This window comes from Oxyura jamaicensis, chromosome 14, assembly GCF_011077185.1.
Source record: "Oxyura jamaicensis isolate SHBP4307 breed ruddy duck chromosome 14, BPBGC_Ojam_1.0, whole genome shotgun sequence".
NCBI classification, from domain to species: domain Eukaryota; kingdom Metazoa; phylum Chordata; class Aves; order Anseriformes; family Anatidae; genus Oxyura; species Oxyura jamaicensis.
This window is the reverse complement of record NC_048906.1, coordinates 8,869,902-8,932,553: the sequence shown is the minus strand read 5'-3', so window position 1 is coordinate 8,932,553 and position 62,652 is coordinate 8,869,902. Positions and strand designations below refer to the sequence as shown.

The 62,652-nt window shown below is 44.3% G+C and overlaps 1 long non-coding RNA gene across 1 annotated transcript; it reads right to left on the bottom strand.

The window, feature by feature from the left end:
* Window positions 1-2,000: 2,000 nt before the first annotated feature.
* On the bottom strand, window positions 2,001-27,446 carry LOC118174117. Its single transcript, XR_004754549.1, has 3 exons — window positions 27,379-27,446; window positions 2,301-2,420; window positions 2,001-2,236 (listed from the first exon to the last, which is right to left on the bottom strand). It is a non-coding gene; the product is annotated as an uncharacterized LOC118174117 (long non-coding RNA).
* Window positions 27,447-62,652: the final 35,206 nt, after the last annotated feature.

Here is a 62,652-nt window from a genome sequence, read left to right as displayed (position 1 = left end):
AGCTTTTTACAATGAGCCAACCACAATGAAAAGCCACTTCTGAAACTGTTCATCCTGTTTACTGCTCCTTTTTACCACCGAAGGCTTCCCTCAGGCTACCTGTGCCTGCCTCAGTTTGAACACGACTCTTTTTGCACCTTTCTTGCAGGGAGGTTGCCCACACTTGATCAAATTCTTGGTTCAACTCTCTTCTTGGGGTCTTCTGCCTATTCTTTAAGACTATCTGTCGCAGACTCTGAAGACCGAAGTACTTCTGGATTCCAATTTGCACTTTCATGCACCAAAATACTCTTTAAAAGCTCATTCTAAATAAGTCCATCTCAAGAAGAGCCCTTCTGCTTATTTGTACTGGAATAGTAGCAGTAAGACATTAATATTTATTTGTCAAACTTTGCCATGAGAAATAACAAGCCCAGACTAAATCTTGGCAACAGGACAAGCAGTAATGGACGTGAATTATAACACAGGAAATTCTATTAGATATTAGGGAAAATATTTTCACCCTGAAGGTATTCAGCTATTAGAACAGGAACCCAGAGAGGGTGTGGGATCGCCACCCTTGGACATATCCCAAACTGGACTGGAAAAGCACCCTTCTGTGACTGGACCTCCTTTGTGTTCTGGATTGGGCTGGAGACCTCTAGATATCCTTTTACACATGAATTACTCTAACACTGTATGTCAGGGAATTTTACAGACGTTGCAATGTCACAAGAATGACAGACGGGTCTTACTGCGTCAAATTACCTTCTGACTCCTGCAGGCCTCCTGCACAAACGCTGTATCGGAGACTACAGCCCTGAGACCCCGTCTCAAGGGAAACCTCCTTTCACAGTGCCACAGACTGCAACTCCCAACATAAACTGTGTTGTCTGACATGGTCAGGGCAGGCATCGTGCCTCCGGGTACACAGGCAGAGCTGGGCAAGATCCCAGCACAGAGAAATCACCATTGGCAGCTGACCCACAGCTCTCCGCTGAGCATGTCCTCCCAGCCCTGGGGACTGTGGCCCGCCTCTGTGCGTGAAGCACATAATGTTATTTGTGCAAATATTTATTTGTGTATTCATTATTCTTTGCAGCAGTTCTACTTTTGCTACTTCTCTATGAATAATGCATTTAATGGGGGGAAAATGCAGGAAGTAGCATTTTACCTGTGGGTTGTGCCCTTGGCCAAGTGCTAGGAGAGGCAGGTGGTGATTAATAGCTCTGCAACTCCTGCTCACATGTCTCACTGAGATACCTGGGGAATAACCCGGGTAAAATTATGAAATGAAGGTGCACTGAAGAAATGCATTATTGAAACCAGTGTCCACGCTCAAAAATAAATCAGAGTTACTTGGCAGCCCAAGTTAGAGTTCCTTGGCAGGTGATTCTCTAGGTTGATTCTGGGCTTAGCACCTGCATGGGATTTCACTTGGAAGGGGAATATCGGGTTGGATGAAGACAATAGCAGAATCTTTTTCAGGCACAACCGCTAACGCAGCTGCATCACATTTTATCCTGCCAGTTGAACTGGTTTCAAAATTCGCACTCATAGTAAATATTTTCCTAATTCTTTGCTGAAATTGTGATGATCCTGATCTCCCACAGAGCTGTCCAATTAATAAATAAATAAAAAGACTGAGGTGAATAAATGGGACAGAAGTATTAGTTTTTGCCCCAAAATTAAGATGTCCCAAACTGTTTCTGGTCACTTTGATCCATCTTTAACTTAAAGTTTAGCCAGTGACTTTTTGAATGAAAGAGAAATGCGTAAGCTGCAGCTAACAAGATCTGGTATTAAAATTAGTTTTAGGAATTGAAGAGGATAGCATAGCATGGAAAAAACACGTGAGATGATAAAACTAAACCTAAAAGAAACCTGGTAACTGGCAAATATTTAGAAAAAGAAAGAATCTGTGGCAATAAGGCGTAAGAGGAACATGTAAAGCAAAGATGAAAAAGTAAAGAAAGAGCTATATAATATTTACATATAAAGACAATTTCGTTCAGAAAGCAACTTTTAATCCTAAAATCTAAGAGGAATTTATTACTGGTTGTATTCAGTGATGAACCTGTCCATCAAAAATACAGAAATAATGCAGTAGAAGTCATGTCCTGGAGAAAAATTCAGGCACAGGAGCTGGACTGGAAGAAACTCTGATGGATGCAACCTCTTTTTGTGATAAAATAAATGTGTGAGAGGAAGCTGATTTTGTTAGTGTATTGATTGCAGATCAGATCAACCAAAAGGGCTTTTACAGAAGCAGATACACATCCAGTGCCAACAGCAAAAAAACTCAAAGCACCATATCTCACCTCTAAAAGCAGGTCTTGGGATCAGGGACAATTCCTGTCCTTTCCTTGTGGCACGTTAATGTTCCTAGATTGGGTGTCATATAGAAAGATGTGTTGAAGTTCAGCTGCAAATTATTAAGGCTGAAGAGAAACCCTTGGGCAGACAGCATACAATTAGCAGAACAAAGGAACTCATCATCTTCAAATTAGGCTCATGGAGCAGCGTGGTGGGTGAACACCTATGTTTGCAAACCCACGCTGATTCCAAGTCAACTATCGCAAAAATCAGGTGCAGAAACCCATGAAGTAAACAACATTAAGGCTCTATAAAGGCTGAGACAACTCAATAGCCCAAGGTTTTCATAGTGTGCCCTCCAATCTCATCCCAAACCAGAAGAGACAGATGAGGCCAGTGCCTGCAACACTGATTTAGCTAATAACCCAGAGGTTATTATTAAACTTGGAAGTTATTTATGCTTTGTTTTAGTGCCTGCTTTGATTTTTTCCTTGAGCCAAATGCTAAAATTTCCAGTTGCTGCGGGAGGGAATAGTTTAAGACCTCATTTGCAAACTCTGTTTTGTTTTTTCTCCTCATCTCGGAGATGTATACAATACTTGAGCTGCATCTGACAAGAACTCTAACACAAAGCTTTATTGTAAATCCTATTGGTTTAGTGTAATTAAGTCAATTAATTTGATAATTAATAAAAAAGAAAATGACAAGAAAAAAGGAGTTGCACAAAAGACCATCTAAATGAAGCTTGAAGAGGAATGGACTATGTTTTCACTTCAGGAAATTTGCATAAAAAGGCTACGTAAGCAGTAACAGAAAAATAACAGATGTCTACAGGAAAAAAAAAATGAAGAAAACAGAGATCAGAATAAACACAGTTCCACTCAACCAATTAGAAACATTTGTTTGGTCCAACAAAGAAGCTTTTACAAGTCTTTGAAATTTCTGTTTTAGTCACTGTCCTAACATAGTTGCTGAAAATTGCCCAGATTTTTAAGGATTTGTCCTAATCACATAAAATTGTACCATCATTTTCTTTGGCTGTTACTGTGCTCAATAGCAAATCTAGCCAACAAGAGACATGTAAGTCTTAATCATGCTTCAATAAGAAAGACCTACAATTCACTTCTCAGTGAGACATAACAAGTCAGATAGAAGGTGACTGGCTTGTTCGCGTTGTTTGGGGAAATTCAAGCACTATAGATTTGCTACAAGCTCTACATACATTTTTGCGAAAAATAATTCTGTTATTGTATTTGATGTCTTTACATTTTCCCCTTCTTTTATCATTGTATTAAGGTTTGGATATTTGAGAAACAAATGGGGGAAGAGGCAAGTATCTGCCCTCTAGGCACACTGCTGTCTGTTGGCATTCTGGAGGACTGTGGTCAAATCCTCTGGGCTACATCGGGCCCCCTCCCTCCACTGAGGGCAGCAGCTCTAAGAGTAATGGAATGAAACCTTCCTGAACAAATCTTGCTCTCAGATTAATGATGGTTTGCTCACAGCTATCTGTAGGCCACACAGGCAGGAACTGACCCTTTTGAGCTGGAAGTCTCAGGAGCAAGCAGGACTTCCAGGATCACAGGCTACAGCTGCCATTATGCTCATGTAGATACTGCACAGCCTGACGCAGGGATCAAAACGTTCCAGGTTAGCCATACCTTGGCACCAACGGTCCATGGAACAGATGAATTCAGTAAAGCCCACCTTAGGACGTAGAAGTGAAAAGTAGTTTGCATAAAGTCTGGTCCTTTCCTGATCACCATTCAGTACATCCTCCTCACCAAGAACCACCTACTGAATGCTGCACACACATGGACTGAAGCCCAGAAATGAATCCAAAACAACAATGGCAGGAGTGAAAAAAAACCTTCCCATCCTGCTGCTGTTTCATGTAGCACATACAAAACTTAACCACCATGTTCTTCAGATGACCCTGAAAGGTCTCTGGCATATCATCACCCTGCAGTGATCATTGGTCCAATGATCACCCACGCTCCATGAGTTTTCATCTAAAAGTTTAGAGGAAAAAAAAAGTGAAGCCTATTAGCATCATCTTGTGTACTGTTACGAGTTGGTTTTGGTTTTTGTTTTTAACTTTAGTCCAGCATGAAGAAAATCAAAGGGGTATTTTAATGAACACATTTTTTCTCCCCTGTAAAAGACTTGCTCTGTGATAGTATGCAGAAAGTATTGGGTGATAGACCTGATAGGAAGGTTAACAAAGTGATAGGATGGGTATTGCTGTGCTGGCACCAGTCACGCCCTTCCATCATATCTCCGTGATCAGATGGTTCCACGTACAGTTTGGTTCCTACAGTCCATCAGTCAACAGCAGTGTTACCTTGGATGACGTGGACATCTTAATTCACTGGCAACTAGACTGATATCTTGACTTGCTCTGTGGTCTGTTTCTTTCAGCACATGACAAATAACACAATGAATGTGACTGTGTGTCCGTAAGGAGTGCCTACAGTTGTCGCTCCTCCAGACGCGCTTTGCTGCACGTTACCCTACTGGTTTTCACCAAGTACTAGGCACAGCAGCTGCATCACCTACACTACCAAAGAAGTTCATTCTTCTCTGACATGAAAAGTTTGGCACATGCAGAGCAATACAAAGGCCTAACAAGAAAAAAAAAATCCAAAATAATGACTACTTCTCCAACTGCATGAAATTGGTTAAGACAGAACATAAAAGTTAAGAGATGTTGTTACAAAAGGCCAGCATTCATTTTACATCATTTGAGTCTGCTCACTTTTGGAGAGCATTGTCTGCAGATTTATGATTCACCAGGTAGCTCTAAGGCTGTCTAGGCAGTTTGGCAACAGCCTCCGAGACTGTTATAAAAGAGAATGGAAATTGAACCTGAAGAGGATGCAGTAAAGTAATTGGATTATTAACTGCTTCCATTCTGAATGACATGCAGGTGCATCCAAAAAATGTTCTTTCCTATTACTTTTGGACACACTGTACCAGGTATTTCCAACACATTTCACAGAATGCCCTACTTAGAGGAGAGGTGCTTTATTCTCTCCATTAAGGAGAAGGTAGGAGCTATCAGCCGAATCGAGGTCCTTTTCAACCACTTGCTAAAGACTCTATGACTCAGTTAGAAGAAAGGAGAAATGACGTCTCTGACAAGTTTCAAGCTAGGTAACATGCTTTCGTCTCCCTACATTTCCTGTTTTCTTCTGTATTTTACAATGTGCTTCATTTTGGCATGTGGTCACAAGGAGACCACTACTGGATACGACCTCTATGAACCTGATGCTTTTCAAGTGGCTGCTGTAGGAAAACAGAACTGCTGAGTGCCCGACAGGGCTGCTGTGCCTGTGTGCATTTGTAGAGCTGGTTTCCAGTGCTTCGCCTTTGAATCAAGCAGACTCTACAGGTCTAAGAAAGTCAAAAACAATCAAACCCATGTCAAGGAACTCCGCTGCCTCACTTCTTACTGTCCCTTATTCTGTTTTTAAGGGATGGTAATGAATGAGGACATATAAACACAGGCAGCCTGAAGATGCCTGATTCCTACAAGAAAACCCTTTAACAGCACCCCACGTAACAATGCGGTGCTCACTTTGACAGGCAAAGCGATGTGGTGTGCTATGTGAAAGGTCACAGGAAGGCGGAAAGGAAGGAGAGAAAATAGAGGAGGCTATTTTTTTATTTTTATTTTTTTGACAAGAACTGAGTGACATAACTGCTCTCTGCAGTTGTTTGCTCTATCCTATTGCCTTTCCAGCTGACACAGTTTCATTCAGTGAGAGCAGAAGAGGAATGGGGGAGAGGGAGCTAGAAAAGAACTCTGTCCCCTTCCATGGAAATTGCAACAGTGAGGGGAGCAATTTGATTTGAAGTAGGACAACATGGCAAATTTTCCATTGTCTTCACAAGTATGCAGAGCAGCAGCACGCAAAACCATGCTCATGAAGCCCTGAGAAGGCTCATTACCAAGAGCCTGGGCAACAGAGCTAGCGCTCGCAGCGAGACAACCAAATTTCTTGCCAAACACGCGTGCTCACAGACAACTCGCTGCTTAAAAGCAACAAAGTGCTGTGAAACAGTAAGTTAGAACGATCTTATGGATGTCTTAGTAAAAAGTAAAGCTTCAGGAAAATATGGCCATGTCTTCGTGAAGAGGAGAAACGATGTATGTTGAAAGGTGAATTGAAATGCATGTGATAATAGCGTGAGACAGAGCAGCAGCACAGCAGCCGTCCTCTCCCCCCTCCTCCTAGAGAACAGGGAGGCAAGAGGGAAGAGAAGATGCACAAATGCCAAGATGTTGCAGGGAGGACATTATGTCTGGGGGGCATCCTAACAAGCAAGTGCCCAAAGCAAAATTGATAGCAATACTTTTTTTTTTTTTTTTTAATTTCTTGGAAGAAATTAATTATCGGAAAAAAATTGCATACCATGCATTTCAGACGTATCATTTTACACACAGAACAGATCATGCTTTCTTCTTATTTTTAGGGGAAATAAGCCGCAGGGAGTCTCACAGCCTCTTGGTATCATGTCAAAAGAGATGTGAACATTTCAGACAGACAGATCTTTGTGGAGCCTGTTCAGAGGGTACTGTAATGTACAGTATTTGGCAAAGAGATTTTCAAAGTGTTGCCAAGCCCCAGTCAGTTTATAGATTTAAGACCCCGGTTGTTTAAGACCCTATTTACAAAGCAATGCATCATGTCACAGCATGGCAGTGAAGTCGTAAATGGCTCCCAAATTTTGAAAAAGCTCTGTGCTGCAGTGGAATACAGATCACCGGGACACAACCATAGGTTTCAGGAGAAAATGCAGGCATCTTCCTACAAAATCTGCATGTTGTATCCTGAGCTGGCATAAATCAAGGTGACCCTTTTTCAGAAAAAGAAAACAATGCTGATTTACACATGCTGAATCATACTGAGTATCTTTTGAGTAACACTGGCCTAAAAGCCTCAGGACTGGGTCCTCAGACAGACCTAGATGTCTAATTCCTGCTGGCTGCGCAGAACTGGGTATCCAAATCCCTTCATGGATCTAAGCCTAAGTAAGATGATAACCTACAGGCATGCTTACAGTATGTGATAAACACAGTACACTTCATTCATATCCAGACTAGTTCCAGATTTGGCACCAGAAGAGAGACGACAAGTGACGCATGGGCTAATTAGCCCTGCTTAAAGAGTCGGACAGGACTAACACAGATATCCTGCTCCCAGGAGCTGAGCCACTATCCCTGCTCAGCTATGCCTTAGAGCCGTATGAGCTTGCTCAACACTGTTCCATGGATTGCTAACACCAGGCTAAGCAAGACCTTTTCATCTGTGACACATGCCCATCCATTCACTACAGTGCTGTAGAGGCTCCCAAGATGTGAGGAACTTCTCTTGCAAACCCACAGGGAGTCAGCTAGAAGAGGGGAGCAGCGTTTGGGACATCACAGCTCAGGTGCACTGCAACCACCCCACTGCTAACACAGAATCACAGAATCACAGAATTTTCTAGGTTGGAAGAGACCTCAAGATCATCAAGTCCAACCTCTGACCTAACACTAACAGTCCCCACTAAACCATATCCCTAAGCTCTACATCTAAACGTCTTTTAAAGACCTCCAGGGATGGTGATTCCACCACTTCCCTGGGCAGGCCATTCCAGTGTCTAACAACCCTTTCGGTAAAGAAGTTCTTTAACAAAGCCAATGCACGGAGCTGGCTTGTGTTCCTCTGCACCCAGTCCTCCAATCTTGCTGATCCTGGACCTGTGCAAGTGAAAAATGCCTTCACCTCTAGCCACCAACAAGCCTCAGACAACACTATTCCTTCCCACCCCCAAAAAGTCTGCACAGACTTTGCTCAGACAGGATCTGCTTGCGCCTTTCACCATTCACAGAAACAAAGGCTGCATTCAGCTGGGTTGTCCTGGCTGCTGCTCAGCGGGGTTAAACTGACCTCTCGGCCCAGCCATCTTCCTGTCCTCCACCCCTGCCCTCAGGGTCCTCTCAAAGCCATGCACGTAGCTACCACTGGGATCCGTTCTTTTCAGTTCTGCCCAAAGGACCTGTGTTTTACCAACAAAACCAACTATTAACAATGTTCCCATTTACCCATATTCCTCTGACAAAACAAAAGTTCAGCAGTTTAGTACCTCTGCAGGAAAGGAGCTGGGTGCTGGTGGACACCAAGCTCAACGTGAGCCAGCAACATACCTTTGCAGCAAAGAAGGCCAACAGCATCCTGGCAGGGCCTGGGTCATCCACAGCAGACCACTGCCAGTGGTGGAGGAGGTAATTGTTCTGTGAGATTGATCAAACACTGCAACATGTTTTCCAGAGAGATTGTGGAGTCTCCATCCTTGCAGATATTCTAACCCAAACGTGGCCCTGGGCAGCTCTCTGTAGTTGACCCTGTTTTGATCAGGGGCTTGGACTGGGCAGACCCTAGATGTGCCTTCCAACCTCAGCCTTTCAGTGATTCTGTGACTACTCCATTTAGACGCGGAAGTTATGCTTGCAGAGCTGAAGAGAGCAGCAAACCTCAGGGGAAAAGGAGAGGACAAGCTGTGGGTAGTGGTAATCTCTGAACCCAACACAGCTGTGGCCAGGTCAGCATGTCCAAAGGTAGCTCCATGCTCCAGTCTGCAGTCGAAGCCACACTCAGTACCGTGACACCAGCCAAGATAAACCTCAAAGGCATTAAAGCGATTGCTGGAAAGATAGATGGAAATACAAAATAAAGTGGGATTTAACTGCCACCTGATGGGGTAAGCAAATTGGGACATAATTGGAGGATAGAAGTCCTAATGAGTTATTCCGCTTTTAAGTTACTTGCTGTAGAGTTTCATTACATTTTTTCATACCAACTGAGCATGAAAGTTCTTCCTCTGCTGATAGAAAGAGAACAGATAAAACTCAGAACTCTACGCAGCTTGCTGCCTCGTTCCTCTGCTGCAAAACGATAATTATCTCAGGCCTACCTAACACTGTAGGACTTATCCCAGAGGGTTTTAGTACGTTCATTGTTCTATACAGCTCTGGGGTTTTTTCATCCACAGATCGCAAACTGTTTTACTGTGGGGAAGGCAAGCTGATCTCTTTAAAAGACATAAAACTCTCTTCAAGCCGTATACATTTTATGATGTATTCATCTCTCTTTGTATGTGATTGCCAGAACTGGGACAAGCGCTTGGCAAGTCATTTAAGACAGAGGGAAAATCTTTGCAAGACTTGAGGCGGGGGGAGAAAAGCCAAAAAAAAATTAAAAAGCAACACAGGAGTTGGTGCCCATGCAAAGAGTAAGGATGATGCCATTGTAGCTTTCAAGCTCTTTGCCCTGTTTGTGTTCAGGGTGGCTTCATGTGCAGTCCCAGCTGAAGCACCCCCCAATCAACAATAAAGTTGCAAGAGCCTTCAAGGGCCTTAACTGTGTCCAGGCATGCTTGGATTTCTTCTGAAAAATTTTGAAAGAATATGGCCTGAATGGGTCAACTGGTAGTAAGTGATGTTTTCCTTACAAGCCACTGGGAACTTGTACTCAGGCTTCAGACACTGCAAGCACCTCCCAGTGGGCCAAACATCCTAAGCTTATTGCCCTTGAGCACTCTGATCCTCCACATGCAAGTGGCAGGTAAGATTTCTGATTGGTGTAAAGCAGATAAACTTGATCACAATCTAAAAATACCGTCTTTCTTGCTCACCTATTTCAATAGTAGAATATCTGTACTGATCAGCTCAGTACACTGCCTCTGACAGTGATACCTTACATATTTATGGAATGAGGAGCAGAAGTAAGACAGCCATGGAGCACTCCCTCCCCTACGATCCCACCACCTCTGACAGTCCCTGATTTCAGGAGCTCTTAGGCACTGGCGGTGCATTGTACCAGCATGCACACATCAACCCTTCAGAAACTTGCCCAATTTCTCGCTAAGCCACTTATAGCTTTGAACTCCACATTTCCCATGACTGATTTCTGCATCATATGTGTAACTGGCACAAGAGATTTCCTTTTTTATTTTGTATTTGAAATATATTGCCAATTTCTATTCTGGCTTTTCATTTATTGACAATTAGAAAAAAATCATACCTAATTCACCCAGTCCACACCACTGCTGATTTTACAGAGCCCTATTTGATCTTCTCCTCAGTGATCTATTTTTCCAAGATGAAGGCTTGTAGCCTTCTCACACAGAAGCTATATAATAATATTCATGCCTGTCTCCACACTAGTCCTACTTATATCCTTTCTGAGATGAGGACTTTAATACCGTACCAAATCAGAGAGATGAGCACAGCTTTATACAGTAACATAATGTTTTGTGGATTGTTCTCACTTCCTTTCCTAATAATTCACAAGAGTCAATTTACTTTTTTGACTGCTGCTAGAATTAGCTGATGCTTTCAGAGAAATATTCACAATGACTTTCAGAGCACCTTCCTCAGTGGAAATAGCTAATCTAGACCCCATCAAGGTGTATGAATACTTAAGGTTATTTTGTCCTATGTATATTACTTTGCATTTATTAATACCAAACCTTTGGTTCTGCTCTGCCATTCAGTCACTTTTTATCATGTGTATTCTGCAGTCCATTTTAGTTTTTACCACCTTGAATATTCCATTTCAGTAAATTTTATCATCTCGCTATTAATCAATCCTCTTTTCCAGACCATTTATGAATGTGTTGAATGGCATAGGTTCTACCTAAAATCCACAGAAAGCCCATCAGTAGCATCCTTCCAGTGTAAAAATAGTCATTTTTCTCATTTGCTTGCTGTCCTTTAACCAAAGTGCTTTCCCTTATTGAGAGCTTAGCTGTTAGCATCAGACCAACAATGAACATCAGCTGGATAACACTAATATACATGATCTTCTTAGAAAATTCTCATTTCGAAGACAATTTCCTTTTGTATAAAACCTATATTAACTCTCTCATGAAATCATATTCATCCATGTGTCTTCTAATTTTATTTTTCTATAAGTAAACGAACAGAAGCTAAAGTCCCATGTAGTGTTTTTTTTCCCAGCAGTTCCCCCCAGAGCCGTGGAAGTCCTGTCTTTTAGCCTCTTGCTTAACAGACTGCACTTAATATTAACTCACCCAGGAGACTAGTAGTCAATGTGGTTATCAATTTCTAATAGGCAAACCCTCCCAGCACTACAGCCAGTATGCCTGTACCCGTGGGGGCACTCCTCCTGGTCGGAAGATCCCCTGGCTGGTGGATGATTCCTCCCTCATGACCAGTTTCTCCCCCTCCCAGAAGATGCTTTCCTACCTGAAGGTTTTCCTCCTGCCTAGCAGTCTCGCTGGACTGAAGGTTGGATGGCTCCACCATGTCCCTGCAAGCTTTGCCTACATATCTCCTGGTCTCCCTCAGTTGCACCACAGCTCACCAAGGGCCAGGAATCCCCTGCACTACCTGGATGCAGAAACCATCAGTTAATCAAATCAACGACTGTAACCAAAATACATCAGGCAAACATCAGACCTCTGACCTACACCTACTTCCCTTTTGTCTTACTTCTAGTGGGTTTGGTCTACTTGCTTCTCATCTGTTTCTTTCAGAACTTCTCTAAAAGTTTAGGTGTAAAGAACACCAGAGCTGAACTCCCCACATATCCACTCTTCTTTCACTCAATTCCAACTAAAATGCTGTTTCCATTATTAATGCCAAAAATTTGGGTGACTTTGAAGACATTATCAATGAGGCTAGATCAGTTTCTTTGCCAACCAGAGGTGATAAAAAGTCTCTTCAAATTTCCTTCACAGATTGATAGCACCTATGCCTTGCTTCAATCACGTATAGTAAAAGACCTCAATCAAATCAGTGGCAGGAGTGTGATGATATGAAGTAAAGCTACATATTTATTTAAACTTTGAATATAAAGAGTGAACAAGACAGAAAAAGGAACGACTCCTTAGTGTGACTTCAGCAGTTGAGAGACAAAGGTGTTTTTTAGGTTTGTCTCTCCTCACACTTATTTTATTACATATCACTGGGCCCTTTCTTCCCCTTTTAGATAGAAGAGCAGTATCTGTTTTTTCATGGTTGAGTTTGCTGAAGGGCAAAGAAAGGTCCTAGATTTCTGCCCTCTGTCCATCAGTATCAGGAAATCATTATTTCTATCCCATGTCCTGGACTAAACCCATATAATAGTGCCTTCATTTCAGCAAATTCAAGGTTGGCCTTAGGTTGGCCTCCCTGTGAGCTTCCTCAGGAAGAAAGGGTTGTTACTAACTAGCCATTAGGTAGACAAGAATATCAAGAAAAGGATGTTCTGGTGTCAATGAGACAAAAAGAAAAAAGATTTCTTCTGCCAATTGGCTGCTGCAACCCTGAACGGCACCGATTGTTCATGATTGACTTTTGCAATGAGCAAAGCCAGCTCTTTGGCTAACTCTTCTTTCTGTGTTCACTGATTCTTCTTCCTTCCACAGACAGAAGTCTAGAATAGTCTGGTGTATGTTGATGTGCACGAGCAGAGAACCAGGTCACGTATTTTCATCTTTGCTGGGCTGAAACTTTGAATTTAGTCTGTCAGAATTTGAGTACCTTAACTGCAATTTGCAAGAGGCGCATATGAGATCTGTATTACATTATCAGCCAACGTACTTGCACCAGATCAGCCTTCCTTGTCTTGAGTTTGTACCTTGCACAGAGGTGATAATGGCAGATTTACTTAGCTACTAATAGATACCTGCAAGCTCTTCATTATGCATCTTGCAAAGGAATTCATTAAACTGTGGTTCATGATGTGAAGAGATCCTTAAAGAGTCCCCCCCAGCCACTTCAACGTTTTGACTCTTAGAACTGCAGTAAGTGGGCCTGATGTTCAGGAGATGAAGAGGCTTAGTGCTATGAGGGAAACAGTGTTCAAGTTCAGTTTGGCAGATGTGAGATGCGTGCAGCTCCAACAAACTCGCTACAAAAAGGCAACACACCCTCTAATATAATCTAGAATTTAATTTGAGAACATTAAAAACCTACAAAGACATTTATTTCATTACAGCCTTGTCTCACCAATAGCAGTATCTAAGCTCTTTTTGAGAATAACTCATCCACCAGAGTGCATATCTTAAAGATGTAACACATCACCTCAAAGCCAAAGGGCTTCAAGCATCTTGAAAATGGAGATACGTGGAGGAAGAAATACCTGCAGCAGAAAAAAGGGCTCTTAAATGCAAAGCACGAAAGCCCTGTTGGTGTTCACGTGCACAGCCATGGTGCAGCCAGACCAAACAGGGTCAGGTAGTCCTGCAGATCAACCACTACCACGGATTTCTTAGGGTCTGCCTCTTGACGTGGCATGCTCAGCTTACCAGATGATTGAATTGCCTTCCAAGACACTGGCTACACAACGTGCCCCAGTGAAACTCTGAGTCACAGGACCAGCAATGACAGCCCCTCTTCCAGCATCACCTGGTAGCCCTCTGGACACAGGTGGTCCTGAGGGACACAAGGTATTGCTTGGCTAGGTGGCAACTGAGAGATTTCTTGACACGGTAAGGAAGCCTGAACAACAGCCTAACAGAGTCTGCGGATTTAATTAAGGCTGCTACCCCTCACTTATTAGCATTTAGCTGAAACTAGAGTTTAACTATCATTAGAATCAGCATAATTACCATGTGCCAGAGATCCATTCACCAAGCTATATATCTCCACTATTTATATTTCAAGAGTAACTTGGAAACAGTATGAATTTTCTAACACCCCTTTGAAAATTAGCCTATTAAAATGATCATACAGTGTAATGCACACTATTTACTATTTTAGGTTTATCTTGCAGCCTTATAGTTTACAGCTAGCTACTGACTGGTAACCTAATTTTGTAGATGTGTAAAACGTTGCAATAAACAGATTACTACATATTTCAAACATTAATTGCCTTCCAAGGTCTAGAAATTTCTCAGTGAGCTCACCAACAGGTTTTATTGGCAGTATAAAATTTACTGTGTTGACATACCCTTTAAAATGCCGAATACATCAGAGCTAGCAAAACACTGGGGTGAGATTACAGAGAATGAGTCAAAATTTTTATATGAATTTCTTCCCATCCCATGCCCCCCATGTCTTTTACACAGCAACCCAAATTAAGCCACAGGAGAAGTGACAACACTTGTAAAGAAAAGTAATCACTCTTTACCAGAAGCATTCGCAGGGAATTGCTAATGAAGCAACGCATTTATGCCGGAGAAGCCTAAGACACGAGAAAAAGGCCTCATTATATCAGGCGTTTGAAATATCTCACCAAGGCAAGCCAACGCAACACAAGACCTTTCAGTTTGTCAGACAAAATGAACCACTTAAAGACACTGTTGTGAAAGTCCTGATTTACATTAAATGAAATTTATTGCTATCTTATTAAGTTGACAGCTTCTGTAAAACTTACCCCTGAGAAAGGCATGCTGGCATCACACAGTTTGACCTAACTATTAATAGGAACTTCCAGTAGACAAAAGGAAAGTACATAACTCGGAAGAGAATTCATGAAGACAACAGTCAAATTAAAATCAGAGTTGAAGACTGTCTCTCATAGCCAAAAAGAACACATGAGACAGAAGCAGAAATAACTGTGGATAAACACTCGCAACCTTTTACTTTAGTAAATGCACTCCCTGAAAACCAAGGGTTTACAAGAAAGGTCAATAAACTCTAGTTTTATGTACATTTAATCTGTTTGAGTAAATTTGATTTTATCAGTTTTTATATATCTCATTCAGTGAGGGCACACTATATCTATTTTATTTGGTGGAAGAACTACCCAACTAAAATGCCCCGGCCTTATGGACTTGATTGCTTTACATCCTTTTAGACAGCTTCAGAAGCAAGTTATTTTAAGCCTTGCTGGAGCACGTCTCTGAGCCCTTCTCGAAGAGGTGACACCATGGCTCCCACAGCATCCAAAAGCAGGGCAGCAAACATGGCCTTTCCCAAGGGAAAATAAAAATGGCATAGTAATGTACCCATAGTACAAGTGTGAATAAATATTCTTTATGTGATTCTACAAACAAAATAGCAGAAGAAAAGCAATACTTCAATTTCCAAAGGAGTATTAAAAAAAAAAAAAAATCTTGATGAAAACATGCAGTTTGCTTTAAAAAGTAGCAATAAATTCAAAAGGACTCAATCATCTCGAATAGATTAAGCAGACTCCTTCCTGGGAAATGCAGCTTTTCCTCCTTTCATGCCAGAGTTGACTCAAAGGAGATTTGCGATTGCTGTGTTCTGCTAGAAATTCAGCATTAAACATGTGATCAGTGTTATCAGCATGGAGATGTCTGACTGCTAACCACAGCCCCCATACTCACCTGAAATTAGGAACAACAGTCACAGCAATCCCCACCCCAGCTGCCAGAGTAGGGTTGGTTAACACCAAGAAGCTGTTTTTCCCAGTGTGCATTTTCCATGCAAGCCCATGTTTAGGTGCACAGAGAACCCAATCCCCAGAGCCTGGAAGCATGATTTAATTACCTGCCCCCCCCCCCCCCCCCCCCCCCCCCTCCCCTGCTTGGTTGTCTTCCCTTCTCCAGCTGTTTCCCCATTTCACACCCTGGTTACCTGTTCCCTCCACCTAACATGATGCATACACAACTTTTGGGAAGTATGAAATTTTCTCACCACACCTTTGCAATCTCAAGGCACACATCAGTCCTTTTTGAAAGCAAGCACCTTCCCTCTTCCTTGGACTTGGAAATCCATCCTGCGTGGCAGCCACCTCTTCTCCAAAGCCAGGCCACTCTAATGGATGCCCATCCGTGTATAATTGTTCTCTCTGACAATCTGAAAGCTGCAGGAATTGCATCAATTTTTGTGATTTCCTTTATCTGTATGTAAACCAACACCATCTGGGAAGGTAAATAAGCCTCCCCATTTAATTAACGCTGATACAGCTACCAAACCCTCTGCATTACACATGTCATACACTGGGTCAAGCCCGATGCCACTCCTCTTGAAAAGCGGCCATGAAAACACACATCCATAGGTACCCAAATCTACCAGTCTGAATCTGGTTTCAAAAATATGTGCACGATTGACATTCAAGAGCCATAAACAAAGTTAGTGGCCATCATTCAAGCAGAAAGTTATTAACAGGTGGCACTAACAAACATAGGCTCAAAGTGGAACAGAGGTTTTTGGTGGTGTTTTTTTTTTTTTTCTTGCTAATAACGGATGTATGAGTAATTTAACTAATCGCTACAGTCGGTCTAGCAGAGCACATTTTTCTGGTACATAAACAAACAGAAACCTGGGAAGTTATAAGGACTGCGCTAGCAAATTATCTTAGAATATAAACGTCACTCATGAAAAATTCCTAAACCCTTCCATTTTCTGTTTGAACTACGGATTCATTTCAGTTGTTCTAAAGGTTTAATCTGGACCTGCATTCCAAGAACTCTAATACTGTTGAAAGAGAGGGAAGGAAAATGGCACCTACAGCAGGCTGGGCATGGCCACAGTGCCACAATACCTTCCTTCTGCAGGTGGCAGGATCAGGCCCCAGTTAATTAATTCTTGCAGATTTCTAATGAGCAGAGATGGTTTATATTCACAGACTGCATTTGCTGCTGTTTCATAATATATGCAGTAATTATGCAGCTGATGGAGCCTTATGTAGCTGCTACTTCTTTCCTATACATAAATTAACAGCAGGATTTGTGTAATGATGGGATAATGAAGGCCCAGGTCATTGGTATTCATCTGTAGAAGGCCTTGACAGGCTGGGTCAGACAGAAACGTTAGCTAGTGAACAGAGACAGAGACTGTTAAGGCATTCGTAATCTTACTCTGCTCAAGACCTACATTAACTCTCAAGGGCTGATAAAAAAAAGTTTTCTGCCCCCCCCTCCTCCCCTTTTCTAACTTCCTCAAAAGACTAAGCCTGTGCTGGATCCCCCATGCCTTAGCTTGAGGGGAAAACCACGTGTAGCAGCCCCACACTTGGGGCCGGGCATGCAAGAGCAGATGGAGAGCAGGGACAAGGCCTTCTGGAGCCCCAGCTCTCCTGCCTCCTGCAAGTCTCTCTTCTTAGGGCTCTGGTTCTCCTCCATGGCACAGGACATTTCCATAAGTGCAATCCAGGCTGTGTTTTTGCTGCTTGGGCAGCAATGTTTTCATGTTACAACTTCTTGGTGCCTTTAGTAGTTTATCTCCTGGTTTTGGCACTCAGTATCTGTGTGCTGAGAGAACACCTCATTTCCCCTCTCCGTATTGCATTCCCACTGCCTCCAAATCCTCTCCAGGTAAATGGACCGTGGCTGTCTCACTACAGAGAGGGGAGTAACAAGGGACAGAGCCCCCTGAGGAGCTAAGGAAGAGCCATGCATGGATGATAGCAGTATAAAAAAAAGATACTCTAAAACATCAGCACAGACACTGTCACTGGTTTACATGTGAGCCTGAGAGGTTTAAGTCCCTTTCATACCCTATGTTTTCGACTAAGAGCACTTAAAATAAATATTTGCTTTGACAAAGATCTTTTCCCAACATGTCTGATTTTATGAAGCACTTTGAGGTCCTGTGGGGAAGAGGGATGCTGCACCACAGGGCTTAGGAGCCGTTTGAATGCTTCTTTTCCACAGCACTGCCTGTGAGTCCAGCAGCAATACCTGAACTGACTCGTACAGCCAGTGCCTGGGGGGACTCTCCTTCAATAGTCTTAATCCCAGGATCCACTCCTCTTTGATCTTTCCCGTCCCTGAGAATTACAGTGTGCAGCAGAACCAGCTCCTCTAATGCTATTGTCTTTACCTTGCCTCTTTCATTGTTAACTGATCTGCTTTCAGTTGCTTGCACATCCCCACACGCCCTCTCTGCTTCCTGTGCGCTGCTACAGCATTTTGTTCATCACCTACAGCATCCAGCACCCACACCTCCGAGCTTCCTAACCTCTGCAGCCCGGCTTCAGCTCTTCCACTGTAAGCTTTGCTGATCAGATCCTCCAGCTTCTCTCCTCTTGTTCCCTTTCTCTCACAGCATCAAGGGAAAGCTTCTCATCCTTGGATCCTTGAGGAGCTCCCCAGCTTTCTTCACCACTTCTGCTCACTCCTACCCCTTTTGCCTTAACACCTGCTACTTAACACACCAACTCCACTGCTGCAACAACACAGACATGCTGAAGTTACCTGTGGCTTTCAATCTTTTCTCCAAATTTGCAAGAAAACTCAATACCGTATTAACAGCTGAGCTAGAATTGAATTAGTAATAGTTACAGTAAATTAGTATCAATATTCCAGGCGGCCATCATTTTTATAGTTAGTTTATAGAAGCCTCAGAATCATGATCTCAGCAAATGCATGCATACAAAACACTCATTTAGCACGAGCTGCTGACAGCATTTGAACATGACACAGTATCTCCTGGCTCTGTAGTTCCAGTGATTCAGAGGAGAGGATCTGAACTTCCTTGTCATTATTAGCTTAATGAGAATACCTTAGTGAGTTTTTCTCTCTCCAGTTTAGAGAGGTACATTTGGCAATGGCTGCATCTCTGGAAACCAACCACCTTGCTGCAATTGAAATATGGTAGAAGAGAAGCGCTCTGACGACTACACATTGCTCAACAAACTGTGTTCAGTGACACAGAGAATTACTGGGGCAAGAAATAAGGGAGCAGGGTTTGAAACAGCAGGAAAGAACATTTAAAGTGTAACATTCAGAGCTGCAAAATGCTTGCGTCCATCTGTGCACAGCGATCTATGTCTAAACTTTTCTTCTCTGCCGAAGCTGTTACACATTTAGGGGAAGTACTGAATTTTAGGGGCAGCCTCACTGAACTGACATTTCTCGTGCCTTGGTAATGGATTCAGGACAGAAATAGAGATGAGTTCCCATCCTATTCACTCTCATTATGAACCCTTCTCCCTTCTGCAATCAACATACACATATATGCTTACAAAAAAAACATACTTCTCGTTATAGCTTCCAAAACTGCTTGCTGGACTGTTAGAGATGCCAGCGTGGATTAAGTCTCTCTCTCGAGATCCTCTAATAGCTTTGGAAGCTTTAAAGACTTTGTATTTTCTATTATATTTATTATTATTTGAGCAAAGTTGTCAGAATGAGATATTTTGCTCCAGTTATAGTCTCCTTGCCCAAACAGAAAATGTCGTACCAGCCTTTAAAGCACTGTGTCACATTGATCAGTGACACGAGCTCTAAGAGGAGCAACCACCCCACAGGCTGTAGTCCTGATCCCATTGTGTGCCTGCTGCATACAGACCCCTGTACAGCCCCAGTGAGATCAGTAGGACCCCATAAAGCCATGTGGGTTTTGTCATGCAGATCAGATTAAGAGCTCAAGGCCTGGTAATATCCCCACTTAAATCACCCATAATATGCTATGCCATCTACTACGAAGAGAGCAGGAGAGATAATGGTTTATAGCCTCCACTTTACATACAAATTCAGCTGTACATCTGTCCAATAGTCTCTTAAACTATTTCCAAAGGGCTTTGGTAAAATACGTTATTCTAATTGTTAATCATCAGAACATCACAGCTGAAATGAGAAAAACACTGAGAAATACCTTAAAATACTCATTACAGCCGAAAATGTCTATTTCTGACATGCTTTTGGAGCCAGGAAATCCCTCATGCTTTCCTTTGCCAAATATCACATTCAGTGGCAGTTCCACCATCATTTGCATTGAACGCTCACCCAGCACAACACCAATAAAATGCCATCCAAAGCCCCTGCTTGCTCTCAACCTGAAAGCACACAAAGGTTTATAAGCAAGGGAAGGTCTGACCTGACCAGTGCCTTTCTCAGGAAACAGCCGACAGCAGGATTCCTGCTCATGCACTATCTCAGGGTACATTTATTGGGAAGCCAGCCTTTTGGTGCAATTGGCAATATCTGCACACTCCCTGCAAACCAAACCAGGAGCATAGAGGGGTTACAAAGTATTTAAGCTTTTAAGCCCCCAGATCTCCCTCTGAAGGTGTCCTGCTCTTCTTTTCTAATTCATTAGAGAATAAATCTGTGATAAGCAAAGTAAATTAGATTCAGTGACATTCTGCTAATTGAGTCATCTTCCCCTGCCTGGCTTGGCTGGGTTTTTAATTACCAGCTAATCTCATCAATATGGTGGATGACTGGCAGCGTGCAGATCACTGCCGTACAACCGCAACGAAATAGAAAGAGAAGTTCAGGGCTCATTGCCTGACCCGGGTCTCTTTTGTCATACACAGGAATAAATTGGGCAGATCTGCCGGTCGTGTAGTGACCTCGAAGTATGGAGAACAAGGAGGATGACGGAAAGCAAACAAACAAGCAAAGCCAGCGGAGCTGCTGGGAAGACCTGCAGCAGCTTCAGGAAGGAGGGAACAGGAGGGAAAAGGGCTCTGCTAACCCGTCCTGCATCCCAATGAAGTCCTGCTGCAGCGAGGCCTAGGGGCTGCAGACGGGATGAGTTATGCAAGAGATAGCTACAGTGGCTGTCATTTTCAAACTCAAGCCAACACAGCTGGCTAGGCAGGGCTTTCCTGCTGCCCAGTTAAACTCAGTTGCATGAAGCAAATTTCCAGCGCTGCTGAAAACATGACCTGGACATTTCTTTGCTGCAGTTTCCCAACAAGACTGACCCTTCTGTCAGATCTACACCAGTGGATCTCAGCCTGCAGGGATCCAGCCGAGATCTTAAAGCAGGATCAAGCAAGGCTTACATTTCCCTGCATCTGTTTCTCTGACATTTATTTTTAGGCATAGCTATAAGGCTTAATAGCCTAGGATAGCTTACTGCCTCCAATAAGAGATTTCAGCCAGAGATTTTTAAAGTAAAGATGTGCAACCTTTAAATCAAACACTTGATTCATGAAGCAAAGACCATAAATATTTCTTATGCTTTATAATTCTTTCAAGCCTCACACCTGTAGTGTTGACATCAGGGGAATTTTATATCAACTTCAAAGGGGGCAAGCTCAGAGTTTTTATTTTTCCAAAGTATCTTTTAAGCTTAAGCTTCCTATCTCTCTTTTATCTGGCAATAGTAGGTTTGTTAGGGTAATGGCCAAAAGCAGGCTTTTTTGAGCAGAAACTCGGTTCCATTTGTCTCTATAATGTAACTGTTAGTGGCTCAGACAGTCTCTGGAAATAGCCAAATAAACGGCTGCCCAGCATAAATATGTTCTGACTGTATAAAGTATTTATAAATCATCCATGTCATCCAGGAGCCTGCTCACTTAAAGCATGCTGTTTCAGGGAACAGCACTGACAGTAAGTGCTAAACAAGTCACAAAAAATGAACATGGGAGGGATGTAAGCACCATCGCAGTAAAGCCATTAAACATTGGAATTAATGTCTCTATTTTAAGTGTTTTAAGCATACACTTAGATCTCTTTTAAAATGCAGTCCTTAGAGAGCCTGTTTGGGCACATACATACTTCCTCTGCTCCTGTGAAAGTAATACTGCTGTGAGAAATAGAATTATTCCCTGGATTTTTACCAGAAAAGCCAGCAGAGCCAATGCAGCCCCACACGTAGCATCGAGGGAAACAGAGGCAGGGGACTGCAATAGCAAGGGTCCTGCCTGCAAACACCACACCCTCTTCCAGTTCACTCGTTTCAGAGTCCTTTGGAGGGACACCACTGTGCAAAACCAACCAATATTTAATTCCTTAAGGCCCTCACACACCTGGGGCGAGGTGCAATGATTACACCTCTGCCAGTGCTGCCTGATGGCAGCTGGGGGCTGCCCAGGGGTGCGAAGGCCAGGAAGAGGCACTGGCACAGAGGCATCTTCAGCACTGCAGGAGCAACTCGGTGTCCTACAACGAAGCTCTGCAGTGCAAAGCTTTGTGCTTGGACTGTGTCCATCAGACAGGGTCTACTCCATAACTGCCTGTTCAGCAAAACTGGTCTTTATGTTCTGCCGGCAAGCACCCACCAAAGCATTCCCAGCACCCAGCCAGCCGTTTCCTTGGCTGACTTAAAACCAACCTGAGCACCTGCATAGATGGCTCTGAATCCCTCTGCTTCTCTGTAGGGCAGAGCTTAAAAGTAACTACATACTTAAGTAACTGCATAGATTTTTCTTACACTATGTAGCCAAAGGCTGCAGACAGAGATGGATTCCCAGGGGCCAGGGAATCTCTGGCTGAATCTACTCTGCCCAAGCTGGATTGATGACTGCCATCCCTAGATAGGAAACCCAGCAGACAGCGATGTCTCCCAAGCTGACAACAATGCAGGGGGAACAGAAAATAAAATATCAATGGCTCAAGTTAATTCTACCAACCCTCCCTCCAAAACAAAACAAAAACCCCATGTGAATATTTGCTGGGCAGCCAAATCCCTGAGCTGGTGATTAAAGGCTGGTTCTCATGAAATGAGGCTATTGACTTCTGTGGAAAACGACTGCTCCAGGAAAATTCAAGATGAGACATCCCACTAGGCACTTGAACAACTCACCAGAAGAGCATTCAGCTTCTTTCTCAACCTATTTTGCTTCCTACAGAAGGAAGGAGGAAGTGCTACAGCCAGCTCCTGGCACACGTGTGCTGTTTTCTGCTGTGAAAGCAAATTGACCTCAGCTGTTTGCTGCAATAAATCTTCTCCCATTTTCCCCTTCCTTCATTCTTTTCTGTTTAAAGTTATTTTTACATTAGACTTAAATACATTATACTCATTTTTCTAGGAGCCCTGACACGTTGTTAAATGACCATGAATCTATTTTAGTTGCACCTTAATTTATTAACTCCATTGCCTGCCTCCAGTGTTGGTGCCTCTATTGTAGGATCATAGGAGGTTTGGGTTGATTATCCTCCTAACTATTTCATATGCAGAGCCATTATTTCACTCTGCTCCACGCTATTATAATAAAGCAAAGAGCTCTCATTTTTTCATTTCAGCTCACATTGGGGGACTACATACCTTATTAGTTTCTTCTAAGTTCTTATATTCCATGTGTTGTGTAGTGCAGTCAGAATACAGATGTGTTCTGCCCTTAAAAGCTGCTTTGCAGAACTTAGTGATAGAGACAACCCGAAGGGAAAACATTTCTCCTTTTTTAAAAAATAAAGGAATCAGGTGAACCAGTGAATTTTAGCTCCTCTGGCTCCTTTCCCTATCGATGCCACAATGCTGTCACCCCATGACCTTAGAGACATGTCATTTTCAACCTGCCCACTGACATGCCCCTGCTCACCACTGGGATATTGGTATCAATTTCTAGCTGCCACTTGGTCTCCAAAACACTTCTAACCCCACCGTGGGCCTCAGCATCTGTTGCTCAGCGAAGCCCGAGTGAGCAATGCAGCAGCACCACCTGCCAGCTCCCAGCCACCAGCTGTGCCTGGAACGGGATGTCCCCAGCCCATCAACCAAGACTGGTCCCATGAAGGCCCAAAGCTGGTCCCGTCCCACTCCCCAGGTGTTTTGCCCTCACTAAAAGAGCAGCCATGGTTTCTCCAAATAAAATAATCTTGCCCCTTCTCAGCAGCTCCATTTGCATGCTGATTTTTCTTTGCCTTGATCAGCCAGTTTCACTCGAGCTGCTCTTCAGTCTTGACTCCCACTGCTGTTTGCAGCCCTACCGAATTTGCTAAGTGGACTGAAGTGGCCACAAGTGTCTGATTAGGACTCAGTGGCCCCCGGGCAGCCTCATGCCACCCGGGCGTAGGTGACCTCAGCTACACCGGGATCGGAGCACAAGGCAGCACATGAACCGCAATACCCCTGGGCTGCCTGCGAACAGCAGCCCCTCCTGCGTGCCGGAGCAGCTATTGATTTTTCCTGCTGTTCTCAGGGGAACTCACATGAAGAAAATGATTTCCTTTTAAGTTCAAGCGCAGGAGTCTACCTTGCTAAAAGGCTTATCTTCACATCAAGGTTTTACCGATTTGGCTCGAGTTGCATAATTAAAGTCGTGCAACCCCCCATAGTGTGGAAAATCCAATAAAAATGCTTTATATGGAGATGGCTGCATGAATTTAAAGCACTCTCCTACCAGTATAAATACCACCCTCCATGAGAGCCACTACAAATATAGTTACTGTCCAAAAGCATACATCAAGGAATTTTACAACTCTTCCGTGATGTATGTCACTGCACAGCACTGAGCAGCGTATATACCTCAAGCCTTCCAAACACAGAGCACAGATGAATCTTTAAAATCTCAGGAGGAAAAAAAAGATCTATATTTTATATCATATATTTATATTTTATATTGAGCGTTAATTTAAGTGCCAGTTATTTCTCCTTGGATTTCTAACTCCAGTTCAAATGGGTTCCGATATATTCATTACAATTCAGTCTGTTTATTTAGCATTAGAGCTGGCTGAACTATTCATTACTCATTTAGCCTACTTATTTATTTTTATTTATTTATGGTAAGTGAATCTTCACCAAATAAATCCTAGCTCTCCTCCTACAGTGCTCAGGCTAGCAGCATTCCCTGGAGAGTTTGGGAGAATGATTATTCAGACCCATGGTCTATCCACGTGTATCAATTCCCCATTTATTCTCTGTGGTGTGTACCTGAATACCTGAGCATTCGCGATGCCTCCTAGGAGTTCCTGAAAACCTGTTTCTGGGACCAAACATTATTTCCCATTGTGTTGTGCCAAAACAAACAAGCAAACAAACAAACAATAATTTTTTTAAAAATGCAATCCTCCCTCTGATACCCTGCCTGACATTCCAGCCATCAGTGTGACACAAAGCCGTGTATTTTTGGTGAATGGCAACGAGTAGCTCTCATCCACAGCAAGCTGGCTAATCCACATCACTAATGTAGATTCTCATTTGCATGCTCAAGCTCATTCTCTCCTTGCTTCTTTCAAAGACAGAAAGAGCAAAATATTTTGCTGAAAATTTTAAATATCTTAGTAAGAGTGGGCAATATCTCAGATTACCTCCCAGTACATACTAGCAAGGATATAAATAACTGAACCTTTGCCATCATTACTGAAGGAAAAAAAAATAAAAGAACCAGAGAACATCATGTGCCGCAGCATCCTTATTTTCTGGAGCTGACTGTTCACTCCTCCAGAGTTCACTGCCTCAGTCTGCTCTGGTCTGCATTATATATTGCCATGTTTATTTTCAACCACTTGAAAAGACGCTGCTGGATGGATGCTTGCTCACACCACTCAGCGAGATTTGAGAGGGCAGCCAGGTACAAGCTACAGTTCATTCCTCTAACAAACAGCCCTGCACGCTGTGCTCGTTCTGCTGGAGGTTAGGACACTTCCTGGGGTGTTACTTTCTCCTGTGCCACATGCCCAGCTCTTAATGCCCTAACACAGCAAGAACTGACAATGTTGCTGACCCTAAAAGCTCCCTGCAAACCTCTTACACACCACAGTTTGTGAAGCATACACCCCAGAGAACCACAGGGAAGCTCTCAAGCTGTCATCTCTGTGAAGAGGAGATTCCCACAGCGATCCTGGTGCTCTGCTGCAGACAGAACAGTGATGAACACAGGGTGAGGGAGGCCACCAACCTTGCCCACAGCACCCCATGCTGCTTTGCTTCCCCTCAAACCAGCAGCTCAGATTTCCCAGCAGCAGCAGGTATTTTTCACTTTTAGTTTCTCTCTTTCAGCACTACCTATATATTCCATTTTTTACCCCTGCTATAACCAAGGAAAAACAAAGGGAACATCAGCATCTGACACCAAGAGTAGAAATCCTGCTCATCTTTCAATTCCTGCCTTAGTGGAAGGGAAATGTTCTCAAAACATGGCTTTGGGCAGGAGGGCATTCTCAGCTCTAGGCGTACTCTGTACAGAGGTTCTCATTGCCCGGAGACATCCTCAAAACTCCTCCTCATTGATTCAGTCCCTGACCTTTCAGTGAACCAACTCCCGAATTTAAAAACACCAAAGACTTGAATATGCTTAACACAATAATGAGCGCTTTCTCCAGCTGTTATCACAGAGAGATCTTTTCCATTTATTTACGCCTAACTCATTCCTTTAGCTGACCACCAAAAAGCCAAGAGTGTTCAGCTTCCACCCTGTTTGTCTTCCCTTTCAGGGCTACGAGTGATAATACATAGGACGATGCATCAATTTTCAATTTAAAATCAGTAAATGTTCTGTTTGCTTTCAGGTTGTTAGTTCATTCGTCTTCTGCTGCAACAATAATATTCATCTGAAGGATAATCCTGTGCAACTCAGGCTGCCATCACCCCCACATACCACAGTGGTGCTCAAAGAGGCAGCGGTTTCTGCAGGGCTCTGACTCTGAGTACTGCAGGACCCTGGGCATTGGCTCCTCTCCATGGGACCCCTGAGCTGCTCTCACACCTGCACCACCAGCATGCCAGGTCACCCACCCATCAGGAGACAGCAAACGGGCAGCTTGTGCTCCGTGTGAATCCACCAGTCACAGGTTAATTCAAGATCTTCCAACAGATAATCTCAGGCTGTTTTGTTCCTTGCCAGTCCTAATCTGTTTTATCACATACTCTGCAAGCTCTGCCAAAGTTTCCAGCTGGACCCTTCAACCTGTCACTCACCAGTTCTGCCGCAAATGTCTTCCAGATCCTTCAGTTAAAGTCTGCCTCTCTGAAATACGCCATGTTAACAGAGCAGTACTGAGACATCTTCAGTACACCGACCCAGACCGTCACCCGTGTTACCCAACCACCACCAAGTAAGTATGTGAAGGGCATTGAGGCTATCGCCCTGAGAAACAGCACCTCTGGCTGGCTGGCTTTCCAGAGGTGCTCTGCAAATACAACTGCAGAGAGAAATACTGTTCAATCCTTTTCCAGCTGTCTTCCAGACTTCAGGCCTTAGCAGAGCCTTTGGCAACTCTGTTCCTCCATTCAGACTATTATCTTTTCCTTCAAGGCACCGTTCACTTGTTCAATGTTTACTCATGGCCCAACATATTCGAAAAATCTTTTATTTCATTTGCTATCTGACAATGCCCCATGCTACACATTGTGCTACCATTCCCAATAGTGCAAGGGGACTCAGCAGCAGCTCAGAGCAACCTTGGCATTTATGACACCTCTTGGCTGCAGGAGGAGCCTCCTCCCAGTCCTCAGCTCACAAAGTCCCTGCTAATGACCTGCCCCTCTTTGCAATCAGCAACCACTCAGCCCCACACCTAAGGCACATGCCCCAGCGATTGCCGCTCTGCACTTACCCATCACAGAAGTCCCACAGAGCTGGCCCAGAGGTGCGCCTCGGTCGTATTTCTAGGAACTCTGTGCATTCACGTTCTGATGGAGGACTAGCAGGTCCTGTGCAAAAAGAATGCAAAACCATTACAATCTGAAATTATAAAAGGCAAAACAGACTAATTTTCATTCTAAAAATTACTTTCTTTTCCTTATTCTTTCCTTCAAAAGGATGGGAAATGGCTCATCATGCTTACCGACTGCATTACTTAACAAGGTGCTGACAGTTTCCACCTGCAGTAAAAGCCTGATGGGTCTGTGGCAGATACCTCCACTTGCACTCTCTCCAAATCGCATGCTTTAGCTCACAGGCTGCAGCATTAAGGCAGAGCTGTGAGTCATCTCCAGAAGACTTCCACAAAACAGTTGAACTCGCCTGTTGATCATCTTGAACTCAAAGCCATGGCTCTGGGGTCGGTCCTCCCCTTCTCCTAACCAGCGTGTGGCTGGGACGCGGTGACTCATGGTGAAGTCAAGAGGGTTCAGTCCTCCTTTGGTAGGAAATGATTCAAGATTTCCTACTTTTTGTGTGCTTTTTAAAAGCATGTCTTTTAACACTGGTTTTTATAGTGATGTTTCCGATCCTCTTCACCCCACAGGGTTTCAGATCACAGATAGTCAGGGTTAAGCACTGAGCAAAGCAATTCTGGTCATCAAAGGACAGGGTGAGAACATGCTTTGTCAGAAAACAGCGATGTTCAGAAAGGCTCTCACAGCATTCACGAGCATGCAACACTTCCCTGCTTCAACCTACAGCTGCCCATGGTGTCCAGGGACGGGCACTGGGGATTAAGAGAAGGAAAAGGTTCAGAGTCCTTTGCATTTCCCCCACACTGGCTTCACTGTGCATGCTTTGGGTGACCTCTACATCAGTGCCACAATTAAATAAACCCCATCACTGACATGAAATAAACCCAATACCTTCATGCTACCTGCCTATCCAACATGATTACCCAAGGCTTTCTGTCCTAAGGACACGATGGCAAGCATATTAGGTGTGGTAACTAGCTCTGGTGCCATTGTCCTGCACCACACAGGCTCTCCCTTCCCCCAGAGCACCTCTGAGAAATTCCTGCTTGCTTTGATCCCATCAGAAAACAACCTGGTACATTCTTCTATGGCAACATATGGAGACCCATGTCTGCTAGGAACAACATGCTGACCCTCTAACACAGCCAAGCTGAAAAGCGTAAGTAGCTTTATAGACATGTCAAAAATCTTCTAAGATTAACAAAGGACCCCAAGATGAGCAATTTTAATGGGAAAAACATGATATTTCTTCTTCCTGAAGGAAAAAAAAAAAAAAAAAAGAGAGAAAAAAATCTAATTTCAGATTGCTTTTGCCAGATGTAACTTTGGTATAAAGTTGAATTCAGCTTTGTCTAAAAGGTGAGCTTCCAAGATTCATGCAAATCTTTGTGTCCTCCTAATAGAGCAGTAAAACTCCAAGCAAATCCACACTGTCTCCAACCTCAGGATTCCTTAGCAAGAGGAGAATTTTTTTATTTTGATTTTTCATCTGTTTACATTACAGTTTCATCTGTAACATGGGAAGGACAAAAGTCTCTCGCTGTATGCAGTGACCAGGTCACAGATGGGCCGTTGTGGCAGGGGATGCTGGGGGGGCTTTGCAAAAGGCCTGAAGTCTTGAATAATGCAGGAAGTGAGAAATGATTTAAACAAAAATAGTTTCTGACTAAGCCTTCTTACAGATCCTCACCATTCAAGTGTAAAGAAACTAATTCTAGTTAAGCAGAGGTTGTGCTTCTCATCATAAGGCCCAACAATGGTACAATTCAAGTGCATACCAGTGAGCGTCATGATCCCTTCAGTTCCCGGGGCAGCTGTAATCACTGCTCCAAGAGGCTCACAACCGGAGCCCTCACAGAGGAGGGCAATGCACATTCACCTTCCCATAGCAATAGTATTGGATAGTTGCAATTAACTAATTGGCAGGAGGGCAGGTTGAGATTTTGGTATTGCTAAACCAAAATCTGGCTTGACTTGTACTGACCTGGAGACATTCCCAAGAACTTCCTCCACTCCAGTTAAAGCTCTACAGAATTATTTTCACTTTTGGATGTCATATCCTTTATTTCTTCCCATTAAATAATTTGTTTCCAAATTATCTGCCATCCTAGTCCGAGAAATACTTTGAGAGACAACTGTCACAAACTGCTTACAGACTACCATGTACACTGCATCATGTGGGGGATCTGCTTTGTTTTGTTTGGGTTTTGTTTTTTAAAGGCTCATGAACGTCCTTCTCTCCATTCATTATATATACCCACACGTGTGTTCCCTTACAGAAAAACAAAAACTAAGAGATACTTTCTTCATGTGCATGAAGCTGGAATCTCTAACACCAAGAATTACTTTCTTACATCTGTTTTCCCTTCGGGCTTCTTGTAGCTCATAAGTGCATTCTGGAATGACAACCCTACATGCAGTTCCAGTCTTGATAAAAAGAACTGGTTAAACTTCAGTGAAAGTGGTGATTTTGGCTGTATTACTGAGTCATGGAAAGAAAAGAGGGTTTGTGATTAAAAGAAATGTTAACACACTCATGAGATCTGGCTTCAGCTCCTGACCCTGCCTGGCTTGTGAATGGGCTGAGACTTCTTCCTGTCAAAGCCTTTGCTCAAGGAGCCTGCTTTGTTGCAGAAGCTGCAGACACTGGCAATGTCAATACAGTGCCTGTAGCAAGAAACTTCTCAGAAAGAAACATACATCAATTCAAATAATCCTAAATGGAAGGCTTAGAAGGAACAACCAGGATCTAGGCTTCAAACAGCTTTAAATTGCTTCTACTCCCGTTAATATCTTCCAGTCTGCAGGAAGGCTGACCTCTTTATTGGTTTGGTAGTCGTGGGGAAGTTATTCTGAGGTTTACAAAATACACAGGCAAAGGGAGCTGGGGATCCCAGCTACCAGGGAGATCTGATAGGGCAAATCTGATTAGCACCATGACCAAAATGCTGACCTCTGCCCCGTCCCCTGTATCCATTACCCATACAAGCATCTGCAGCATCGCTGAGAGGACCTCCCACTTCTTGCAGCGAAGAAAACATGCCCGGTTTTGGTTTGCAGCTTTTTATTCTCAGTGTCTGAGGCCCATCTTTCTTACTGGATGCTGACAGGAATAGGGAACAATGCTCTTGGCATATCTCATTGGCCATTGTACCACTGTAAAAATATGTTGGATCACACCCACCCCCAGCCCATCCCAGATCCATAGGCGAGACTTGGCTGGAGGTTTTGGGATGGTGGCCAAGTGATACAAACACCTAACCAGCCACGTCTGAAGGACGTTCCCCAGCCCTTCAGATGCATGTCTGGTTGCGTGACAGGGAAAAGCGCTGCTTAAAGCTCTGGGCTACTCAAGGATGAGCAGCCAAGACTACACCAACAGAAGAGAAATCACTATGCACTTCACTTGGCTCCTATTCTCTACAGCAGGTGACTCGATCCAGGCAAGAATTAATCTGAGAAGTCTTTGATCTCATGTATCATGTGATGAATTAGGTGAGTAAAGGGGTACCTCCAGTTTCACTTGGAAAAACAGATAATCTCTGAGAGAAATACACTGACAATGAAAGCTGTGATCCCAATTCAAAGTTTGAACATTTCCTGTCCAGTCACAGTCCTTAGCTAAGTCACACTTGCATCCTACAGAAAACCAACAAAACTCAACTCTTCCTTTGCTTTACATGCCCTTCAGGTGCTTCTATTCCTGTAATTTGTCGTGCCTGTATCATCACCTTAAATACGAACAGGGAGCTAGAATTAGTGAGTTTTAGCTAATGACTTTAATTGGTGTTGAACAGCTGGCTTTGAAAAGCCTCCTTTTTGACCTCTACCCAGAGAGCTGAAGTGTTTATCATGGAGCTTAGCTGCACTTTTGCAGTGCCGTAAACGAGCGTTATATTCCTAGGTGCTGCTTCTCAGCGGCATCCCTAAAGGAGACGCCACACGAGCAGGACACTGGCACTACAGTGCCCGCACACTGAGACCAACAGCACCTACGTGGCATCGATCTCCGAGCTGAGGACTTCACCTGCTATGACCAGAAGCAAGCAGGAACATGGGTAAAGCTACCCTCTGTCCGATGTCAGTGTAACCACACAAATCATTCCACGCTTCCAGGACTGGTCACGAGTAGGGGATGAAGAGTAGGGGACCTGTAGGACCCCAACGCAATTACAGACAAAAAACAGGATGGTGAAATTCCACTGCATCTTCTGCTCATTCACTTCAGGTAACCTAACATGGGCAGAAATGTCAAAACCATCTAAAAAGATACATTCTGAAGATACATCTTCAGGTGATACCTAGTGTCCAGCACGGGACTTGTAGCTGCCTCAGGTGATGAGCACGCAGCCACACGGCTCTCAAAGCATCTGAGGTGGCAGCACTGTAACACAGCACAAAGCCATAACACACCGCGGAGATGAACACTCTGCAGAGGAGCGAGGCAGTGTTTGATAAACACCGGCTCTGACAGACAATCCCATCACAACTGGGGCTTAGAGGTTTGTTTCGAAATGAGACTCAGAGCCATAACACGAAAAAAACACAACCCCTGAGTAATAGCACTTTGCAGGATGATATGAGAAAGAATTGCTTTATTAAGAAATAATAAAAAAAAAAAAAAAAAAAAAAAAAAAACGCAGCAGCTCAGCCAGATGTTATTTGGAAGGCTTGACCTGACAACTGATATATTGATACCTAGTTATTGCCAAAGCAGGAGAAAGCAATGAGATGCATCCCTCTCGCATGCAAATAAATCAAATGACTCCTGCAGTGACACCCCAAGTAGTGCCTTGCATACAAGTAGCAAAGGCACAAGGCTCAGGGAAGATGCAACAGCACATCACACTGCCCAGCCAACGAGCACAACAGAGCACACAGGAATCCATGAGGAGAGCATGCAGCAAGCGAGATGGCTAAGGTGGCTCTTTGGGCGTCACGGAGCAGCACTGAGTCACCGAGAGCGCAGGACAAGCGAATGATGTCACAGCAACAAAGCAATCCACATCCGAGGTTAATGACACACTTCTGTGTGGGATGAGCCAAAGGAGTATTGCTAATGAGCCAGCACTGCTGCAGCGTTTATTAATTTGGGATCTAGTAGTAGAGTAAAATAACCAGATCATAAATCAGACCAATTAGAGCAGTCAGATAGAAATCAATGCAAGAGACCCTCACTATTCCATAATAATAATGATAGCTCCGTAAGAGAGAGCTGCCATATAAAGATCACGCTAAATGTGTTTGCAGTTGAAAGGCAGAAATGTACTCCTTTTAGGGGACCACCACAGGTTGCCTTGGTGAATGGATGGTAGCTGGAGAGACCTTCTGGGCACGAGCACAGCTCCTGCTTCCTATCTCCGAGCAGTCCAGCATTGCAATTTCATTCTGTTCATCTCCCTGCAAGGCCAACAGAGTTGGTGCCAGGGTACAGTGGCAGTTAAAGAACTGAGGCCAGAATTACAAACTAATGAGAAGCACCTTGTGCTGATCCAACTGCCCCAACCACCCCACCCCGCCTCATCCCACCCCCCAAAACACGCCAACCCCCCGCAGACCCAGCAGCTCAGTTTTCGGGAAGTGCACTAAGCAAGCCAAAAACTTGTAATGATGCTGCAGACTCAGCTAATATCAATTATCGTGGCTCCACTGACCACAGCAAGGCTCTGGCTCTCTGTTGAGATAACAAGCTGCATACTGCTTATCTGCCATTAGACACATGGCAATAGGAGACACGAGAAGGACTCATCCAGACTGCAGCACGTATCAGGCACATCTTGCCTACCGAGAACAAAACCCGGTGCCGGGGATGTGAAGGGGATGGGAACGGGCACAGCAGCGCTCGCACAAAGCCAGAGCCCAAAGCAGCACCAAACAACAGAGGGGCCATTTGAAGCAAACAGTTTCTCGCAGTCACCCTAGGGCTCGTAAAAGCAAAGTAAGGATGGCCTAGGAAAAGCTATTATAAAAAGATAAGGAGTATCAGAAATTCATCATCTTCTGCCAAAGCAGACAAATTGAGTGCTCAGCTCAAAGCTAAAGCCAATTCAGCCCATGTGTCCTGTGTTCCACTTCCTAGCCATTTGGCCGTATTTGAGCTTTTGTGGAATATTACCACTGAAGGATTTCTGTGCTCATTTGACAAAAGCTGCAGCCACTAGAAAACATCATTACAAGAGCATCATATGCATTTCCTGATGTCCTGTCTGCCAGAATGTCTCCACATTACAGCGTCCCATTTTCACTTTACACAGAAAACAGTTCCACCGAACATGTTGCAGAGACAGACAGCTGACTGCAACAGCCCTCCTGCTGGAAGAGGATCCGGCGGGGAATGACGGAGGCAGGTTGTCATCCTACTATGATTTACACTGCACTTTTCTATTAAGGAATAGCTGTCCTTCAAACCTCTCTTCTAGGAGCATTTTCAGGTTTCTTTCTCTACCCTCCTCTTCAAAGTAACCAGAGAAGGAGCTGGAAGGGTATTTTCCCCCCTGCAGCATCCATCACTGCAGCCACAGGAAATCCTCCGGCTGAATATTTTTGTCTGGAGCAAAAAGTACTCCAGCTTCCAAGCCGGTGCCTTAGTAATAATCCCAGCATGGTCTATCACGTCTTTCTGACCACAGGCACCTAAAGCACACTATTTCTGTATAACCCTAGCTCTCCAGAAGTGCAGTTCCCTCCAGGACAGAAGGCAGCAAACCAGCAGATCAGAGCGCACTAGCAGGCTGCGCCCCGCACAGAGCGTGCACACGGCAGCTGGGAACACGGGGGAAACCCTGCATCTTGCACAACAAAAGCTTATCCTCCCTTACAGAGCCCTGCAGAGGGCACGTTTCCATAGCTCCCCAGAACACCAATACCAGGACAAGCCCGCTTGGTGAGAAGCTCTTGACATCAGCTCTTGAGGCTTTGGTCTGCATTAGCGTAGCAATAAAAACGTTTACAGAACTGCCAACTGAAAACATGCAGGAAAAAGGTGTGATTCCAGAAAAGCACCTCACTCCTGTTCTCCAGCTCAGGAAATATTCATTTTCATAAGAAGTAAAATACTTGGCAACACTGAGATTGCCTGGGGAGTGGGGGATTCTCCCCCACATCTCCCCTAGTGTCTCACGCCTGACCCTTTAGCTGAAGGCTCCTTCCCGGAGCACTGCAGGGAACACAGCATTGCCTGGTGGGGGTACAGGACGTGGCTGTTCATCTGCTGGCCCCTCACTGGCTCCGCTGCCCTCAGGGAAGTGCAGCTCCACCAACTTGGTGCTGCCGTGTCGTGCGTCCCAACCGCCCCCCCTGCCCCAAAAGCACGCGGTCGGTGCTGTTCCACAGGAGCTTTGCTACCTCGGGCCAAACACCTGGCCCACAGCTGTACCTCCTAGGAAGGAGATAGCTCTAGCACAAGGTGCTGCAGCTCAACGGCCAAAAATCTCAAGCACCACCTCACAGCTTGGGAGGCCTAAGACTTGGGAAGCAGCGATATGCTCCAAGCCAGCAACACAACGTACATGTTAATGAGGGACCTGCACTACAAAACTCTGATTCAAAGCCGTAATTTCTGAACCCAAAGCTTAAGCAAAGGTCCCGATTCATTACTGTGCATGGAACTGTACCACCAAAAGGCCACCGAGGGTGGGGGGATGTCCCTATTAAACTCACCCTGAGGGGGGGAAGCAGACACCCAGGCTGAAGAGAAGCATGGCTGAGCTGCAGCCAGAGGGATGTGCATTTTTTTAGAGCTTTTGGTAAAGCTTGGAATTTACATCTGAAAGTATAAAATTCACCATTCACCTATCACAGCTTTAAAAAACTAAGATGTTTAGGCTTCTCCTGAACATACCACACATGTGCTTTATTGCTGTGATTTACCTCAACCCCTCAGTTAAGGAAGAGGATTTAACAAGTGCAAAATACCTGCTGGAAACTTAGGTACTGGAGCTAAGAAATGTTCCTGCACTCAGAAGCCACTTGAATTGGGAGAACATGGACATTATTTCCCAAAATAACCTCTGTAGTCCTCTGTTTCTGTTGCCAAAGAGATAAGGACTTAATTTGGGTTGATGAAGTTTTATTACCTCTCCCAAAACACCAATTAATAATTTCCCTGCTTATTCTAGCAGAAATCCTAGACAGACTGATGATCCTTTCCTTCTACCAGCTTCCTTTGTGTTTCTTTTCCCCTAAGTCAAAAGCCTTTAGTTAATACTTTCACACCTACATCACAAGGAACTTCCACTCAGTGGAAAGCTCTGCTCTTCTGCCACTAAAAGTGCCTGGCACACAGGGCTCAGCCAAGCAGCCTGCAGGGACGCTGTGCGATGGGAGGCAGTCCTGACTCGGTTCCCCTCCCTTTCTGAGGGTCCTTCAACATTCCTGGTCTCAGGACAACTACGGGGCTGCAGGTTAGCAGCTTTGAGCCCTAGGAAGAAGAAACAGGCACCAGAGTCTTTTCCCACCTGTTTTCTCAGCCTAATTTTCAACTGAGGCAATGTTCATCGTCTTTTGGGGCATATGAGAAACTGGGGTCAGGAGCAGAAGAAACCCATTTCTCCAGTTATAAAGTATCAAGCTCATTATACCTTCAGCTCTGTTTGGACATACAACTGTTGGGTGTAAAGGAGTATTTTATCTCCTGCTCTTGAGGCAGGCAGGCTGTAAATAACGCTGCTGTTGGCCAAGACACCCCAGGAACTTTGAAAGCTGATTAAAAAAGCGTAGATTGGGGATTGTGCAGTGCAGGAACCTTCTGCTGAGGCACAACGGAACAAGTTTCCTTTGACAACATAAGCAGCTGTCACGGAAGGTGCTGCTGCTTCATCGCAGAGCTCTGATGGAACAGGGGGATTAAGAAGAACCAGCACAACAGAGCTCTGAAATCTAAGGAAAAGGATGTTCAAAGAGACACGAGCTCACCTGAACGTTCAAAAAGCAGAGCTTGGGAAATAAAGAACTGAGAAAAACATGTAACTAATTCCTCTCTTTGCACGTCCACCAAAGACACGGCTGTCACTTCACTTCCACTCCAGAAATTTGTCAGAAGCTGTACGTGCACGGTGAGAACAGCAAGGCACAGCGTTGTGTTCATGCAAAAAGCCTTAAGACAACTCTGGTTAAGTGTTAAACATTGGTGCTGCCATGGGATTATGAGCCGCTGCGAACGCGAAGCTTCATTTTAGCAAATGGTCTAAGGAAGGGTTACAGCAGAAACTTCCAGAATACCAGCACACATCTCGTTAGCGGGAGATATTTTTTCCGAAGAGTCACTCTGTGTTGGATAGGCAGGGTCAGGCAGTGAGTGCAGACGATGCAGGGTAAGGAGCCTGCTTAGCAGCAGCAATTCTTTAAGGTAAGGCTCCAGTAAAAGGGCCATCCCAGGCAACATGAAAAGAAAACATTTTTTAATGGTCTTACAGATCAAGTCATGATTTCCTTCAGTCATGGAGCAACTCCTTGGAGGAGCAGGAAGAGCAGCATCCCCCCCAGTTAATCAGCCCATCACCACTTGCACCCAGTTTCGGCAGGTGGTGTGGTAAGGGCTGCACCTGGCCTCGGTCCAGGCAGCAGCACACAATTCCTCTTTGGATGGATCACCTGCTTTAGCCACTCCTCTCCAGCAGAAAACATCAGGAGCACAGCAATGCAAAACATAAATCACAGCTATTCATCCTCGTCCTCTGATTTATGCAGGTGTTAAACAAAAAATCCTCTAACCTGGCACAGCCACACTTTTCACATGAAGCAGCACTTGCAGAGCACGCAGTACCCCTTGCCCAGAGGCTCGTTTTCTGCCATCTCTGCCTCTTTGGGTTGAGGTCTGGCCGTGTTCGGCAGCACACGTGTGTACACACTCTGCAGCCACGGGCGAGTACATCTTAAAACACAGCTTACTATGCAGCAAACCGACCGTGAAACAGCACAGAGAGTAGATGCAGTATACAGAGTGGATACAGTACACAGATATGGAAGATGAAGAAGGTGCATCGAGACTCATCACCAAGCTGCTGTGGCAGCTTATGCCCTACTTGTCTATCTGCAAAAAAACAGAATAAACCCCATACGCACACAAGGTGCCTCAATGACCCAAGCAGGGAAGGTACACGCAGGCTGGCAGCAAGCAATCAACCTTCCTTCCCCCAGGAACACCTACAGCACACACGTCACTGCAGGAGCCACCAGCTGCCTTCTGCTACTGCCTACTTACACCTCATCCTCCCTGACTGCTCTGAGCTCTAACTTCACTCTGGAGCAATGAAAACTAAAAGCTATCAAGTACGTTTAAATATCCTCACATAACAGATGCATTAAGTGATACTTTGTTTAGTGAGATATATGGACAGGACCAGCACTAACTATTCTCAGGCCATACTGAGGGAATCAGGAGTTTGACATTTTGTTGATTTGGGCCATAAAAGGAACGTTTTTTAATGTAGCAATGGACAGGTGAAATTAAAACTAAGATCTGTATCTACTCTGAATAATATTTTTCACATTATTTCCACTTGAATATGCTTAACTCCATCATTTTTTATTTCTTCCCATTATTTAAAGTCATCACACTGAGTTACAGCAGCTGGGGGAATAGGAGAGCACTCAGCTGCATGGAGCTATGCAGAAGATGACAAAAAGCAGAAGGATGTGCTCAGGCTACTTGATGAATAAAAATAGAAATTTACCACTGTTTCACCTCAAGTATCCTATTAGCAGCTAAATCTGTATTAGAAGAATAAAGAGGCTCAAGTCAGAGAACTGGAAGGGAATAATTCTAAGAGAAAAACAACATTTTGATTTAAAATTGCCTTATTAAGTGGTATCAAGTCCTCTTCTTTAGTCCTCTTTCAGAAATTGTTCAATACTGTTCTAAGTTGCAAAAGCATTGCTCTTCTCTTCTGTACAACAAACCAAAGCAGATTATCAGGATGCAGTTACACTTGGTTACCCCATGCTGGGCTGTAGTTTTGTTAAAGAAAGCAGATTCATCTCTACCTATGCCCAAATAGTTTGTATTGATTCCTGAATCTTGCTTTTATGTCCTGACAAGAAAACTGATGCAAATTTCTTGAAACTCCATGATAGTCCGTTAAAAATAATAATCTGCTGTAATCTGATGAGGCGTTTCTTGCTATAAAGGCTCAAAGAAACAACTACTGCCAGGAGGACGCAAGCACAGGATTAGAGGCACCAGCACAATCTCATTTACTGACACGCATGTCCAAAGCCAATTTTAATTTGGAAGTCCCCAGCTTCTTAGGCTGAGGATTATAAACCATTTCTGTGAAATTTGCAGAACATTTTGTATTTGCTTCAGTGGAAAATTTGACTAATGCCACCAGCATGACATGACTGTATTGAGACTGCAGCGTGGGGATTTCCTTCTGAGCACACTGAGGGAGAACCAGCCCAGCAGGGAGGTCCATCGTATAAGAAAGCAATTACAGAGAACACCTAGTGGAAAGGTGGGGGGGGGAGCTGTTTTTGTTTTGTTGTTTGTTATTTTGTTTGTTACATCTCTCATTTTCTATTTAACTTAATTTAGCCCTTCTGAAAAGCCCTGGGAGAAAAGATTTCGTCCAAAGTCTTTCATATGAAAATTACCCAGAGGGCTGGTATAATCCTCAGCTTACTTTTTTAAAATCAAATATACATTTTAGAAAGTCATTGGGATCCTTTTTTAAAGCAACTATTTACAGTGTCTGAGTATTAAGAACATTATGCATTCATATGCCAAACGCATACCGACAACACTAAATACAAAGTTTCTTTGCATAATACAAAAGCAGTTCTGATGTCTTTAATGAATATTTTAGCACTGATTGAGGTAAACAAAACCATCTTCTGAAGGACAACAGATTTCACCCTCAGTTAAAAATGTCTCTCAGTGCAAAACTGCACCCAAACTAGAATACATTATTATTATTATCAGGGCCAAAGGCATTCAATATTGTTTCTGTGCCCAAAGTGCAGTAGCCCAAGGGGAGGGCTGCAAGACTGGAGGGGCTTCCTGGGGCACTGCTGGCTCCATGCTGTTTCCAGAGCATCACATTTGGGTTTTGTCCATAACTAGGGTTTATAAAAGCAATCACAATACAAATGAAGTTATTTACAAAGGCCACTAAACCCTCCTTTCTCCTCAGCTGAAAGCAGGTCAGGATTAGGCCTTCAGAAAGGTGTAGGTGTCTGGGCGAATTTCAGAGACATTAAAATCCTGATGTTAGGGCACTGTCGCCAGGACAAGGCTCCTCCACAAGCACTAGGTGCTCACCCGGCCAGTACTTCCCACACAAGGGAGCTGCTGACAATAAAAAAAAGATATTCAGAATTAAACCAAAACATATGTTCTGGGTGTTAGGGAAATGGCAGACCCTGGGAACCGTTCATTTCACAGTTTTGAAATTCAGTATCGGTATTTTGGAACAAGTCAGTCCTAAATTCATCACTGAATATTTATATTATTTTCACATTTCCTGGTAGCCTAATTGCAGGGACGCAGCACACAACGCAGCCTGCCGATAGCGAGCCATAGGATGAAGTCATATTAGATGAAATACAACTCTTCAAAGTCAAGCTGATACAGCACAGATAGGCACTTGCACACAGAAAAAATGCTTTAGCTCAGTTAAAAGCTCTGATGAGCTTTTAGCTATAAATTATTTTTTTGACTGAGAAATTATTTAATTGGTGTGATGATATGCGTATTAAGGAAGACAAAAATGAAAAAAAAAAAAAATGAAGTGAAACATACTCTATTTATTTTTTTTGCTGGCAGAAAAAGAGGCCTCACATTATTTTGTACACATTCCTGAGCTGGAAATGACTATCCGGGGAGCATTCTTGGATGTGACACCTACCTAGTGGGCTGGGAAGCAGACACACATTTCTTATGTTTTCTGCAGGTGATGCAGAATTAACTTTGAATTTAAAGTTATAAACAAAAAGGTATTTTATTGTCAAGTTAAATGATGATAGAATTTGGCCACATTCATGTTGGGCTCAATACCTTAGAAAACTTCCTACCAAAGAACATGACAGAAACAGGAATTTAACCTGAAAGGAATTCATACCATGCTTTGACTTACATGTACCGCTTTCTGCAGAAAGGAGGAAAAAAAAAGCAGAATTTTCCATTGCTCCAGGACTCGTACCTTCTTTCTGCAGCAGTGTAATTTGTCAGTGAGCAAAGCAGATTTGGTTCATTTCACCAAGTGGGGTCAGACCTCTGAAGGGCTCCTGCTACATTGCATCAACTGACGGGCAAGCTAGGAGCCTGCAGAAAGAAAAAGTTAAAGGTTCCTGGGGAGTGGCAGCATTTCTGCTGATCTTTCCAACGCACGTACCTTTTTCATATAAGGTGAAAAGGGTTTTTTGCGTGCGTGGTTCTCCTGGTCAAATTATTTTAGTCACCAATAGTCAGTTTTCTACCCTATGGTTCATTTATAGCGAAATTAATGAACCATTTGCACAGCACTTCTCTGCTTTCCTAAGTCTGCTCTCACAAGTACATAGTCATTAATGAAATGTCCACTCAGCTTTTCCACTGCTCTGTCTGAACATCCTCGTAAGCAAAAAAGTGTGGCCGGACATCCTCCGGCATCTTCATGCATCCTAATAAGCAATATATTATCGGGTCTTACTGGCTCCGTGCGTGTGTCATCAGAAACACCTCGTGCCACGGGGGAATTCACCTTGCAGCTGAAACATGGCACCACGCTGCGTGGGGACGAGGCGCTCGCTGCTGCGGCCACTGGGAAGTGCAGGGGCAAGAGGACAGACGTGCTCTGGGAAAGTCCCATTGTGCATTTAAAACAAGCAAGTGGAGGTGGTATTTCCTTGTTGTTAACGCTTCTGCAAGAAAAATCTAAGGTATGTAAGCTAATGAACTTCTTTATCATGGAATAACTATTTTATTGGCTCTTACTTATTGCTAATCTTCTAGTTGATTTTTGAGGGGATTGTTGTAGACTGCTACTAAGGGAAAAACAGTTTCAAATAATTCTAGTAGTATAATCATAGAAAAGATTGCCATATTATCACATGAGAAAGTCTGAATAATGCAGATGATTCTGCTGTGGTCTGCTTTCAGTACTTCTTAATCCTAACCCAAAATTTAGTATTCTCAGGAAGCACAAGTGTTTAACAAGTGCTTCTTGTGTTTACAGTAAATGCCTAACACAATGCCTAACACAAGAGGAGTATCAGAAAAAGGGAGAAGGACCTTTAGAAAGATTGTAAAGTCAAAACCCATTCCATATTTTTCTTTCAGTCATGCAAATCCTTGGCTTAAAATTAAGAAATAGAAGTACCTCCCCAGACTGATCTGACTGCAGACGCATGGCACGTCTAGCCTCGTGTACCTTTTCGGGCAGACACCAAGTATGCACGCTGTGCTGAAATAAGGAAATCCCCATCAGTAGGACAGTGGACTGATCTGTTCCAAGCAGCACGTGTTCCTTAGCAAGTCAGAAGTCACAGAACCACAGAAGGGTTTGGGCTGGCAGGCACCTTAAACACCACCCAGTTCCGACCCTCTGCCAGGGCAGGGACACCTCCCAGCAGCCCAGGCTGCCCACAGCCCCATCCAGCCTGGCCTTAAACACTTTCAGGGATGGGACAGCCACAGCTTTTCTGGGCATGTCACCGTAGAGCAGTGATGCATTGCTATGAGATTTCCTCAAGGTGAGGTGCTCTCCTTCTCTTTGAATCCCCTCTACTATTTAGGCACAGATCATTGCTGTTTCCCCCAAAAAAGGAAACATTCAGCTTGCATGGTAGTAAGAGAACAGTTTTCAATTTCAGTTAACCTTTACAGCAGTAACACTAATTTGCAGTCTGTTCATAGGGAATGCTAAAGCCTGTCTGTTTCCTGCTCTGAATTTCATTCCATGTCAATTAGTGTTATGGAGTCAGCCTAATAATGATGTATGGTTAACACGGGGTTTGTGTCAGAAAGCTAAGAGGAATGCATGGAGGAGAGATAATTGCAGTGGCGCCATCCATGAACTATTCAATGCTTTGTTGAAGCTAAAGGGTCTAGAAATGTGCTATAAAAACATGTTTCAATGTAAGTGCTGGTAACATTTAGGGAAAGAAAGTTTCCAGCACCTTTGCTGAAGGTAAGTAAGGGATTCAGCAGCTTTTAGCTGTGTGAAGATCAAAGGCCGCAGCACTGTTTCCTTATCCTCTTCACTGAAAAGTGGTGTGCAAGGAAAACACACAACCAATACCCTCCAAGACCACTGCTGTGCTTGTTCACACAGAGACAAGCACAAAGTGATGCCTGCCAAGTCCCCTGGCTTTTTCCATATTACAGCCATAAGCAGCTGCCAGGCAGTGACAAGAAACTCTAACAAGTGATCCTGTCAGACCTGAGACAAGCAGAGCTTTGGCCACACGACATGCTATGCAGCATCAGGAGGCAGGGCAGCAAGTTACCTCTTCCAGTTCAAGGGACACCCAGAAACTTTGAACCAGATTCAGCACAGCTCAGTGCAGCCACCAGCAGAGCAAAGCCCATCTGGAGGAGTAACTGCTGCTTCATCAGCCTGAAAGCCTGAACAAAGAGACAAGCGGCTTCTTCTGGGTGGACAGCATGCTACCCACCTCCAGCAGCAAGAAGAGCTGTGGGAAGCACCTCCATCATGGTGTCACTGCTTGTCAAACACCCAGCGAGCTCCAGACTGACCATCAGGTGGTCCTGGCTAGTCCTGCTGCCCCCAGGTCACCCCAGCATCAGGTGACAGCAGCAGCAGGTCAAGAGAATGATTTTCACTTATGCTATGGGAGCAGCAAGTTATGTGGGGGATGCATGTGAAATGTAATTAAAAACAAACAAACACTTTTCCAGCCCCTCTAAGAGCAGAGCTGGATCTCTTCCCAGGCATCCCTCCACCAGCAGAGCTCCGGTCTCCCCTGAAGGTGGGCGATGACACAGGGGATGCCCACACTGAGCTCGCTGCTTCCCACAGCACTGCTCAGGCTAGCTGGGTTCACGCCAGCCTGGGCAGGATGGCACAGGGCTCGGTGTTGTCACTGCTCCAGGCATTTCCTAACTTTGACAGTATTTGCTAACTGACACATTCAGCAGCTTGCTGGCACATCACTCCCAATCATTTCTGGCAATGGTACATTGCATCTTCCAGAAAATAAATAAAAATAAAAAACTTATCACTCTTCCTCTCCCATTTCCCCTCCCACTTTGGGCTGTAAAAGGAGGTGGAAGGCAGTAATGATCCGATGAGCCTCAAAACTGCTACCCTCAGGCTAGCAGAAGTACCTTAGGAAAGCAGTGTGCACATGCCTATAGATGTAGAAGATTAAGGAAGTAATGGGAAGAAGCTAGAAATGAAATCATTTTAGAAGAAAAAAAAAGAGGAATGCAGTTGCACAGCCATGATGCTGTATCAGTGAGATGTATTAAAAATCCTGATGAGTTTCAGTGTCAGCCAACACACTGCCGTAACAAACCAACGTGGTGGCAAAGGGCAGCCTTTGTTGCTAAGCTGATAAAAATAAATGAGTCACCTGTCACTACTTGCTTACAATTTCCCAACATATCAACTTTTGAGGAAAGAGCAGAAGATAGCCAGCATGTTTTTCCATTAGAGCACTGCGCAGAGCGAACGAAGCACTTTGTCTTCACCAGTGACATAATTCCCTCCTGCATGGGAAACGCCTCCTCTGAGAGCAAGATGCTGTCTCACCAGGGGGCATGGAGCAGCCCAAGCTGATGAAGGCAGGCAGAAACAGCTGGGGACAGGTGGGAACTAAGGGAACATCACAAAAAAAGTATACAACACAAAATATCCAGGGATTAGAGAGACAGTGTCCTGTAATTAATTTATATTATTTTTGTCCAACTTCCACATGTAAGCATTTAGCAAAGTAGAAAGACTAAAACACCTAGAAAAACCAATAATTTAATTTTTAAGTATTAACATTGAAGTTGATTGCACTCAATCAAGAAACAGAAGCGTCTTCCACGAATTCCAGCAGCCTGACTGGGGAACACCAAGTCACAAGGAGCCTTGGGTGAGAAATCCCAGCCCAAAAATTATTTGCAGGCATTAGCTGGGAAATCATTACAAGTAATAAGCTTGGGAAAACAACAATTCTGCCACAGACAATTCATAAACCAAGAAAGGAGGTGATGTGCAGTCAGTCAAGTGATTTGCTACAAATTATTTGCCCAGGGCCACTCTTACTGCTAAAGCGATCAGTGAAGATGCACGACCAGGAGCGATGCAGGGACGGAGCTCAGACTAACAAGCTTCTACACACAGCACTTTAATTAGGCCAAACAAGGAAACAGTAATAAACCAGCAGGTCAAAAGAAAAGAAATCCCTAACTGAACAGAGTCAAATTATTTCTTTTTATGGTGACAAGATAAAAAACCTCTAAAATGAGATTTCGGAACTGCAGCGGTCCCCGAACTTAGACCGAAAGGCAGCACGTCGGCTCCAGCCCCTATCCCAAGCAGCAATCTGCCCGTGTTTTATTTTAGCAGCAACAAATGGCTGGTTGAGCAGAGCTGCTGCAAACCGGGAGGTGGGAGGCAAGGACAGGTGTGCAGTTGCTTGAAATATTCTTTCAGGGCTCGTGGCACGGAGACTTGTTGCAGATGCAAACCGTAAGGCTGAGAAGTATCTATCATGCTTAGCTCTAGAAGCAGGGATTTCAGGAAAGTGTGATCACGAGGTGATAAGAAGAATGTGATTGGAAGTTGATGTGTTATTGCTTAATTTAGACAGAGGAAGGCTCTTTTTTTGTCCACGCCATCTGCCAGCCTAGAAACCCAAGAAATAAAGGCACAAGCTGCAGATGGCTTTTGTATCGGCTGCACTCAAGCTGCAGAGGAGCAAGGAGGATAGAAACCGTATAAATCAAGCAGCAACATCACTGTGGCTGAGCAATAACCAAGCCACCAGTGGCATTCAATAAAAACAGAGCAAACAAGAGACACTTCCCCAACCTGCTGCATCAGGATTTGGCTGCACCTCCCTGCAGGCACAGGGAACGGACAGGACCCCCCTGCAGTTTCAGGTAGGACCTGACCCTCTTCTCAGCGGAGGGAGGACTGCCCCATATGCGGAGGGGCTGTTGCGATCATGATGCTGGTAGAGCAGGCAGAACAGCAAGAAAAAGTCTGCTTAGAAATTGCATTCACACACGCAACAGTTTCTAAGCTAGTTCTTATCCTTTCTTACCTCTTTGTTTTTTTTCCTCTCCAAGGGATGAAGGAAAAAGAGTAGAAGCTAATTTACTTAAAGTCAGTAGGAAGAAAACAAGCTTGGATGAGAGACGCAAGGCTCAGGGGGACAGGCACAAGCTGCTGCTGGCAATGCAGTCCTATGGGACGACTGCCTGAGCTCTGCCGGGCAGCATGAAGGGGCAGCATCACTTATCTTGCTCCAGCAGAGCTGAGGAGCACTGGACATAGAGCACTGCAGCGCGTTACAGAGGCTACTTCAATGTTTTCCTCCTAAACAGCTACATCAAAAAAAAACACATTTACACAAATGTAACAGTCGGAACTGGGTTTCCACGCAGGCACATGGACTGACAGCACACACAAGGCGGCAGAAGAAAATAATAAAAAAAAAGTTCTGTTTGTTAACTGTACACACATACACACGTTCATTTCTTCACATTTTTGTTGTTTCACACTACCAGCTTCTTTCCTGCTTCCCTGCAAAGCACCTCCAGCCCACCTGAGCAGAGCTTGCTGACAGAGCAGGGCTGCCCAACCATCGGTCCTGGGGGAAGTGGGACGTTTTCCCAGGGAAACTTGCCTAGCTTCGGAGCTTTGTTGCCACATCACAACATTTCGGTCAGTTCACACCAATTGAGGAGAAACTAGGATCTTACAAAGCAGAGCAAGAGGGAGGACATCTCAGGTGCAATGCAATTTTGAACTGATGGCACTTTAGCTATATACAAGTGCCCTCGGGGCTGAACCAGGCCCAGGACACCCAAGAAATGTTTGGTCGAAGTAACACGGGAGCCTCAAAGGTATCATTTCTAGATGCATTCAATAATCTTCAGTTACACTGACCAGATTTACTTTCAGATAGTTCCAGAGCACTTACAATCTACAGTTTCTCTCTTCTGCCGGCAGTCAGATGTTTCTGGGCTGTTCTGCCACACACCAGCACTCTAGGAAATAACACACATTCAGAGAGTGCCGATAGCCAGGCTGTTATTTAAGGCTACGCAGACAAGTCCAGCAGGAGCCTTGCCCCTCCGGGCTGGGGGCAGACAGGCTGCCCGCACCGGGGCTTTTCCTCCAACTTGCACTCGCACTAAGCACAGCGTGGTGGGGTTGGTGGGCACTGCTGCAAACAGCAGCCGTGTGATACGGATCCGTCCTTGGCAATATGCTAGAGGGGTCAGTGAAGGCAATCCATGGGCAATGCTGGCCTGAGCCACCTGAGAAAAATAAAGAATAAAAAACAGAGCTTGTGGACATGCTCGGCCTGCCTCAGGTGAGAGGGCAGCTGCAGGGACACTGCTCTCCTGCCTTCGTACATGCCAACATCAAACAAGCAAGTTCAAACAACACTGCATCAAATAAGTTGCCACCCCAATAACCTTTGCTATTAATTCATGACCCCCTGGAGTTTGCTGGGATCAGAAGAGATAACTTTTCATGTGCTCACTTCATGAGTGAGGGAAAAGGGAGAGAACAGGGAAAAGTAAACCAATGATGCAAGAGATGCCTCCAACTCTGAGTCTATCTGTTATGACAGCGCGAGCTGCGAGAAAGCCCTGAGGTCATCTGCCCATGTGCTCATCAGGAGTCTGACACATGTACGGCCACAGCATGCAGTTAGACAAGTACTGCGGCACTGCTGCGGCTCGAAGCGCTAACGGAGTTTATCCTGCACATCCAGAAATGAAATTAAAAAAAGAGAAAAAAAGCTAATCACCAACAGAAGATTAATGACACCCTGTCTCTTAGTTAAACCCCACACCACTGCAGGGGCTGTGCACTGAGATGCTGCTCTGTAGTGCAACAGAATATCTGAGAGAGGAACCACAAACATTTTTCTTTGTCCTTGTGCTACTGCATCCCTTCTCAGCTGCTGTCCCTTCAGGATCATCTGGCAGAGAGCTTCAGCAACCCCTGGCTGCAGGACAGCCCTTACCTAGGGCCCCACCGCATCCCCTCGGCCCCAGCAGCACCATGATCAGGAGCTGTGGATTGCTCAGACCGACCATGGTCAGCACAGAGTGTCCCTGGGCTGTTTCCAGGGGGTAGTCAAAGACCCCCCTGTTTCAGGCAGGAGCCCAAACTTCCACTGGGAATGTTTTAGAGTTCTGTAAATCCCAGCAGATGCAAACTGCTGCTTTAAAGCTGCTCTGACTGTGCCCAACAACTGTTATGAAATACCCTAGAGAGCATTAACTGCCCCCCTACTACCACACCCCAGAACCTGGAGGATTGCCTCTCCTTTGATGCCACCAGCCGAACAGCTGTTTCACGCAGGCACAAGCAGGCAGCATCCATTCAGGAGCTCTGGTTGATGGTTCGGCAGCTCAGCTGGGGAACTCTTGCTAGCTTATCCTTCGGTGATGCTTCCTGGAGCACAAGGGGCTTTTGCTGGAGTAATACAAACAATTAGTAACCTACACACAACTCTGGTAAAAAGGGATTTTTTTTCTTGAACCTGTTCTTCACCATCACTGCAGGGCTTCAGCACAGAGACCACTTGCAGAGCTGTTAAATGCTTATCCCCATTCAAATTCAACATTGGTGCAACCAATCTGGAAAACTCTCTCTAGGCTAAATCCTCCCCAGGACAGCCTTCCAATCAACCCTTCTTTGAAGAATTTAATGAATAAAAACCTAGCTGGAAATAGAACAGAGCAGTACTTGGAGGCAGAAGACAGAGCAGCACACTTGAGCCATGGATAAGGCCAACAACACGGCCCTAACTGGGGCTGATGCCGTTGGACACGACCACTGACACCAGCTCGAAAGGCATGACCCGGCATGGACAGCTTCCTAAAATGCTGCAGGAACACAGACAGTTGAGTTGGGTAAATCAAGAACCACAGGCACAAGCCTTTTCCAGCTCCAAGTAGCATTACTGAGGTTGGGATAGGTAAAGACATGCTTAACACAAAGGTCGAAAGTAAACTCCAATACTAAGGTACGTGCCATTTAGAATGATGGATGAAAAAGATTAGAAAAGATAGAAAAAATAAAAATAAATGCAACATAAAATTGAGAGGATAAGTAAATATGCAAAGGGAAAAACACTTATCTAGTGAAAAAGCAAACACGAAGATCCAGCCCCCCAAATGTCTCATTTATGTGAGCCCACAGTGGAGCAGGAACCACCCGTGTGCTATCGCTCAAATGCCTGGAAGCAGCTTCATACAAATACCTATGTTGCATGAAGACAAAGAGGTTTGTGCATCAGCAAAAGCATTCACCACTCATTAATGTTAATTCTCTATTTGAAAACATACAAACTAAAGGAAAAAGGCAGATAGAGCAAATGCTTTATGCGATCAATTGCATAGCATGAATAGCAAATAATCAGAGAAAGCTCTTGGCAGATTCCTCACAGATTAAATAAATGCAGGCAAATTATGCAATAAAGGCTTACAAACAAAGCCATTAGTGGATTGGCTTATAAAGAACTCTCATAAGAGGGAGCTTGGTGTTGGGTGACCTGTTTGCAATGAACTCAGCCACCCGTAACACTGAAGTACCTGACAGACTTGCAGTGCTGTGTTTACCACGAAGCATCACAGCAAGAACCTTTTGTACCAGTTTCGATTGGCAGCTTTTCCGACTCCCTTCATAAAACATGAATTTCCTTTCAACTGGAAAGACAAGAATTTTAAGAAGCCGAGTATCTGAGAGAGTAGAAGAAAAATAACAGGGGAAACATTGGGGGCAAGATGAAAATAGTTTTCAAAACAAAAGAAGTGTTCCTAAACACAGGACAAAGAAACAGTGGCATGAGCAGGTCTGAGCAGCATGTTCAGCCAGACCAAGGATGGAGATTGGTATAGACCCCCCAGACTCAAAGCACACCAATGTTCATCTTATAAACAACCAGAGAGCATCAGAGGGCAGCTTGCTCCGCGCAGGGTTCACAGAGGGGACACATTGCTATTTACAACACAGCACATTAAAATGACAGTGACACACAACACTCAGAAGTGATCATTATTACTGGCTGCTTAAGGGATGATTTGAGAAATGATCTGTAAATTTAATTTTTAATTAAGCCAGAAGCCCTAAGGGCCTTCTGAGTTCAAGCATTAAGGAGGGGTAGAGGGGGAAATCAATTCTTGGTGATGGAGAGGTCTAGCAGAATCTAATAGGCCTGGGTAATACATCAAGAAGCTTTTAAGATCAGTCACACAGCTCAACAGAGGAAAGCCTAAAACCCAATTTCAGATTAAAAAATATGCTGTAAAGTGGAATGGATAGTCACCATTGTTCAAGCCTCTGGAAAGCTACTGTCTTGAGCTCTGACACACAAATTACCCAGAAAATAGATAAATGATCAACTCGGGTGTGCAGAACTTCACATGGAAGCCCTCCTGCTCAGCTCCAACCAACGTGGAAAACCAGCTGTATCCCAATGACCTTGCAACCGCACTAAAGCTTCAGCATAACCAGAAGTATCTACGTTAACAGTTAAGAATTGGTCATCAAAACCTTGTGGAAGGTGACTTTGTGCCTAAAGACAAAACCTTTTTCCTTGATCAGGTTCATCACAGGTGCCAAGAAAATAGGCTGATGTCACAGCTAGGCCACTGTTGTCATCTTAGAGATGTTGTCATGACTAAGGGAGATCCCAGGGACCGGAGAAAAACAAGCATTACACCCATCTTCAGCAAAGGTCAAGAGGAGAGTCTGGGGACAGTCAGCTTTGCCTTGGTTGATGAAAACATCATGAAATGAGTCCTCTTGGATGAGGCTTGAAGGCAGCAACTGGAACCACTCACTGTGGATGAAGCAAATTATGCCTAGCCAACCCAACTGCCTGCTCTGGAAGAATGACTGGAGCTGTGGATGATGGGAGAGCAATGGATGTCATTTACCTTGACTTTCACAACTTCTCCCTTTCAACACCATCTCCCACAATCTTGTATACAGCTCAAGACGCAGTCTGGATGCCAGTCTGGAAAGCAACTAGATGGGTAAGAAGCCAGTTGGATGGTCGGGCTCAGGGTAGGAGTTACTGAGCACCTGGAAGCCCCCTGTCAAGCAGGGTACTGCAGGGGTCTGTACTGAAACCTGTCCTCTTCCATACCTTTATCGGAGACAAGCAGGAGCTGATGATAGCACTCTCATCAAGTTTGTAACCGACACCCAACTGAGGAGAAGAGCTGATATGCTCAAGTGCAGGGCTGGCACTCAGAGGAACACAGCCACAGGCTGCGGGAAACACCCCAATCTCTCCTTGAGGACGCATCTAATTCCACAGGTACATTTTCAAGAAGAAAGCTGGGCAGAGGAAATGAACGAGAAATGAGATGAATGGTCTTGTTTTCACAAACCTCCTCTTCTAAGAACAAGTCATTTATCAAAGTGCTGTAATCCTACCAACTGTCATAACACTTGTTCTAATTACATCTGGAGAACAATAAGCTGTATGTTCAGGAAGAAACTGTCTGCAGCACAGTCAGTAGGGGAACTGCTACGTGCACTCCTAGCTCGCACGTCCAAACACAAGCACAAATACCACCAGGCGATGTAGTATATTTTGTGATTAGAAAATGTTCTTGGCTCATTTTCTGTATTTTCATAAAATACTGTTCCTGGTGCGTTAATCTACATCAGAGAAGGTCCAAAGTGTGTTTTCAGGTTAGACGTTGATTGGTCAGGTTAGACGTTGATTGGTGGGGGGGAGAAAATACATCTTTTGGAACAGTAAGCACACAAATATTGTTAAGACCTAAAAAGCTGACTGGGCTGAGGCTTCACACTGCAGCTTGCTGTAGACTTACATTGCTGACAGCCGTAACACAATTACTTATCATTGCTTAACTTTGCACCTTGAAGGAAATGTCCTTCAAAGCTCACACTTAAAACCCACTGGAGTTTAAAACCCACCACATAAGGAGTCTACTCCTCCTCCACAAGAATGTATTCCAATACCCCCATTGCATCCCCTGCCTCTGAACTGTACCAGGCACCTTTGGCCCCAGTTTCAGGCCTGGGACTCTAGAAGTAACTGTTGCTCTGCATCTGTGACTAGATGTTACAGATAAACTGGAAGGAATAACAATTATTCCCTGTAAATTTTGCACTTTCCTTAATTTATATATATATATATACACACACACACATATACACACACACACACTTTCTGAATTGTATTGAAGTGAGTTGTAGGGATTTCTAGTTTAGTACTTTATTACAAGAAGTGTTCTCTGATGAAGAAATAGGCAAGTGGAAAACAGGCATCAGATGACGGTATAGTTTCAGACTCAATCAAACCCGATTTAACTCAAAGAAATTCTGGCACCGACTCACCACCTCCAGTGCCTTTATGTGCCCAGGCAGGCACTCAGCAGTGGCTCAGACATCCCCAAACTCCCGCTCCAGGATCCTGAGCCTCCTCAGGGGAGACAGATTGGCGAGTTTTTCCACAAGTACTTGTTATCTGTCAGCTCCAACTGTGAGTCACAGTTAGCAAGCAGGTTAAAGCACCGCACCGTGCCAAGGTGCACAGAAAGCTGAATATTCAGGCAAGAAACCTGGTGCCCAAGGAAGAGGCAGGGCTGGAGACTGTGCACCTCCACACTGGTGGGCTGGGCTCTCGTGGTCAGCAAGAAGTGCAGGAGCAAAGGCCAAAATCAGTTTGCATGATAGGTATCTGCCAAGAGAAGACTTGACACCCTACCCTGTGGCTTGAAGAGCACATGGAAGAAGAGCTGCTCCCCCCTTGCCTTGCTCGCTACACAAGCTGTGCTGCAGGAGATCCTCCACAGAATCACTAGGGTTGGAAAAGACCTTCAAGCTCATCTGGTCCAACCATCACCCTACCACCAATGTCACCCACTGAACCATGGCCCTAAGCACCACATCCAACCTTTCCTTGAACACCCCCAGGAACGGTGACACCACCTCCCTGGGCAACCTGTCCCAATGCCTGGCCGCTCTTTCAGAGAAGAAATGTCTCCTCCAGCCCCCAGACTGCCCTGGACTTGACGAGACTTGGCCCCACGGCTTTGTACACTCCTGGGGAAAGCAGCAGCCACTGTTAGGAGAAGTTGAGAGTCCTCCCAGCATCACATTTTATGGTTACTTGAAAATTAATAGAGGGAAACATTAATAGAAATGTGAAATGTGGATGCAGAAGGACATGCAAGGAGTGCCTGTGCTGCAAATGGAATAATCACATGTGTTTTGGTGAGCAAAACCCTGAAGAACACGGACGAGCCCTGGAAAAGGAACACATTAACTATGGAGACCATGCCAAGGGCTCTGGCCAAACACCCCTGTTGGTGTCACACCACTCCTCTCCCTGCCCTGGGGCAGCTGGAATAACTAACGATGCAAAATGCTTCATGGTCCTCCAGCAGTAGCTAAAAACCCTCAAAAAGCCAAATTGCAAAGCCAGTCCACAGTGGGAGTGAGGCACCAGTGAACCTACCAGACCCCCATCCCAAGCACGCCCCCGCTCGGCCCACAGGCACAGCCCAGTGAGCCAAGGGCAGATGTGTAAGAGCCGTTCAAGGTCTCAGCAAGGCATAAACTTAAAGCCATCCGGTTTGTTTGGATTTTCTTTTCCTCAAGGATAAAACAGGATATGTTAGCTTATTTTGCATTTCTATGTCCTAAGCAAAAACAAACAAGCAGGAAACAAACAAACACAAAAATCCAGCAATACTGCCTCTTCTAAAGAGAGCAGCCTTGAGAAATCTTTTCACCAATTCACCCGGGTGTGATGCTAGAGCTGGCTTGACTTTTGGCAGCAAGGGAAAGAGAAGGCAAGAAGAGTCCTTGTGAAGGTGGGGCACCTCTAATGTTTTCAAGGTTAGAAATTTGTCACCTCTTTAGGGGAGAAAATTCTGAATGTAGGAAACAAAAGATTTCATTTTGATACTTCTTAAAATAGTGTTCACTTTTAATTATTTTTCAGTTAAAGAAGCAAAGCTGGTTGAAAAATTTGATCAGAAACCTTGCTTGATCTTTTCTTTCTCCATAACTTCAGAAGAAAGAAGCCAAGAATGCCTCCTCCATAGACCCCCACTTTTTATAGCTATTCCAACTTTTCCTGTGAAAGGATGAGGGGAGGAAGTGAGAAAAAACAAGTCCTAGATTTGAGGCAAAAATAAGATTTCTACAAAAATACATTACATAAAAATCCTACACATAAGTCATTAATTTCTAAACTAAAACCCATTAATCTACAGCCTTTTTTTTTCTTTAGTTATAGGTGTTTGACTACCAGTTGCTAATGTTTTGCAAATATAAATTCAGCATTCTGTAATTCCTTAAATTATACATTTAAAGCTGCATACGGATGCCTGTTATTCACCCTCTGCTGTTGTACCACTACAAAGGCTGCCTACAACCTGACAGAAAAGCATCACCGGCCCCAAGTAACCAAACACTCAGTGTGAGCATACAGCAGCCTGGCCATAAGGAGCAGCAGTGTCACTCACGACTCACGTGCCAGTTGCTTGCAATCCTTTAACATATCAGAAAAAAAAAAAAAAAAAAATGAGTTAGATTCAGGAGTTGTCTCCTGACCAAAATAATTTGGTGACAACCTTTTTAATATTATTGTTTTAAGAAATGGGCTAAGGTCCCCCATAGATGGTGTCCCCAAGGTCTAGCTGCATGGGTTTTTGTGTGTTTGGTTGTTTTGTGTTGTGTGTGTTTGTTTTCACAGGACCATATAGGGTTTCAGCTGGAATCAGGACAATGCCTCTGAAAACCAGATGATGTGCCGGCAGGAACCGAGGAGTCTGAATAACACAGACTGAATTAACCTCCTGAGGTGTCCCTATGGAAGAAAAACCATAACCATTCCTTCTGCTTAAAGCCTGCACTTTCCCAAATACAGCTTGAAGTTCAGAGAAATGAGAACTCCTCAGACACCACAGGCTACCAGGGCTGGTCCTGCAGCATACAGCACACAGGAAAAGCTGCAGGCTGAGCCTCTTTGCACCACCACCCAGCTTCTGCTCCAAAACGTAAGTGTGAAGTCGGTAGGAACCATCTACTGGTAGGCTGCCAGGTCAGCCCAGATAGTGCAAATCTCGCCTGTTCCAGTTTAACAGCAGAACTCCTCAACTCAAACATAGGAACAATCTAGTCTCAGAGGGGAAGCCCCCAACCCCAGAGTTATTTTCCTTCTAACAAATGCATAAATATTTTCATCTAAGAAGGATGTGAATAGCATAAAATAATTAATCATACAGATATGCAACAAAGCCAGTATGAGAGAATCCCCTGGTTACAATGTTAGCATTGCAGAGCGTGTAATTAAACTTCGATTCCTTTACAACTTGAGTCAAGTTCCAGACAGTGGGCTGAAAATACATTTCAAACAGATCTTCAACATTCAGGACCATCTGTTTCCTTTTTGTGTGAAGTATTTTTATTTGCTGCAAATAATAAGCTTAAACGGATTTTTAAGGGGTTTGTTATTAATAAAGGAATCTGAGAAATTTGCAGAAGGGTGAGAGAACCACATTCTGCAGCCTGGGGCTGCTCAGGAGGACTCTGGGCACGTGCTTTGAAGGCACCATTTTCTGTTATGTCCCTAAATCCAGTTTTGGGTCCCTAAATAAAGGGGATTTCATCCCCAGCACTAAACACTGTTTAGGAAAGGAAAATTTTCTACACCTGTATTTTCATCAGGAATATATTGGTGAAAGGGCAAAATGCAATTAGGCAGGCTGGAGTTTAGCCAGAACACTAGGGTTAATGGCCCTACTGCTGTTAAGTACCACAGGTAAGGAGGCCAGCAGGGTTGTCCTTTGGGGCAGGACACCTCCTGTCCTGCCACAGCACCCCAAGGAGCATATCTCTCACCGACATGGGGCTTTACACCAAGGCCAAGCTGGTCACTCGTACGCACCAAGGAGCCAGGTGATACCATCCATGAGGGCAGACAGGGACCTAAATGTGATAGATTTCCTATACCCATAGTCAGACCTTGCATTATGCCAAGAGGCTGCATCACCACTGAAAACTCAGAAACAGCTTTATATAAGCACAGCAACCTTCAGGCATTTAGAGTGTCTATTATTAAAGCTCTGTTTTGGCCAAGACAGATGTGTGAAATAGATCAACACCAACAGGTAAAAATGCATTAGCTGCACCATGGAGAAAAAAAAAAAAAAAAAGAGAGAGAGAGAGAGAGAGAGAGACCCTTTTCTCCTTCTTTTCTCTTTGGTTGCCCTTTTGCTCACAGGAGCACCACGGATAGCAGCCCTCCTCCACACCCTTCCCCAAAAGCCAAGCTGTAATATTTTCTCTCATACCATACACTGCCATGGTTTGAATTCCTCATTGCAAAAGCAACAAAGCCAAGGCAACACAACATCCCCTGGGCCAGGGCTCCATACACAGCCAGGGGGCCGCCAGCCCAGCAGGGTGTCCCTAGAGCAGCCACCACCACCAGGACTCGAGGCCCAGCACCGCTACCCTGTGGTGCCTGTTCAGGCCAAGCCAGGGAGAGGCCAGCACTTAACTGCACCTGAAAACATGCTCACACAAGCAGCCATCCATCCTCCAAAAATAATTATGTAAATAAAGAACTAAATGAGGCTCCAACCTTCCAGAAAGCCAAGGTCTTCACCTGAAGGAGCGAGTAGGAGTAACCAAGAGGAACATTGCCTTCCCCCGCCATCTTGCGCCACACCACTCCCTCACAACCACGTGAGCCCTTTCCCCTCCCAGCTCCTCTCTTCCCCACCACAAAGCACTAGCTGCAGCAGCCCCCAGGTCACTCACTGGTGCTGGTCACAGCCTGCACTGCCATACTTCAGAGGACAAAGCCCTGTGATCACATCCCAGGCCTAGAAAACTCCCCATTTCCTCAGGTGCAGCTTTCCTCCTCACCCCTCAGAGCAGCCACAGCCCTGGTGAGGGCACAGCTCTCATTAGCTCCTCTTCCAGCCTAACGAGGCCCTACAGGTGCGGGATCAAATTCTACTTAGCAGCCAGCCAGTAAGGCTCCACAACCACTGATGTTCCAGCACTGTGTCTTATTTGCCCCAGGTGAAGCTTGGTGGAAGGGGCAGACACCCAACTTGTGACACAGGAGTTTCTTACACAGCCCCACCGTACGGAGCCTGGAGAACAAGCGCGTGTCTGTGCTGTATACATTTACCTCAGGACAAGGGCACCATCAGGGCCCAGCTCTGCTGCTGGCACCAAAAACTTGTGGTTTTGGCAGTGCTACTTTTAATACTGGTATCAGAGCATTTACCACTGGGGTTAGGACCTAAAGTTTGCATATTGGTGCAATGGCAATGAAGTGCTGAAGTGTTTAATGCATCTGGCTGGGCCCTGTCAGCCTCTTATTTACTGCATTCAGTCCCTAAATCTGTATTGCATCTGCTGTCTGCATAAATAATGAATAAAGCAATAAATTTGGCAGGGTTACCCAACACTTTCACTCAGCTTGTCTTGAACCTGTTAAATTCTGCTGTGGTTCACACACCTGGCTGGGCTGCAGAGATACTTCTGGGGGAAGGGGAGGGAAGCAGAGGAAAACTTCATTTCTGTGTCCAAGTTTGGAGCTTCCAAAAACCTATTCCCTTTCAGTTGCAATCCTGCTTTCTCTCTCTCTCATTTTTGAGGCAGGGAGGGAGAAAGAAGCTCTTCTGAACTACAGAATCTTACCCTGTTGCAGGTAGAGATCTTAGATTTTCAGACAGAAATCTCAGACAACTACATTAGGCTTTCTTTTTATGAAAATCCATTACCAATGTTTCTTCCAGGACAATGCCAGCAGAAGTCACTTGCTATTATGCTTTCAGCGAGAACCACATTCACTTCCCCCCTGATGTGCTGGTCTGGGGAGATACCACTGCCATCCATGGGGCAAGACAAATTGCTGGGCTGCTTGCCAAAGGTTTTTTGAATGACCACAGCTCAAGCCTTTGGCAGAAATATTAAGCAAAGCCTGACAGTGGTGTTGGTGCCGGTGGGCTATTCAAGAGTTACAAATATTTGGGTCATCTCTTAAAAAAGAATGTATGATTTAATTGATGAGTTTTCCTGCTGTTTTCCATGACTATGGTGAATTTCTAACAGTATTATTATCATATATAGTACAAGGCAACACCTTCCAGACAGAATAAGGATGAAATCCATTGTGCTGGTACCTTATAATCACATCCAATATTCAAGGCAATAGCCTATAGGATCTGATTTGACTCAGCAAGCAAAAGGAAAAGAAGAAAGTTTATGTCTCTATTTTCCAGAGCAGGACCTGCCCAACACTTGGTAGCAAAATTGGGTAGAGATGAGAACACGTCTCCTGGCTCCGAGGCCACTACCTTAGCAAGACCACATTTACTCATGGGAAGTGTATTCAATACCCAAACAAGCCCAGAGACTGTCTCTCCCCTCACAGTCCCGTTTAGAAGTATTGCCTGGCTAGGTATTTCAAAAGAGAACAGAGTAGATTTTAATGAAGTGAAAATCAGTGGAACAAGAATAATCCAACTTCATTATGAGAATATTCTGGCAGTAATATAGTGTGTACATGCCTGTATCTTTCCAATGGATTGCAAGGTTATAAACGTGGAGGATCTGACAATGCAGTCAAATACAAGTTCTCGATGCATTTCCTTATGTATTATGGTATTTTTTATTTCTGCTATTCTTGTTTCATTTGCCAGTGTAGTACATAAACTTTACACCAGCAGTGGCACTGCTTACTCTACACTCCCTGCGCTACCTCTGCTTTGACATTCAATTTCAAGAAGTCATCTGATACCAGGTATGAGACAACTGATAGGACTTAGTAGACCTAATATGCAAACAGCCCCCCAAAAAAAAGAAAAAAGAAAATGTTTTATAAATATAAAGCCAGTTTTATATCTGGAAAAAATGCTTCTTCCAGCTTAAATCAATTGCTGTTCCTTCACTACATAAATTGCTAAAGTTTTACTTTCACTATATGGCTTTTTTCCCACAGAATGACTGCTTTCTGTGCCATGCACACCATTTTCTTCAGTCCTTACACCTATTTTGGATCTCATCATGCTCATAGCATATTACATAAATTTCTGCTTGCCCCAGCTGACTTCTTTGTTAATAGATGTTCCATCTTTGGCATATTTATTTATTTTTCCCCACTGCTGAAAGAAATTATCCAACAGAGTAAAATCACAGTTACACTAATGAACAGCTCCATGTTGTGGATTTTTCTTATTTTAACAGCAGAAAAAATCAGCAGATTAAACATGCTATTCAGTTACCTTTCCAGTCATGTTTCTCCATTTCAAAATAATTCATATTCTTTTACCAAAAACTCTGCCAGTTTGCACTTTACACATCATTTTGTCAGCTTGATTGTGGCTTTGTTTTTTGCCCTGAATTTTGAGCTGGCAGTGTGAGAGGCGTATTCCTAGAACGTGTGAGACATCAGGACCTGCCTTTTACTCTAGATCACCACTATTTATTTTTTGTCATCCAACTGTATTTTTATGCAGGAGCACTTGATATGCAACAGTGCACATGCTGTCAAGGAGACCCTGACCTGGGACAAATCTCCAGTCTGTACTTTGGTTTTGGAACCATAAACACAACATGCCGGGAGCACAATCCTGCCCTGTCCTCCAAACAACCATCTCTATTCTCCGTGGCAGATGCAGTCTGATTCACCCGACTGCACTTGTTAATAATATAGAGGTAAGGTGTACTTTATCAATGGATGCGAGTCATTGTTCCCTTCCAGTTAAATCCAAAAAAGATTTAACCACCGCCCAAGGAAATTTGCATTTCACATATTCAGAGTGAATAAAATCTCCTTTTTTGCATGTTCTTAGAAGCCCTTATAAACCACCAAAGTCAACTTGGGGGGCACGATAGAAGAGATTTACACAAAAATCTTAATAAAATTCCTTTGGATCTATTTATCTGTTTACAAGACTGAATGTACGTGACAGATATCTTTTAAGAACCTGCCTGAAAATTATATATATATAAGCCATGTCTTAAAAGAAAAAAAAAAAAGCCTGGTGCCATTTCCCATGCATCCTTCTACTTAATGGTACTTTAAGCTTAGCTATGAAATTCTTTTAATCACCCTGAGTAAAAGCACACCATGACTGCACTTGTGCCCTGTTTGTGGTATTGTGGTTGGGTGCCATTGGCACCAGCTGCTGCTTTGGGTGTGCTGTTGGGAAGTGCCCCAGGTGGAGGCGAGGTGTCTGCTCTTCCCTCTCCCCCCAACTGTGTCCCCCACCCCCTGCTGCCCTCTTCAAGCCCCCTGCCCTGGGAGCTGCCCCGGTCGCTCAGCGCAATGGTCCTGCAGCACCTCTGTGCCTGCACTACCTGAGCCCAGGTACTCCCAGGACTTTGCACATAAACTGCTTGAATCCAGGCCGAGTTCCAGATGTCTGCAAATCTCAGCTGCCCTCAAAGAAGGTAAAATCAAGTTCCTGGTAGAAAAGAACCCATCTTATCTGTCCAGGCAGGCTGTACAGATAAGGGGCATGTGCAATGTCCTTTCTGAGTGTACTTTCAAGATCAAGGCCCTCCGACGTTTCTTCTAAGGCCACCTAAAGCTAGCCTCAAACACAGGCAAGTAGCATGGACAGGCAGCCAAACTGGCCTTCAGCCTGCTCAGCTCAGTACTGTAAATGCAGCCAGGTGGGTCTGGAAGGCAGGGGACTGCCTTATCTCCCTTGCCAACCTGCTTCACCTCCAGCCTTCTGCATCCAGGATCTCTGTCTGAGCCTCTATCAGGTCACGATATCCGTGCTTCTCTGGTTTCTCTCTCTTATCTTCTGGTTGCTTTGTGATCTGTCATCCACACCTTAACCAAGCAGACAGCAACAATTTGCAGGCAATCACCAGGAAAAACCATCAGTCCTTTCTGCACACTGTTTTGCATTGTCTCAGGCTGTCCTGCTCCCCAAAGGACGTTAAACTGCTTCCTCCACTTGGTGTGAATGACGGTGGATGCTGTGCCCATTAGCACAACGGCAGCTGCATCAGAGGCATACTTCATGGAAGCCATTAATATCTTTTAAACTGAGTACTTTTTTTTTTTTTCTACTGGCATTCTCTTTAACGTTTTCAAGCTCTAGAACTACCTTCCTTCTTTCTTCACAGAAGAAAGGAAGGAAGGTAGGTTCTTTCCCTGCCAGATTTCCAGCTGGAATAAATTTGGCCTCCAAACCCTGATTCAATTAAATGATGTCAACATGTGCATTGAGTTAAATAGGCTGTTCACATGCTTAAAGCTTACAGATAAATGCTTGGCTTGTGGAGGACTTCAGATGCAATTCAGAAAAGGACATGCCCAAGTCCAGCCTGTGGACTGTGATATACGTCAACATACCTGTGAAACAACACGTGTCCCAAACGAGCCTTTCTGAATTAGGGAATACCCGACTTCCCGGGAACTCATTTAATTACAACCTGATATTGTGGAACATAAACATCACTGAATAATGTAATTCCTTCAAACACAGAACAGTAATATTTGACTAACTGAAGCATAAATACAGTTCACCTAGGGCAAGAGATAAATTACATTAATAAAGTGTGGTAGTGTTAATTAGTCTGACCAGGCATGACAGAAGATGGTATTATTGAAAAGCTCCATTTCCAGAAGTAAGGAATGGGTGCTGTAGATCCCAAACTCTGTTTTGTTGTTTTTTTCATTTTTAACAGCTTCATGAATTGATAGAGTAAGAAGACAGCTTCACAGAACAGGCGGACATGAGCTCGTCAGCAGAGGCTGATGCTGCTGTCCTTGTCGTTTGGTGCCCATAACCTGTTTCTCTCTCATGCTTGGATTCAGATGTGATCTCCTCCTAATTGATCCTACAGATTTTTGTGCTCAGACCTTGAACCCATTTCAGGTTGTGTCTGGTCTCTGCACCATGCTCCCTGCTGTGGCCCTGTGCGTTGTTTTTTAAAGGCCAGATTCCTACTTCACTGATGCACTTGAATAAATTCCAAAACATATCTTAAGACATATCTACATATCTGACTACTGGGAAATGATACCTGTCTTCAGAAATTGGTGAAAATGCTTCCTTTGAATTTGCTGAATCAGAATTGTATTCTGTCTGAACTCAACAGCTGTTTTTTTTTGACATGAAAGAATGTATGGGTTGTGGCTAAAATTTACAGCTCATCAGCGTATGGTTCCAGAACAGCTTGTATCCCCAGACAGCACACAGTCAGTCCTGCCAGAAAACAGGCATTCTGCTGTCACCAAACCCTGGTTTTGTAAGTCAGCTCCACTAAGGTGGATAAAAAGGTCTTTCCTGCCCATCGATCACACAAATCCAATTTGGAGACTTGTTTTCTCTACATGACAGTTACAGGAGATAGACCTGATTAAATATTTCTGTTCTGATCAAGAAGCATCTCATGGGCAATCCCATGACTGCAAACTGAATCCTTCCCCACAGCTCAGCCGCATGCTCTGCCCCAGGGGCTGTGCTGAGCTCTGCTTCTTCCAGACCCGTGAAACAACACACCTGGATACCAGTGCATGATGCGTCTGTAGCTTCAGGAGCAGAGACCAGGCTTATTCATCTCTGTACTCTTATCCTTGAGATCCTGCAAAGAGTGCTTCCAGTCTGAGGACACTCAAGGTTTTCCCAGGTTTCCTGAAGTACATGCAGAGCAACTGTTCATCCACTCTCGCACATCTTTCCTTAACGCCTTCCAGTTAAAACACTGCCTGAGCTGATGGCATACTTCATTAGCGCCCAAACAGCCAGATGTCAAGGCTCCACATGCTGCCTATTTATCAAGCAGCACTAAAGGCTGTGCTAACAAGTCCAACGATACTGAATTTGATTTACATTTCACATGCAACCCATTCCCTCCAGGAATGTTCTGTTACAGGTCTTTTCATGGCACGGGCACAATAACTGATCGAACGTATTTCTTGAAGGTATGCCAATAGTTATTTGCTGCGTTTTTCTGCTTAGTAGTGGAGACTGTGGCGTTGATGTTGCCCTCAATTGAATAACTGAGGATTAATTCCTAGAAAACAGGTTACCCCAGCATTACATTTGA